Here is a 52,664-nt window from a genome sequence, read left to right on the forward strand (position 1 = left end):
TTGAAGATATTGAATAATGAATAAGTGACTTTAAATTAGTTCAGAAAGGTTAAAATAAATACTTGATTGAATTTTCATAGTGTGTGTAATGACAAACATTACTATTTCGACACAAGAACGAACGCTTTCAAAATAAAATTGATAACAAAAATAATTCTACACTAGAAAACAAGAGATAATATTGTGAAACTAGCTTTGCAATATTTGACAATTGCAAAGCTAGTTGACAATTGTGTAAACATTGATGGATTGATGTTATTACGTGATCAGTCATCGTGGCTCTTCGGATTTCCGACGCCTTGATTTCCTCGAAGACACATCTAACCCGATCTTTCAGTTCCTGTTCCGTATTGATAGGTATTCTATATGCCTTTTCTTTGATTTTTCCCTAGAGGTGAAAATCTAGGGGAGTCAGATCCGGTGATCAAAATATTTTTCGGATTTCAACTTTTCTTCGTAAATGCAAATAGAAACTTTATCATCCATGAGCATACAAAAAACATTAAAACTGAATTTTTGTTGGAATCCCCGTTGCTCAGAAGTGATTATTTCGACAAATTAATATTCCCTCACGTGAAAATTGTGATTCATCAGTCCATATAATTTTTTTCAAAAAGTTTGGATCTTCGTTTGTCCATGTTAGTGCCTTTTCGCATAATTTTACCCGTTTTGGTGAATCATCTCTATGCAAAGCTTGCAGCCTAATTAATTTATAATCGTGCATATTATGTTTTTGTAAAATTCTCCATATAGAAATTCGAGATATTCCCAAATCAACCGCAGCACTAGATACTGATGCATGAGGATAAGCATAAAAATATCCTAATATGTTCATTTAATTGTCCATATCACCAGTCACCGGACTCTCTACTTCAATACGACAGTCGGACAGTTTATGCTTGAGTAAGTTATTGTATAGCGAAACGCGTGTCGCGGTTTTTGTAAAACCCTTTATAGTGAAAATCATACAACAAACTATATAAATTAGTTTTGAACAAGTTATTGTCAAATCTATTATTTTGTTTTTAAATCAGACTCAGATCATGACACACCGTTATTCTTGCCGAAATTTGGTTGTGAAATTAAAAATAAATGTTTAAAACTCTTTGATATCCGAGTAGATGATTGTAAATAGAAAAAGTTTCACCATAATATGTAATGAAGGAGTAAATTTTCCAAGGCCCGAGACCTACGCTGAAATTTTGAGAATGTGTATATGCACTTGATTTTTGATTTTATTGAAAAATTATGCTTGTGTAGGAGCAATTTTTTTTAAAATAGTTCATATCTCATCTTAGAGATAGGTATAGGACATAGTTTGATCAAAGTTGTTCACATTGGTTGGCTAAATTCAAAAATTGAATAATATACAGGGTGTTCCATTTGAAAAAAAATTAGTTATGGTCGTTTATCAAAGATACAAATTGAGATGTATTTTTCAGACACTCTGTAACTTTTTTTCGCCAAAAAAAAGTTACAAAATAATTAAAATATTGAAAACGATGAGAGATAAGTATATAACATGCTCAACAAAAGTGATTTGGATTTTGATGCAGAATTCAAAAATGATATAATAAATAGAATGTTCCATTTGAAATTTCCAAGTTGAATGTCTGTTACATGTAGATGTGGCAACATTGCGGTAATGAAAATATTTTCAAACGATAGATCACAACCATTTTCATCGGTAACCAAAATTTGAAACTCTTATCTTTTGTTGTTCTCTAGATACGTCTAATAGTCCATCGAATATGGAATACCTGTATATGGTAATAGTTTCTCATGCTCTAACACACTTTATGTAGGAATCTTAAGGTTTTTGCAGATATTCTTTTGCTGTTTATTTTAGAATTTTTGCTTCATATTATAAAAAAACAACAAAGTGTTGCCTTCATTTCATCTATAGCCTATCTCTCCATATTAATATCAGAAACACTTCTTAATGTACACTGTCTCTTACTGAAGGACTTACTGTTGAAGTAATTATGTGGTCTCTCACTGAACTGGGAAAACAGAGGAATTAGATTCCTGGTGATGTCAAATTTGAATTGTAAAGCACCTCCTTCGCTGAACCTATTGTCAAGCACCAAATCATCAAACAAATATGTGTCTAGTTGTTTTGCAATTGAACGCCAGACGAATGTAAATAAATTACTTTGCAAACCCTTCTGCAGCTGATGGAGACGTTTTGATAAAATTTCGAACATCGGACATGCTGTGGGTGTTAGGGACAGACTATAAAACTCTTTCTCCAGCTTGATAGCTGACCACCTGAAAAATTAATAGCATGAAATTTTTAACGAACAAATTATTCAGTACCGTGATTTCCTAATTATGTACATATGAGAATAATTGATAAGAATCAAATCAGAAAACTGGCAGAGCAGAATTATAATTTTTGGTTTTCATACCCAACTTTTCTTTTATGACTGCGGTAGACATTATCAATGGTGATGAGGTAACGAATGAAGTGCTCTGTGTTGTCCCCACAGCGGACACTACATTAGTGTGTCTGCTGTGGTGTCCGGTTTTATACTATCAACGGTCGGAATGCTTTGATTTCTATTGGTTGGATTAAACGATTTGATTTGTGTGCAATGGTGAATGTTCCTCAATTTGGGTTATTACAGCAAATGTAAGTTTGTACAAAATAAAGTTGAGTTTAATTCACGAGTTTTTCAAATTCACTTTGAAAAGTATTCAAATTGATGTTTATAATGTTGGGTTTTAATTTTTAAAAAGGATTTGTTTCTAATTCACATATTGGCAACAGCGCCTATATCAAGTTGAAATAATTTATATGTACCTAGATATTCTACTTTAAAAAAGGAAAATTATCTTTATAAATCAACAATTAAGGAAAAATATAAATTATAGTTCAATACCACCTCCACAAGCCACACAAACAACAGTTGTTTTGTTATTTATTTATATAGAGGAAGATAGGTTAGGTGCACAAAATGTCATATGCCACAGAATGTCTCGGAACTCGGAACATAAGTAAACAGAACAGCACGGCTCTGAAATATGTCGTCTTTGTTTGTCTCATACAGGTAACAGATTCATTGTCCTTTATTAGCTATAACCGATGTTGCCAAATGTGAAATAGAAACGAATCCCTTAAAATGTTATCTCATTCTTCTTTTTTAAGTATTTAAATAATTATTTAAAGAAAAGTTGAAATGATAATTTTTAAATGCGTTGTTTTAGAGTTCTTTTATGAAAAATACTTGATTTTCGTCAGGAGGAACATTCCCCATTAAAAACAGGTAGTCAGATTTAGTTATGGTAATTCCCTCTTCAATCCAATTGAAATCTCCCGTGTTTTTGTATTCCATTCTGGATAAACACAACGAGAAACTTAAATTCAGGACAACAAAAACAATCAGAAATGTCTAAGGTCAGCTAAGGACCGCAAAGAGCCTTAATCAACAACGGGATATGCTAGATCCCTTTTGGCTCTTTGAACATAAGAGAAATTGTCGCCTCAGTCAAACCAACAAGTCAACTGTAGCCAATTACGCACTGAAAGGAGGCACCTACCTACATTATCTGGTTCAATGAAACATAAATTCTTGACAAAACTCAGAATTACTTTCTGAAACAATATAGAGACATTTTCAATTGAAAGGAAGAGAAAATCAACATAAAATAAAATATGGTTATCTGTTCGAAATTGCATACAAATCAAGTCATTCAGTTCAACCATAGAAACGAAACAACGCTCACCACCAATGGTATAAAAGCAGAGAAAGACACAAAAAAATGTCTGCTGTAAGGACATCCAGAGCACTTGTCGTAAATGTAATGTCAGACATATGATGGAATTGGCCGATACTTGATAAAAATCCATAACTAACGTATCCAAAAACACTTTTACAAAAAAGCCGTGTTTCGCCGTGCAATGGCAAACCGAGTTTGTAATGAATTAAATTACCTGAGCTTATTTCCCCGTTTCCACATTTAAAAAAATATTATTACCAGGGAGTTATTTTATTTTAATTGATCATTCAGTAAATTACCCAAAATCTTGAATCTATTATTAATAATAATAATAGCATTTATTACCCAACAGTTAAAAACCATTTATAGGGTTAACTAAGTATGTAAAAAAATTATATCGATCCTTATAATTACAAAGTTACAATTTGAGAAAATGAATGAATATTATAATATAATAAAATAAAATAGAAAAAAAAAACTATACCAGAAAACTAAAAATTCTTCATGAAATACTGAAATGCAGTGTCAACAATATATTCTAAGGAATCATAATTGATATCACACAAATTTAAAATTAAATTGAAATTATTGCAAATGCTAAAGAAGAGGTGACTTGAGATACAAATTAGTTCTGGCCAGTCGGCTGTAAAAAGTTTCTGTAATTTTAGTTCTGAAATGAAGCACACAGAAAGTTATAAAAGATAACACCTCCATAGCATCCACATTGTTGTGCAGTAATTTATACAGAAAAATATTCCAGAAGTTTTCTGCGTAATTCAAGACTTTCAATACTGAATGTTATGGTAAGAGATTCATATGGAATACCTCTATCAGGATAGATACCATAAGATTTGAAGTAAATAAACTTCAGGAAACGACGTTGAACTTTTTCAATTAATGTATTATAGCAATTGTAGAATGGAGACCATAGAACAGAGCCATATCTAATTTTGACCTTACGTAGGCTACATAAAGAGTCAATAGAGCAGATATGTTTGAAAAAGATCTACAATTGCGAACTATGAAGCCATAAACTCTCAAAGCTTCATTTACTATTCGATCTAATATGGTTGGAAAAGACCAATTTTGATCAAAATATACACCAAGATGTTTAATTGAGTTACTTTCGTGACAGTGAAATGTATCTACTCGATAATTGTACTCGATGACTGACATTTTTCTACTATAAGACACTACTTTACATTTGGATGCATTGAGACATAGTTTGTTTACTTCACACCAAGTCTGTATATTTTCTAACTGTCGTTGTAATATATTACAGTCTTCAACAGTTTCGGCAGGTAAAAATATTTTCAAATCATCTGCAAAAAATAACTTATTACAATAGACATAATTACTGAGGTCATTAAATAAATAATGAGAACAGAAGTGGTCCGAGATTCGACGTCTGAGTACTACTCCAGATGACGGATTGTAATAAAAAGAATCATAGCCGTTATAAGATACAAACTGTTCGCGTTGAAGTAAGTAGGATTTAATGAAAAGTACTGCTGAATTATGGAAATCAAATTGGTGGAGTTTTGTAAAAGGATCATGTGATCAAGTCGATCAAATGCTTTAGCAAAATCAGTATATAACACATCAACTTGACCACGATTATCTAAGACATCACTAATATTTTGGGTCAAAATCAAATTGGTGGAGTTTTTGTAAAAGGATCATGTGATCAAGTTGATCAAATGCTTTAGCAAAATCAGTATATATCACATCAACTTGACCACGATTATCTAAGACATCACTAATATTTTGGGTCAATACAATTAAAATTTGTTTATGGTGAATCTGTTTGACATAAATCCATGTTGTTGCGGAGATATGTTATTACGAACTGAGGAATGTACGCGATTGTAGATGACAATTTGGAGAAGTTTGCAAAGTTCGATAGGATTGAGATAGGGCGATAATACCGAATATCAGATGGATCTCCAGACTTAAAAATGGACAAACTCGTGATATCTTCCATAATTCAGGAAAATTATTATTTTTTAACTGCAAGATTGAAAAGTGTCAGTAAGGGATGGACCATTACACCGATGCAATCTTTTACAAAAAAGGACGGTATCTTATCAGGACCAGAAGTGAACTCATTTTTTAGTTTACGTGCCGCAATCAAGATTTCCTCTTCACTGATGTTTTCAAAGTTTATATTATTATAAAAACAATTTGAATTTGATAATCATGAATCAAAGTATTTTCATCAACTGCAGAGTGTGAATATGTAGTGTGAAAATATTTGCAAAACTATATACAATTTCATCTGGAGAATCAATAGTGAAGCCATCATATTTCATCCTACCTGGAATACGGGAGGTTCTATTCTTGGAATGTACGTATGACCACAATGATTGAGGATTAGATACTACAGATTCTTGTATAGAATTTAAATAAATATCATATGCAGCTTTGATTTGGTTTTTGATGACAAGTCTAAGGTTCTTGAATTCATAATTGTACTGCATATTACCAGTTTTCTTGTACTTCTCGCGTAGTTTAGCTTTCTTTTTGATATTGCAAATAATCTCGGATGTATATCATTTGGGATATTTATGTTTGAACATTTTTAATATTATATATTATATAATATTATATAAGACATCATAGAAAATTATTAACAGCTAAATTCACATCATCACAATTCCGAAGGAAAGACCAGTTCGTGGAAGTAGCGCATTATATAATGCAGAATAATGGCTCGTTTGAAATTATAATTTTTTTGGTTTGGTTATCATTTGAGTTGTAACTAGTTTCGCTAATCAAAAAATTATTAAAAACAATAATTCAAGCTGGATGATGAGGCACATCTTCAGGAACCATTGGAGCTCTGTCTCTTGTCACCTCACATCTCATATTGGAAATGATCAGGTCCAAGAGCCTATTCGAGTCATTCAAGATATTATTCCATTGGTTCATATTCAACAAGTTGATCATATTATAGGGAGCGTGGGACTTGTTATCAAGAGCGGAGACACATACAAAGTTAGGAGCATTGAAGTCACCAATCAAAGCTACATTTTTGGTCTGCAAAGTTTTTAGCTGTTCTAATGATTCATAAAATAGTTCGTAAGTCTCTGTACTTACAGATGGTGAAATATAAATAACACACATAAAATGTAGTGTTCTTTAAAAAGCATCTACATATAAGCAAATCAATAATGGAAAAATTATTATCAAATAAATCTACATTTACTATTTCACTCTGAATACTGTTTTTTATAGCTAGTAAAACACCACCGCCACTTTCTCGAGATACAACATTTAATTTATGGTCTTTTCTGAACACTGTGAACCTTTCAGAAAAATATTCACTATTGTTTCTAAACATTCTAGAAGATTGAGTTTCAAACATTTCTAATGTAAACACGTATTCATGATTGAACTCATGACTTTCTGCTAAAAGGTGGTTTGCAAATGTGGAATTGGTCTTGCTATTTATAAAACTACTTCTATTCTCTCTAATTCTTTGGGAAATGTTTGGCCAACATACAGTTTTGGGCAAGAGCCACAAGTCAGCTTATACAGCTGATTCACGGTGGATGGCACATTAGACGTTTCTGTGAACCAGACAACGGATCACTTTGAAAATTTAATGGAGGGCATATTCGGACATTCTCTAGCCAACTAAAATATTTTCGACAATGCGGTTTGCCGCTTCTATTAGAAAGCAGTAGCAACTTTGATTTTTCAAATGGAACACTCTGTATATAATATTATTTTTGGAATCTCCAACAATTGCCCGACAACTTTTCTTGATATTTCCCTATACCTATCTGTTACCGTTTTCGAAATAAAAATTAATTTCAATTTTTTTCTTCGAAAATCATGACTTCTAAAAAGCCGATATCTTTTAGTTAAGAAGTACTATGATATCGAAATTTGGTTTGGAGTTAGGTGATACTTGGACACTTCCCACACGTCAGCCTAATCTCCGTTACTTCAATACAGGTGGTAAAAAAATACAGTTTTTTCGTTTGCTTGAAAAAGTTGCTGAAATTTGATTATTTTAAATGGAACACCCTGTATATTATTGAAAATTCGGAAAGCTGCTGAAATTTGCTTTTTTTCTATGTATATCATACCTATACCTAAACTAGTCAAGTTTCGGACTTATGAACATTTATTTGTGAAAATGTCCCTTCAGAATGGTATTTCCATTCGTATTTGGTAAGCAGGCCATGATTACTATTTGACAGTAGCGTTGTGACATTCTCCTAAAAAAATCGACATTTTCGTCACTTCAGAAGTTGCAAATACCTTCAAAACGATGGAATAAAACTATTCAAACGAAGTTCTTATGAATTTGTTTATTATTTTTGGACAGTGTGACAAAATTATCAGCAGAACATGTAGAAAGTTCAATGAAATGTATCCGAATCTACCGCCAATGAACTTCAAGAAATTTATACGAATTCAGAACAATTTCAATGCATTTGGATCAACTTTAAAAGCATCAAGAAACTTGCCTCGACCCGTAACTTTCGAAGACAACCAGATTAATGTCTTAGCATATTTTCACGCATTTCCCGAGTCATCGATAAGAAGTGCTGAAGAAGATTTGGGTATAAAATATTCATCGGTTCAAAGAATCTTGCGAAGACATAAAATGCATGATTATAAATTCACCAAAATTCAAGCAATGAAGCCTCAAGATCCTCAACAGAGAGTAGAATTTTGTGAAATGTTGTTGACACCAATTCAAGAAGATCCACTTTTTTTAAATAAAATTATTTGGACTGATGAATCGAAATTTTCGAGAGAAGGGATTTTCAATAGAAAAAATCGTCATTATTGTGGTCCAGTGAAAATCCTCACGTCACAAAAGAAGCCGGATTTCAAGAAAAATTTAGTTTTAATGTCTTCTGCATGTTGATGGACAACAAATTGAGGTACGTGATATACGAGGAGTCATTAACATCCAGAAGCTACCTGAATATTTTGGAGAATACTGTAGACAGTTTCGTGGATAATCTGCCACTCGAAGATTATCGAAACTGTTGGTACCAACTAGACGGAGCTCCTGCACATTGCACAAGAGAAGTGAGCGCAGAACTGGATAGACTATTTGACGATCGGTGGATGAGGCGCTTGGGACCATGGAATTGGCCAGCGAAATCACCCGATCTTAATCCATTAGATTTTTATTTGTGGGGAATGTTTAAAGAAAAAGTTTACAAAATACCCGTGCGTTCGAGAGATGAATTGTTAGAAAGGATTGCCCAAACATTTGAAGATTTGGATCCCAATGAAATCAGATCTGCCACCACGAAAGCAGTCAACACCCGCAATTTAAAGTGCTTGGAAGTGAACGGCCAGCGATTCGAACATATTTTGAAATATTCCACATGATTGTTTTACTTTTTTATAATTATTCATATCAATATTTCCAATTTCAAGTTTCTTGGTGCTTTTTTAAAGTTAATCCAAACATATTGAAATTGTTCTGAATTCGTATAAATTTCTTGAGGTTCATTGGCGGTAGATTCGGATACATTTCATTGAACTTTCTACATGTTCTGCTGATAATTTTGTCACACTGTCCAAAAATAATAAACAAATTCATAAGAACTTCGTTTGAATAGTTTTGTTCCATCGTTTTGAAGGTATTTGCAACTTCTGAAGTGACGAAAATGTTGATATTATTAGGAGAATGTCACAACGCTACTGTCAAATAGTAATCATGGCCTGCTTACCAAATACCGAATGGAAATACCATTCTGAAGGGACATTTTCACAAATAAATGTTTCATAAGTCCGAAACTTGACTAGTTAGGTATAGGTATGATATACATAGAAAAAAAGCAAATTCAGCAGCTTTCCGAATTTTCAATAATATACAGGGTGTTCCATTTAAAATAATCAAATTTCAGCAACTTTTTCAAGCAAACGAAAAAACTGTATTTTTTTACCACCCTGTATTGAAGTAACGGAGATTAGGCTGACGTGTGGGAAGTGTCCAAGTATCACCTAACTCCAAACCAAATTTCGATATCATAGTACTTCTTAACTAAAAGATATCGGCATTTTTAGAAGTCATGATTTTCGAAGAAAAAAATTGAAATTAATTTTTATTTCGAAAACGGTAACAGATAGGTATAGGGAAATATCAAGAAAAGTTGTCGGGCAATTGTTGGAGATTCCAAAAATAATATTATATACAGAGTGTCCATTTGAAAAATCAAAGTTGCTACTGCTTTCTAATAGAAGCGGCAACACCGCATTGTCGAAAATATTTTAGTTGGCTAGAGAATGTCCGAATATGCCCTCCATTAAATTTTCAAAGTGATCCGTTGCCTGGTTCACCAGAAACGTCTAATGTGCCATCCACCGTGAATCAGCCTGTATACTATTTGGTGAAAATCTCGCAAAGTGTTTTCGAAACGTCAGACATAAAACCTGCAAACCACGGCCAACAAACCAGGAAAATAGCTTTGACAGAATAGTGGTCTGAAAAGTTTCCGACCTAACAAAGATACAAAACCTTTTTTTCATTTTTTTTTAATTTTTCAAAATAGTCCTCTTTTAAGCCTACACAGTTGTCCTAGCGATGATCCCATATCTTTAAGCCGTCCAAATAGTACTCGGCGTTTATATCTGCAAAATAATTGTTCGCGAAGGTGATTGCCTCTTCATTTGATAGAAAAATCTGTTCTTCGAGCGCAATTTTTAGATGAGGGAACAAAAAGTTGCTTGGGGCTAGATCTGGCGACTACAGCAGATATTCAAGCAGTTCAAACCGTAACTCGTAGATTTTCGCAATGGCAACCGCTGAGGTTTGAGACAGTGCGTTGTCTTGGGGAAACAGGATTTTCTTTTTCTGCAAATGTGGCCGTTTTTTTCCGCATGTTCTGCCTTCAGCTTGTCAAGTAATGATGCGTAGTATGCTCCTTTTGAAGATAATCGATTGAAATAACTCCATGACTATCCCAAAAAACAGTCGCTATCACTTTCCCAGCAAAAAAACAGTTTTTGCTTTTTTTGGAGCCGGTTTTCCCTTTTGCAGTCCACTGTTTGGGCTGTATTTTTGTTTTGGGCGTATAATGATGTATCCAATATTCATCCACAGTGGTTAATCGGCGCCAACAGAGCGTTGGAAATGTTGATTTGAACACGTTTTTGACCTAACGTAGGCAGAATGCCAGTATAGATTCCGAAAAGGTAGAAACACTGAAATGGCGATACTAGATCATAACAACAAAATAACAACTTTTGAAAAACTAGAGTGTACAGAAAATAACTTTTTGTGATCTAAGCAAAGCATTTGATTGTGTATCACATATAATTCTCTTCAATAAATTAAAACTATATAATTTTTCTGACAACAGTATACAGTTGATCAACTCATACTTGGAAAATCGATTTCAAACTGTAAAAGTGGGCAATTCTCTATCAACAACAAAAAAAAATACTACTGGTGTACCGCAAGGATCTATTTTGGGACCTCTATTATTCATAATTTTCATTTATGACCTACCATATCGGGAGAAACCGATATCATATATTTTATATGTAGACGATACTACAATCCAAACAAACGCTAAAACAGCATATTTTTTCTTGTATGAATCCATTATTTCTTATGGTATTGTCGCCTGGGGATATGCTACAGACTGTGATAGAATATTCCGACACCAACCGAAAGAAATTAGAATATTAGACAATATCGACTACAGAGATAAATGTCGAAATTCATTCATTACATTAAAAATACCAACCTTTCCTTCTCTCTATATCACGGAAAATTTAATATACTTGAAAATTAATCTATCTCAATATGAAAGTTTTGAAAATGTACACGACCACAACACTAGGCATAAAAATGATTTGAGTACAAACTACTGCCGCTTAAAAAGATGTCAAAATGGACCAAATTTTTGGGCTGTGAAACTTCACAAAAAATTACCACAAAAAATAAGATATGCTAATAAAAAACGCCTTCTTCAGCCCCAAAGGATTCCTGCACTGTGATATAAGTTCTTTAACCATATAGATATCTGTCGTTGTTTTATAATACCGAATTTTAAATTTTACTGCTTTGTTTTTAAATGTGCTCGTCGACATAACTTAGATATACTTATAAGATATAAATATGTTTTATTAAAAAACCTTTTTCTTTGAATTGTAAGCATCTATTGTTTATGTGAATATTATTAGATGCCTGACATATGCTAATTTTATTAATATATATGTATTGACTTGTGTAAATACTAATGAATGTATAAAACCCAATAAATTATCTATCTAAATGCGGCACCCAACGCGCGGACCGCTTTCTCATGCCTAAATATTGATGTAATATGTGACGTCTATTTGACATGTTTATAACCTCTGCGGTCGTCTAGTATCATTTGCTGAACTTTGGCGATATTTTCGTCAGTAGTTGCAGTTTTTGGACGTCAAAAATGTTCATATTCTCCCAAACTCTTACCGCCACGTTCAAATTCAGTTGCCCAAAAATTTCACTGTGGTAAATGATGCTGCAGACTCCTCATATACAAAATCCAACTCATCTTTGATTTGCGTAGGTATATTGCTTTTCAAAAACAAATATTTAATGACAGCTTGATACTCGAGTTTTTCATAATAATTTATTGAACAAAATTACAATTTTGTTCAACTGGCTATCGACCGAAGTCCTTCCGCACGTGTAGTAAAATTGCTTTGAAATAACATGGCTTATTTTACAATAAAAAAAAATTATATGGATATAAAAAAAAAAGAAAATATTATTTGGATATAAAAATGAACAAACAAAACTATTTCATTGATAAAGTTGTGTTAATTTTTCTAACAGTGTTTCTGTTGGGTGTCGATGTCGTACTCTTGCATGGGGGTTTCTTGTCACAGCATACTTTCTAATGATTTCTACATTGTCATCTTTTCTAGCAAACTTCTGAGTAAGTGACGGTAGTCTGTCCTCGATAGGGATAATACCAGTGAGTTGGTGCAGCAGAGGGTTTGGAGGGTTGTGTTTGAGGTTATTGGAATGCCTTTATCTTGTTATTTTCCTTATAGCCGTTGTTTCAGATACTTTAAGTGTTTTCAAGGCCCTTTGTTTGATATTGAGAAACAGTGGGTGCGAGTATTCAATAAGTGGACGACAGATTAATTTATATATTCGGCTTGCTGTTGATATGTTTGCACCAGCTCTCGGGTTTGTCAAACTTGTGAAATATGCGGCTCTTGCAATCACTTTCTTTTTTTTGTTATTGACATGGCTGTTGAAATTTAGTCTGGAATCAAGCGTAACACCTAGGTAATCAACTGTCGATTTGGCATGTAAGATATGTTGGAAAACGTTGATTGTTGGAGAAGTTGCGGAATTTCGATGATTAAATATGATGAACTGAGACTTAGATGGGTTTGGCTGGAGCCTCCATTTATTGTTATTTGTTATCGTTGCAAGATGTTCCAAATTGTTAATAACTTTGTCTAGCTTTTAGAGCAGTGTCATCTGCATACTGGAGAATATATGCTTCATGCCTGAAGTGGTTGATATTCCCTTGTTGGTGATGATAAATATCAGAGCTGTATAAGTTATATAACAATGGTGAGAGCGGTGAACCCTGTGGAACTCCCTGTTCTGGGATAAATTCGTCTGAAAAACGAGTTTGCCCATTTTCATAAAAACACTCACATCAAATCACTCAAAAGACTGTTACATAATAACTGCGCGTCCAAAATGAGTGAAACTTTGGTAACAGTCATCAGATGAACAACGAAAATCACTAGCTTCTATCTTCATGTTGAGGTCGGAAACTTTTCAGACCACACAAGTATTATCAAAATGTGTTATTTGATAAGCAGTTTAGAAGTCTTTACCTTTCTCTTCGATAGCTTTTACTCCTACTTTTAACCTCAGCAATAACTGTTTCAGCTAACGTATGGAGAAGATCCTTTCTCATATGCCTATAGAGAGACAGGGTTTCTGCAAATACTGTGTCCGTGTCTACATCGGTAAAGGGACTCTCATCAAAATCAGCTAAAGTAGGACTAGGAGGGTGTTTCGCTGTCTCTAGTTGGCTTTTGTAGTAATACAAATTCAAATAATGCTGAAAAAAATATTAACTTTTTGCCTGATAGTTAACTAGCATGAAACCAGTATACTAGTATTTGTGCCCATTACAAAGAAAGGTAAGCAAAGAGAAATTGATAAAAAAGTCTTGTAGTTTTTATCCTTACCCTTGTTTATAAAAAATAAATCAGGCAAATTTGTTTTAATAAATACTTACTAACATAGTTCCCCAATCAACTAAGACTTTTTCTATGTAGTAAATACTATTAGTGATACTTGGTATCTTAGATTCAATAATGCTTCCCTCTTCTGCATTAACTAGTTGCAATAATCTAACCCTGAAATCGTCCAATAGTTCCAGCTGCAGCTCTAAAAATTGCAGTCTATGACCTGGCTGAGATAAAGATTCATATCTTTCCGTTATAGTTTGCAACAAAGTTATGAAGGCATCAGCGCAGGTGGTTATCTTCAAATCTTCAACATCAGACGTGAGAGGTTCAAATGCATCTAAGGAATTTGGGGGAAGCATGGCATCCATTTTATCGATTGCATCTAAAAAAAATGATTCTCTATTTTTCGATTTGAATTTTTTTCCTTTCTATAGTGGATAGTCTAACTTAATATAATTATGTTTTCATTCTCCAAAGTTATTCTAGAAACTGTTAATTCTGCAAGTACTAGTTATTTGTTAATCCATTTGAATTTCTACCATATGAATTTGTGCAATGTGTGTGAAGCAAAATTTTAGATTCAAGTTTTATGGAAAAATATTTCCAATGAACTGACTGCAGAATGCAAAAAATAAGTCCTCCAATCCTGTTCAAAAATGCATCACAACTATAATAAGTCACCTTTGACTTATTTTTGAAGTGGAAGTATCCCTGAGTTCTTTAGGTGTGAACTGGGGAATGAAATCGTGCTTCACAGAAATACTGAAATCTGCATGAATACCAAATGTTTTGAAGATTGTATAGACTATAACTTGAAATTTGAAAACTATATATTGCAAATAAATAAAAAGTTGACTTCTGAGTGTTCCGCTGTTAGGCTGGTACCTAGTGAACTGAGATCCTCAGCTGCAAAAGCTGTTTATCATGCCTCGATAGAGTCCCATCTGAGATATGACATTCTAGTCTGAGGATTTGCAAACAAAAGCGTCATGTTTAAAAAATCTGTTTAAAATCTGTTTTTTCGTTAACCAGCTGTCGCACCCCTACGAACGACAACCCTCAGAAGTCGAAACTTGTGCGAGCCAAGGATTAACGAGGTCTTACCTTTAAACGTGTGATTCCTAACACATTCCTAACATCATTTACCTGATAACGTAAGAGATATAAATAATTATAAGGATTTTGAGAAGGCTGCTCAATTTATATTATATGAATAACCTTATTATGGTAAGGAGGAGTTCCACACCGATCATTTCAATTGAACAATTTGTGACATAATTGACCAATACTTGATGAAAATCTATAATTTACTAAGTAAAACTCAACAATTGTAATATCCCTCAGTTCCACTTTCAAATTTCGACCTGTTAATTCAGAACTTATTGTATACATTTTCAACATTTTCATTTATTTATCTGCAATGTGTATTGTCCTTATACTTACACTACACTTTTACTAATACCTATCATATTTTTTAAGGACAAAACACAAGCAGTACAGGAAAATCCTTAAGGCGCTCTAAGAGCGGTACCTGTGCGAAAGTAGCGATTCACATTGGATTTGAATCGCTGGAAGTTAAATCCATTCGAAAAACGCTATCATTGTACTCACATTTTTTTTCCATGGCAATCCATTTAACAAACACTGGTGCCTGTGTGAGTACAGCTAGAATACTTGGCTGATTTGAAGGATACTCATATGTTTCTCTCAATTCTCTGTCAAAACCAAGCGCTTCATCAATTGAATGAGAAAATGTAAAATCATCAAACTGTAAATTAGGTAAATCAGAATGTAATTTTTCTACCGCCAGTTGTACAAGCCCTCTGATCAACTCTAACTGAAAAATAAAGAATTTGTATATTTTTTTTGCTCAATTCCATTGTGATTTCGAAAATTTCTCAAATGGAAATTAACAGGTGATTTTTTTTGTATTTCACCCGTATCTGAAATGATTTTATTGAGAAATACTGATTGCTGCACCCAATGTTTACAACATCTGAAGTTCCTTGAGGATCGCATATAGGCCTAATAATCTTCATTATGGTTATTAACGATGTGGCAGACATACACAGTTATCATTTAATGTTCAGGTGATCATAGGGTAGTTGACGAGTTTGTGATGCAGAATTATTACAGCTAGACTTGAGCAACTTATCTCGTTGGTGTGTTACTGAATAACATTCCCAAGAATTGTGAATCCTATTGAATATTCTCATGAAATCAAAAATATTAATGTGCCTCAGACCAATTACGTTAAGAACTTGGGAGTGTAGTTTAACATTAAGGTAACCTTTAAAGGTCATATTGATCACAACTGAGATTTGTTCCAACGATCTAAATAGAAGTTTTCTGTATTTACTATATTGTTCTTTGGTACGCTCAGTTTTAGAATGTAATCGTGGAATATGGGAGTCCTCTACATCAGACAGAAATTACGAGCAATGAGAAAGTGCAAAACAAGTTTCTGAGGTCATATGCATTTGACCTAGGGCATCAGAGGACTGACTATGAGTACACTGATATTCTACTCTTTTTGAATACACCTACTTCAAAGCAACTTGAAATTTTTGAATAAAACCATAAACGGTAACATTCCATGGTACTAGTTATCATTAAAATGATATTTAATATTTAATATAATCATATTATACAAAAGCACTGTAACAATAGGATTCTCAAAATCAATATACAATTTTTTATACAATTTATACAATTGAAGATGATAACAATACAATAAATATGATAAATATGATATATATACATATATACACGTATATATACATACACATATATACCATACATTTTTACTAGGAAATATACTATACATATTATAGTTCAGCAAGTTAATCGAGGATTTGGTTAGCTATACTTATTTCTGATTACATTACTGAGTTTGGCACCTAAGTGATTGAACACTTGTATTGTGCAACTCTATTATATATGCGGATTTCAAATAAGTCTTGTAATAAAATGGCTTAGGAATAATATTAAAACATAATGAAAACTTCATAAGCGTATGTCAGCAATGAAGTGTAAATGTTGCATTAATTTATTTATTCAGTATTTTTAGAAAGGTGTAATAATTATGAAAAATATATTTTTTTGATAGAACACTGAATTTCTTGAATTTTTTTTTCTTTTATACTGGATGGAAGAAGGTTGAATGCTTTAGGTAAAGTATATATTAAACATCTATGAACAATATTTTTGTTGTAGTTGGGAATTCTTAAGTGATGGTTTGTAGTACTTCTGGTTGTATAGTTATGTGAAGGATAGTTCTGATATTGCTTGTATTTGTAGGCATATATACATAGGCTATGAAAATATAGAGATCTTATGTCACCAACGTCTTCATTATAAAGTAGTGTTGTCTGATAACGTTTTGTTTTCCTATATATTATTTTTAATATATAATTTTGAGTGACATTTAGTTTTTGTAGAGCATTTTTGTACATTCCTCCCCATACTAGAATACCATAACGAAAGAGTGATTCGGCCAGTGATTTGTAAATTAATAAAAGGAGATTTTTAGAGAGGATATCTCGTAGTTGATAAAATTTATATATAAGCTTCCTCACTTTATTTGTTAGATAGTCAATATGGTTACTCCATTTTAAGTTTTTATCTATTTAACCCCTAAGTACTTGATTTCTTTCAACTCTGTGATTTCCTCCTTGATGTTCTTAATTTTTATACTACTGAAGGAGGGTCTATTAACATCTGTTGTTGAGAATGCAATATAGTGTGTTTTCTTGACATTCAGGGATAATTGGTACTTATCCAACCAGTTTTTGGCAATTTCCATATCTCTTTGCAGAAAATCTTTTGTCTCAGTCCATGTATTGCCATTAAACAACATGACGGTATCATCCGCATACGATATTACTTTTGCATTTGTTGATGAAGATAAGAATGCGTTGATATATGTTAAAAAGAGAATAGGTCCAAGTACTGTGCCCTGAGGTACTCCTATTTTTATCGTTCTTGGATCACTTAAGGTGTCATTCAGTTTAACTATTTGTGTTCTATCTGAGAGATAACTGCGAAAGACATTCAATACTGTCCCTTGTACTCCATAACATTCCAGTATATGGAGGAGCTTTTCATGATTCACGGTATCAAATGCTTTCGCTAAGTCAAGAAACACTGCGATACATTTCTTATTAGCATCTAATTTTTCAGTTACTTCTGTTATGACCGAGCACATTGCATCAGTGGTAGACTTACCATTTCTAAATCCAAACTGCTGTCGGTGGATTATATCGTTTGAGTCTAGAAAGTGTATTAACCGATCTTTCAAACATTTTTCCAAAATTATTGATAACACTAATGGGTCTGTAGTTACATATATCAGTTTTTTATCCCCAGATTTATATATGGGTGATACAACTGATGATTTAAATTGCACTGGAACGATGTTTGTTTGGAATATGAGATTGAATATGAATCCATTTATTTGATTCATCCATGTTCTCTTTCAGAAGATAGAAGAAACATATCACCCTACTTTAAAGAAACTGCTGATTATTATCAATAATTAATCAATATTCATGTATTTTAGGATTTCTAGATGGTATTCAATTGTATTTTTTTCTGACATTATTTTTTACAATGATAGTATCTGTCCATTTTCCTATTATATATAAACGACATACCAATAAAGACTACCGAGGTTATTCTGATCATTTTGTAGACCTACTAGAAGCCGTTAAAGACTTTGTCGATGTGACAAAATATAAAATGTAGATCAATAACACTGGAGTTTTTTCCCAACACCAAACCGTTATTTTAACACCTCGACACCAAGTAATCATCTTCAAGAGGAAGATTAAACTAAACAATGTTATCCTTATTATACCATAGATACATCTTCTAGGTACCTGTGTCTCGAGTGTCTTAAATTAATTTCACAATATGCCTTATATACTAGCCTTGAATAAATTTTACAATGTGTCCTTATGTAATTTACCTTGGCGTTGGTATAATGAAGTCCCAGCTTCTCTAGCACAGGTTGTATATACTTATCTACAAAATCTCTATGATCTCTTACCCAAGTCAAGATTTGTGTAAAATACCTTAAAAAGAGATGAACTTGAATAAATGTGTCGAATGAAATTGACATAACAGTGATATTACCATTCCGGCTTATCCAACCTATTGGTCTGTCTTGCTCCATAAAAATGGTAAATGAACCTCTTCCTCAAAGGTTGGACCAAAAAATGTATAGGTAAACATAAAGGAGGAAAGTCTGATAGTAATCCCGATGTTACAATCGGTGTGCTACTCTCACTTGGTAATTCTATTTGTAGCAAATATTCTGTTAATGTTTGTAGTTTCTGAATAAGATGTGGTAAGGGAATGACAAGGGAAAAATTCGCACTCACAAATGGCCACTTTATTGCAGCTAAAACCTCTCCAAAATCTCTAAAATAAAATCGTTGAGAACCATTAATATCTTCAGACGTAAAATTTAACTGGATCATTTGAGTGATTTATTTGTAGGTTACTACAACATTTTTTATTCTTTGCTCAACATGTAGAAGAATAACATTGCATGTATGAAAGAACTATTGGATATTATGAAAAAACCTATATTATCTCAAGGAGTTTTTTTCAAGAACACATTAAGTTGTAAGAACAAATTTCACTGGTACTGTTGATTTGCTTGAGCTCAGTAATATACTTTTCTAATGTGTACTATGCATTGGAAGGCATACTCTCCATTCATAACAATGGTTTATTATTTCGAAAATGAAAATCTCTGGGACAAAATAAAGTTTGAAAGGAGAGATATATACCATGCAAAAAGACTATTAAAAAGAAATTTTGATGAAATATAAGAACTACCTTATTAGATTGATGAACTTTGTACTTAAAAATAATAATTACTTGAAAATGATCTAATGAACAGAAACCGATCGTAACAAATAATTAATGTACTATAAATTAGATAAAAGTTATTTTCTTTATTCTATATTTATAAGAATTACAACACATTTATTTTTTGAAACTGATGCCATCAGCAGAATCACTACATAAATTCAGAGTAGTGGCACCGGGGAAGGGGGCTTTCTAAACAAGAAAAGAATGTCAGGGGTGCAAACGCGTTAACCAAAAATAATATCAGTCATTCATTAATTTTTAGTCATGACTAAATAGATCATCCTACAGATTCAAAGAATAATTTTAACATCTGGTTATTTCTTCATATATATTTTTTTTGTAAATTTAGTAATCTTAAGCTCTGCAGCAGGAATCACATTGTACCTATGACCTAAGACGCTATAGCAAAATCCTTATTAACATTTATTCAATTGAAAAAAAAAATAATGCAGTCAAAAGAACCCTATAAAAATTAATAATACAGAGTGAAATTTTAAATTTATACACTATTGCAATACTTACTTAGCGAGTTTTTCTTTTAGAATATCATGCCAATAATGTATGTTTTCTTTTAAATGATCTTTCAAGTGGACACCGTCAAATTTTGTTAAGTTTCTACTTATTTCAGTTAAATTTGCAAAAAGTGTTGCACATTTTTCATCATCAGCTCTTCCTGCTTCTCTCTGTAGAGCTTCGCTGAAAATTGAAAACACGAAGCATTCTTTTATAGCAGCTAGAATGTATTAGGCGGGAGAAATTTATATTGCAGCAACCTGCTTGGTTAAAACACATCCCTATGAGCGTACACTGGTGCAAAGAATATCAATTTGAAGCCTCAACATACTGGCCTTGAACCGACTGTGGAAGGTACTAAAATCTTTAGTATGGAGCTATAAAGAGTATTAGAAACACAAATGGGAAAATCTTCACTAGGGTTACTTACTGGATACTGTCCATTTAGAGGACATCAGAACATATGGAGCTGTATACTGGAGACCTTAGCTACTGGCAGTTCAACAAAGAGACAGAAACATTTCGTCAACTTTAAGCAAGTGAGAGGCACCGAATCACAGGTCAGCAATTTATGTGCAATCCAAATAATTTTCGAAAGAATATCATGACAGACATTTAGTAAAGAACATGCACAAACTAGATAGATAGACGTATCTGATCATGTTATGAGTAAATTACATTTATGTGTTCTAAAACAAAAACTCATTAATACCGTTTATTGTATGATTTTCACTATAGTGAAAGTCATATATTAAACGGTATTAATGAGTTTTAAACCCATTAACGCCTAGCGTTAAGGTATGGTCACAAGTGTTTAAGCTTCCTGTAAAGGGTGCTGCGACTCTATTTTTTGGCCAGGTGGAGAGATGGCGCTGTGAGTCTCTTAAAAATAGTTCAACGTGTTGATTAGTTCATAACAGGTATAGACGACATTTGTACTAGGTGTTTTTGCTATTGTGTAAAAGTGCTATGGAGACAACCTTTGTGTAAGTATATACTTCGAGTTTTTTTATAAAACCGTTTCTAACTTTATTAGCTAATGAAAATTAATATCAAATATTGTATTAAGTTATTTTTCCATCAAAAATTGAGTTATGTTATATTAGCTACAGATGTATACATCAGCCTGTTACTGTATGGTAACGCTAGGCAGTTACACTAGCGATTTTTTTCAAATTGTTTTTTTTTGTTATAGAAAGGGTTTCTCAGTTCAAGATGCCCTACAGATAGCTTATAGTGATAATATAGACGAAATATTTATTGAACCACCCGATCCGGACGTTTTGACAGACGTAGACTCAGGGGATGAAGATGGTAGTGGATTTATTGACAATTTATTTGGCAGACAACTTAGAGCTCAATGCGAAATAAAACTCCTGGACAACACCAGAGTTGGTGGGTGCAGTTCTGATGATGTGTCGCGAAGTTTTGGATCACTTCATGCTTCACCAAAACATAGGTCTCCTTCGTCATCACAAAACAAAGTACCTTCGATAACACAAATTACTGTTGATGTAGAGGATTTTGACTGGGTCCAAGGCGATTTGCAATCAAATCACCAAATTTTTCCAACATGTGACTTCAAGCCATATCAACATTTAAGTCCTGTGGAATTATTAGAATTGTTTATCGATGACGACATAATACAAATGATGATCGAGGAAACGTCTAGGTATGCCTTATTCAAAAACTTTCCCGATCCTAAAGTATCTGTAGAAGAAATGAAATGCTACATTGGCATACTTATTATTAGTGAGTATAATGATTTACCAGGAAAAAGGTTTTACTGGGACTCGAATAATGACATGAGAAATGAACTGGTTTACATGTCTATGTGCAGGGACCGATTTTTGCAAATTTCACGTTTTATTCATTTCGCTGATAATAATAAACCAGAGCTGTCTGAAAAAAGTGTGGAAAATGCGTCCACTAATGGACAAGATTAAGGAAAAATGTTTAGCTTATTTTGAGCCTGAAGAGCATCTATGTTATGACGAATCAATGATTCGATATTTTGGAAAACACAGCTGCAAGCAGTTTATCCGAGGTAAACCAGTTCGTTTCGGCTATAAAATGTGGTGTATGAATACGGCTTCTGGTTACCTCATCAACTTTGAAATGTATCAGGGAAATAACCCCCGCCGCTCTCCTGAATATGAATTATTATTCGGTAAAGCATCAGCGCCCATGGTGAAAATGCTAGAAGAAATAGAAAGAGTAAAAGGTTTCCAACCATAAAAACTCTATTTTTGACAACTTATTTACAGGTGTAAAGCTCCTTAAATATTTACGAGATAAACGGTATCAAGGTACTGGAACTGTGCGTGAAAATAGATTGCCTAAGGGATGCTCTCTTACAGGAAAGAAGACCTTTAAGAAAAAACCGAGAGGTACTATCGAATCTATTCTTGATAAGGGAAATGGGATTTCATATGTTCACTGTGGGCTGATAATGTAGTTGTCACTTTGGCATCAACATGTTTTGGAGTACAACCAATGGGATCTGTGCGCCGATATTCAAGCGCCGAGAAAAAATTAGTTTAAATGCCTCAGCCATTTGTGATTGGAACTTATTATTCTTATATGGGTGGCGTTTGACCTTATGGATGAGAATATATCAAGATACCGCATTGGTATGAGGGGTAAAAAGTGGTGGTGGAGCATATTTACGTGGCTAATGGATGCATGTGTGCAGAATGCTTGGCAACTCCACAAGAAATCTGGAGGGACTCTTCCGCAACTGGAGTTTAGAAGGGAAATTGCGAATATTATTTGAACTTTTTCGGAGATCCACCAAAAGGTCCTGGTAAAGTTTCCACATGTTCAAGCTCAGTTTCCTTGAACAGGGTATCGGATGATATGCGTTATGATAAAAGGGATCATTTGGTTATTCGAGTTCGACAAAACAAACGGCGACGTTGTGCCGAAAGGGCTGTTCCGCAGTGTGGAGAACAATGTGCAAAAAATGCGAAGTGGGTGTTTGTATTGATTGTTTTTCTATATTTCATAAGAAGTAGATGTTAGGCTAAAATAACAGTTTTTGTTTTTTACTTAAAATAAATGACACTTAATAATTGTTCGTATTTTTTCTTCAAGTATTATAAATAGGTAGTTAAACCGCCCAGTGTTACCATATGGTCACATCTAATTTTGGCTACAGTAATAAAAATAAAAATTGCTGTTAATTCCTTACATTGCATCCTGAAAACCTAAAAATACTTCAGTTTACTTGAAAATGGTTTAAAAAATTTGTAGTAAGAAATCAGACGAAAGATATTTTTTTATTCTATATTCGAAAATGGGAGCAAGAAACATTCGGTTAAATCATTTGGAACTCATTCCAAAAACAATTAAATTTTCCAAAATATCAAAAGTACTTCAAATTCAAGATAAATGAAAGTTTATCTATCTGATGATTACAAATATATATACCTTTGCATCACACAAACATACCTTTAACATTAGATATAGTAACTACAAAATAAAATAGAAATTTTTCTCAAATTACCCTACTATAGCTTACCTTAGGCCTTCAATATGTTGTAGGACTCTCATATATTGTAAAGTACATTGCAATCTGGTTAATTTGTCAAAGTATCTTTTAAATATTTCTTCTAACTTCTTCAACAGCTTCCAAATCTTCCTTTATTAACAACATTATATCTTTAGATCTAGTTATGACATCTTCAGCTTTTTCAACAACTTTCTCAGCATCCTTAATTGTTTTTACCAATTATACATTCAGTATTGGAAATTTCAATCTAAAATTGAAAGTTTACTAGCTTGTTTCACTTAAGTATGTTCTATTCTGTTGTTGACAAAAACTCATACAACCACTAAATCATTTTTAATGAAGGTCACTAAATTGAAATAGAAATTCAACTTTGAGAATTGCTCTTTTTTATGGTTTTTCATGAATATCTAGTTGAAATGAAAAAAAAAAGATAGCAAGTGCTCATGAATATGTTGATTTTAACTATTGAACCAGCAGTTGGATGATTTTCAATAGTATGGAACCAATTATGGGACAGGTTTCATTTGAAAGTATGGATCTTGATATTTATTAGAAGAATTGTTAAAAAATCAATATGGATTCAGGAGAGAAAAACAACATAACAATTTGTGAAATTTAAAAGAGCTGAAGATGGTGTTTATTCCTCAACATCTTGAAGGTGTTTACTAAAATATTGCATTGTTTGTTTTTTCTCTTTAATTTTACAATATATTATTTAATGACGAATGTCCTAATCTATTAAATTATGCTTTTTTGTTACCCAGCTATTTCACTCCTATGAATGACAACTCTCAGAGGTCGAAACATGTGCGAGCTACGGATTCATGAGGTCTTATCTTTCACCGTGCGATTCCTATTAAAAAATAGACTCAAATATTTTTGGTTCCTACCTGGTTCTGAATTGAATTTTTTTCTCTAAAAAAATCATTTCGTAACTTGGTACATTTTTGAATATCCAATAACTCATCTCCATATTTTTCGTTCAACTCTTCAATAACTTTTCGTTTAATCTCAGTTGAAAATAACATTTTTTTTGGTATAGTAGTGAGTTGGCATAACCTGTAATAGAATGAAAAATTAATGTGATAATATTTGTTACAATTAGTACGTACCACTCATTGGGACACCAAATTTTTCAATATTTTTTTTCTAGAAAATACTGAAAAAGCGACAACCTCCTAAAATATTTAGTTTGTACCTAATGACATTTATTTGAACCTTAAATTATTTGTGAGGTTAGAGCAGTGACGTCATAATGAATATGGATTGACCATTGAAAAGAGAACTTTGACTCCAACAACAAAAAAAGATGAAAAAATTCACGTCCTGGTATTTACGTCACTCTAACATTAACGTCAGATATTCACGATGTTTTACGTGTTGCATATTTCCATGTGAAAATTTTGGGGTTGGATTCGTCACATTCTGTAACGCAGTAATCAAGAAGTTGTATGATCAAAGAGTACACAACTACAGAGAGGCGAATGCATTGTCGGAACCTTTGATGTTCGTTGTACAAGATATACGTCACAGCACTGACAGAAATACTAGTTGATACACTGAGAAAAAAACCCAGGTAGTGATTCAAATGTGTACACTATGCACTACACTAAGAAAAAAAATTGTTAATTAATATCCGTTTTCGTTATGATAATAATATATTTTTGATAGACTGAATTGTTGACAAACTTTTACTATTGAATTTTGTAGGTATAATTTTTATTCAAATTCACTGATATTTCATCAGAAAACTTTCACTTTCATACAAAATCTTGATGTTTCCATTTATAGGATTCGAATCTCTGAATTATAACACGAAGAAAATAGATTCAGACACAAATATGCTTTGCTATCAGAATTGCTATGAATTTAGTTGAAATAGCCACAATTAATTGATGAACAAAATATCAAACAAATGAAATTGAATTGAACAAAAAACGTTTTTTCGATTTGTTTTTCAATCAAGTACATATATCAGAGGAACTTAAGTATTATATGAAGTTTGATGAAATATAATATCTTTTATTTTGATTGGTAATACTCTGTAGCCATTCGTTTAGTGTAATCATTGCCAAGTAGTCTAGCCTCACTGTTGATAGGCTGAAAAACATTTAAATGATGCTCACCACTTCATTAGTTACGAATAATAAAGTAGCTTATTATTTATAATATACTCATAAGGTGATTGTCGATCAACACTAAAAAATTAAGCTGAACTTCGTTAAAGATCGGCCGGTGGTCTAACGTCTACGGCGTTGTTATATATCCAATTAGGCTATTTCATTGCTGGTTCGAACCTGAAACGTAACGAATTATGGGAATATAAGTGTATTATTATAGAAGGGTGTAGGAAAAAACAAAGGAAACCTGTAAATAATTGAAAAAAACCAACATGTTTCTTGTATAATTTGTTTATTCATTAAATTGAAACAAGGCCATCCAACAGGTAGAAATCCAACGGCAAGACGGCAATTTCTGAGATTACGTTGACAATAATATTTTGGCTTGTACCAATTACATATACAATTTTTATTTCAAGAATTTTGGCTTATATAATATCTGGTAGTATAATCGATTCACGGTAAACACCAGAATAATAATTTAATGTACTCTCTGAGGCACAGAACACTCAAAAGTTCAGTATCGAAGTTCCGATATTTTCATAAAAGCTACTTCTTTGCCAGAGTCCGACATAGCCCTTCAATATCCATTTTTTCAGTGTAAAATAAAGCGATGAATGAATGCGGATTTTTTCATAACAAAATTTATTTGGAACTATCTTTGCCCAAAATATTATCAGGTAATTAAATGTTACCCTGTATATTAATATTTCATGAAATGAAAACATTTTCAGATAATTATGTTATTTATTGCAAAAATCTAAATTGAATGACAGTAATTTTTCGTACAACAAAAAACAACTTCTACTTGTAATTGACGGTAGAATAAATAATGAATTTCTAACTTTTAAATCAGTATTCCAAATAGATGGTCTAGCTAGTATTTCAGTAATAAAAGTCTCTGTGTTAATTTTTCGCGGCGAAAACAACTAAACTCGTTTGATCACTGCAGTATTCGCCGCGACTGCCGCTCGACCGTGGCTCTCTGATTCATGTATTTGTTTTACTCGCCGGTCGCGCCCCAAGTCGCCTACGCGGTTCGCTTGGTACATTTCGCCGGTCGCCGTGGCTTCATAAGTACATTGCTATGCGTTTGTTTCAGTCGCTTCGCCGTTCGCACCGCGCGAATATTCGCATCGGCGAGTGTCCCGTGGTCAGGCTGTTAAAGTGAATACGGTGGCTGACGCATGATTAGGGTGTTTTTGGCTAAAAAATAACGAACAAGCAATGAGGTGCATAATTGATGCAAAAGTCATGAATTGTCCACAATACCGGTTGTTTTCTTCGTATTGCTTCACGCAAGCGGCGCATAACTTCAAGAAAATACCTACTCCTTATTGACCGTACGACCATGAGGCAAAAACTCTTGATATACTACGCCATGGTACTTAAAGAAAACAGTGAGCAAAACTTTGACATTTCATCAAACTTGAAGTGCTTTTTTGGTCTTGGCTCTTCCATTGTCATAACCATATACCTATGATACGATCACCAGTTATGACCCTTTCAAGCAAATCTGGATCGCGTTTACGTCATGAGTATCGTGAGCGATACTCATGCGATGGTTTTTTGATATGGCACGAGCCAACTGATATGCCGATTTTCTCAGTCATTTCTCTAATAGTGATTCGACAATGGGACGTTCAGTGTGAGCGACGTCATTCACATCTTCTCAACTTTTTGTTGAAAAGCTTGTACAACTTGTAATCATTTTTCTCACTCAGAGTACAATCACCGTATGCCATTGTCATCATTTCAAGTGTATTTGAACACTTAATTCCATTTTTCACACAAAATTTCATGCAAATTAATTGATAAATTTTTTTCGATAACAGAAAATCGCCGAAAACGCAGAACACTTCTAACTTTAAACATATGTTCGAGACGAGTATAACAACATAAAAAAACAATCTCTAATCAAATGTAAATAATCCGCGAAATTTGAAAATTCAGGTTATTTTTTGAACAGACCTAGTAAGACTTGAAACCATGATGACTGTATTGAAGCTCAAACTATTGCTCCACGAAGCTGCTTACAAATTAGTGTAATGAAGCTTACTAAAGATTTTTGAAAAATATCAATTTCTTGTTTGAAGGTGATTGACAATGTTTCGTGATGAATTTCACTAGTTCGGACTTCCATTGTCTATTATATAAAATGATTTGAAATCCCTGAAACAAGTAAAAAAGAATAATTAAAAAAGAATAGTTGAAAATAACAATTATATTAAGCAACAATAAACCTAAAATGAAATGATAGTAAAATAACCTACAAGTAAAAATATAATAATTGAATAAATAAAAATTAAAGGAATGCAAAAAGAAAATAATAAAAATAATAAAAATAAAAATAAAAAAGTGTAGAGATTCCAAGTCACGTTAGTTCACGACGTTTCGATTGTTGGTATCTACAATCGTCTTCGGGTGATGACTGGACTGATTCCTCCGAGAGATGACTATTTTATAGGTCGTTGAAATACTTTCACTTTCTCTACTTTCCATTTTCCGCTTCACTGATTCCGTGAGAGATGACCGATTTGGCGGGAGTTGGTCATTTCTCGTTTGATGATGGGTTTTCCATATGTTTCGTATATCTACGCTGGCCTGGCTGAATACGTTGTTGGACAACATGTATGCGGCTTCCTTAAATTTTCTCCTGAACCAATGTTCCTCTCTGTGCAAGATCTCAGCTTGGGACCACTCGATGTTGTGTTGATGGGTCCAAACATGGTCTGCTATTCCTGATTTGCTGGTTTCCTCGCTGTGTGTGCTTCTTGTGCTCGGCAATGCGAATATTCAATGGCCTCTTAGTTTCACCAATATAGGATTTTCCGCACTCACAGGGTATCCGGTAAATGCAATTCTTGGAATCGCAGTCCGCGTTTGGGGGCCTGGTTTTCGTGAGGCTGCTACGGATAGTGTTACCGGATCTAAAACAGGTTCTAATGTTGTACTTGGAACCAATTCTTCTTATCCTCTCCGATAATCCTCTGATGTAGGGAAGTGAAAGCACTGGTTGTGACGGCTTCTCTTCCTTGCGAGCTCCTGCTGTCTTTTGGCCAAAGTCTTTTCTACCATCGCTTTGGAGTATCCATTCCGCTGAAGATCACTTATGATGTCTAGTTCCTTCTCGAGACCTTCCTTTGTATTACAAAGCCCAAAAGCACGGTCTAATAGAGTCTTGATGATTCCTCTTTTTGTCGATTGATGGTGGTTGGATTCGTGGTTCAGATACTGTCCCGTATGAGTGGGTTTTCGGTATACAGATGTTTCCCACTTAGTGTCGGTCCTCTTCACCAAAACGTCTAAGAATGGCAATTCATTGTGGATTTCCTTCTCCATTGTGAAAGTGATGGAAGGTCTCACGCTGTTGATGTGTTTCAGAAAGGCGTCTAGTTCAGTATTCCCATGGTTCCATATTATGAAGGTGTCGTCAACATATCTCAACCAGACTCGAGGTTTCTTGTGGGCTTCTTCAATGGCCAGAGTTTCAAACCACTCCATATATATGTTGGCTATGACTGGTGAAAGTGGCGATCCCATTGGCAGTCCCATCTTGTGTAAAGAATTCGTCCTTCAGTTGGAAATAACAGTTTCGTACACAGCATCCTAGTAATTCCATAATTACTTCTATAGGTAGATTCGTTCTCTCTTTCAGTTCCCGTTCGGATAGCTTTCTCTTATGATTTGGAGTGCTCTTCGACCGAAACGTTGGTGTAAAGGCTTTCCACGTCGAAACTAATTATTGATCTTCCTGTGTGACTTCAATTGACCCAGTAGTTCGGTTATTTCCAACTGAAGGACGAATTCTTTACACAAGATGAGGGACTGCCAATGGGATCGCCACTTTCACCAGTCATAGCCAACATATATATGGAGTGGTTTGAAACTCTGGCCATTGAAGAAGCCCACAAGAAACCTCGAGTCTGGTTGAGATATGTTGACGACACCTTCATAATATGGAACCATGGGAATACTGAACTAGACGCCTTTCTGAAACACATCAACAGCGTGAGACCTTCCATCACTTTCACAATGGAGAAGGAAATCCACAATGAATTGCCATTCTTAGACGTTTTGGTGAAGAGGACCGACACTAAGTGGGAAACATCTGTATACCGAAAACCCACTCATACGGACAGTATCTGAACCACGAATCCAACCACCATCAATCGACAAAAAGAGGAATCATCAAGACTCTATTAGACCGTGCTTTTGGGCTTTGTAATACAAAGGAAGGTCTCGAGAAGGAACTAGACATCATCAAAAGTGATCTTCAGCGGAATGGATACTCCAAAGCGATGGTAGAAAAGACTTTGGCCAAAAGACAGCAGAGCCTCGCAAGGAAGAGAAGCCGTCACAACCAGTGCTTTCACTTCCCTACATCAGAGGATTATCGGAGAGGATAAGAAGAATTGGTTCCAAGTACAACATTAGAACCTGTTTTAGATCCGGTAACACTATCCGTAGCAGCCTCACGAAAACCAGGCCCCCAAACGCGGACTGCGATTCCAAGAATTGCATTTACCGGATACCCTGTGAGTGCGGAAAATCCTATATTGGTGAAACTAAGAGGCCATTGAATATTCGCATTGCCGAGCACAAGAAGCACACACAGCGAGGAGAAACCAGCAAATCAGGAATAGCAGACCATGTTTGGACCCATCAACACAACATCGAGTGTCCCAAGCTGAGATCTTGCACAGAGAGGAACATTGGTTCAGGAGAAAATTTAAGGAAGCCGCATACATGTTGTCCAACAACGTATTCAGCCAGGCCAGCGTAGATATACGAAACATATGGAAACCCATCATCAAACGAGAAATGACCAACTCCCGCCAAATCGGTCATCTCTCACGGAATCAGTGAAGCGGAAAATGGAAAGTAGAGAAAGTGAAAGTATTTCAACGACCTATAAAATAGTCATCTCTCGGAGGAATCAGTCCAGTCATCACCCGAAGACGATTGTAGATACCAACAATCGAAACGTCGTGAACTAACGTGACTTGGAATCTCTACACTTTTTTATTTTTATTTTTATTATTTTTATTATTTTCTTTTTGCATTCCTTTAATTTTTATTTATTCAATTATTATATTTTTACTTGTAGGTTATTTTACTATCATTTCATTTTAGGTTTATTGTTGCTTAATATAATTGTTATTTCAACTATTCTTTTTTAATTATTCTTTTTTACTTGTTTCAGGGATTTCAAATCATTTTATATAATAGACAATGGAAGTCCGAACTAGTGAAATTCATCACGAAACATTGTCAATCACCTTCAAACAAGAAATTGATATTTTTCAAAAATTCTTTAGTAAGCTTCATTACACTAATTTGTAAGCAGCTTCGTGGAGCAATAGTTTGAGCTTCAATACAGTCATCATGGTTTCAAGTCTTACTAGGTCTGTTCAAAAAATAACCTGAATTTTCAAATTTCGCGGATTATTTACATTTGATTAGAGATTGTTTTTTAATGTTGTTATACTCGTCTCGAACATATGTTTAAAGTTAGAAGTGTTCTGCGTTTTCGGCGATTTTCTGTTATCGAAAAAATTTTATCAATTAATTTGCATGAAATTTTGTGTGAAAAAATGGAATTAAGTGTTCAAATACACTTGAAATGATGACAATGGCATACGGTGATTGTACTCTGAGTGAGAAAAATGATTACAAGTTGTACAAGCTTTTCAACAAAAAGTTGAGAAGATGTGAATGACGTCGCTCACACTGAACGTCCCATTGTCGAATCACTATTAGAGAAATGACTGAGAAAATCGGCATATCAGTTGGCTCGTGCCATATCAAAAAACCATCGCATGAGTATCGCTCACGATACTCATGACGTAAACGCGATCCAGATTTGCTTGAAAGGGTCATAACTGGTGATCGTATCATAGGTATATGGGTTATGACAATGGAAGAGCCAAGACCAAAAAAGCACTTCAAGTTTGATGAAATGTCAAAGTTTTGCTCACTGTTTTCTTTAAGTACCATGGCGTAGTATATCAAGAGTTTTTGCCTCATGGTCTACGGTCAATAAGGAGTAGGTATTTTCTTGAAGTTATGCGCCGCTTGCGTGAAGCAATACGAAGAAAACAACCGTATTGTGGACAATTCATGACTTTTGCATCAATTATGCACCTCATTGCTTGTTCGTTATTTTTTAGCCAAAAACACCCTAATCATGCGTCAGCCACCGTATTCACTTTAACAGCCTGACCACGGGACACTCGCCGATGCGAATATTCGCGCGGTGCGAACGGCGAAGCGACTGAAACAAACGCATAGCAATGTACTTATGAAGCCACGGCGACCGGCGAAATGTACCAAGCGAACCGCGTAGGCGACTTGGGGCGCGACCGGCGAGTAAAACAAATACATGAATCAGAGCCACGGAGTCGAGCGGCAGTCGCGGCGAATACTGCAGTGATCAAACGAGTTTAGTTGTTTTCGCCGCGAAAAATTAACACAGAGACTTTTATTACTGAAATACTAGCTAGACCATCTATTTGGAATACTGATTTAAAAGTTAGAAATTCATTATTTATTCTACCGTCAATTACAAGTAGAAGTTGTTTTTTTTGTTGTACGAAAAATTACTGTCATTCAATTTAGATTTTTGCAATAAATAACATAATTATCTGAAAATGTTTTCATTTCATGAAATATTAATATACAGGGTAACATTTAATTACCTGATAATATTTTGGGCAAAGATAGTTCCAAATAAATTTTGTTATGAAAAAATCCGCATTCATTCATCGCTTTATTTTACACTGAAAAATGGATATTGAAGGGCTATGTCGGACTCTGGCAAAGAAGTAGCTTTTATGAAAATATCGGAACTTCGATACTGAACTTTTGAGTGTTCTGTGCCTCAGAGAGTACATTAAATTATTATTCTGGTGTTTACCGTGAATCGATTATACTACCAGATATTATATAAGCCAAAATTCTTGAAATAAAAATTGTATATGTAATTGGTACAAGCCAAAATATTATTGTCAACGTAATCTCAGAAATTGCCGTCTTGCCGTTGGATTTCTACCTGTTGGATGGCCTTGTTTCAATTTAATGAATAAACAAATTATACAAGAAACATGTTGGTTTTTTTCAATTATTTACAGGTTTCCTTTGTTTTTTCCTACACCCTTCTATAATAATACACTTATATTCCCATAATTCGTTACGTTTCAGGTTCGAACCAGCAATGAAATAGCCTAATTGGATATATAACAACGCCGTAGACCGTTAGACCACCGGCCGATCTTTAACGAAGTTCAGCTTAATTTTTTAGTGTTGATCGACAATCACCTTATGAGTATATTATAAATAATAAGCTACTTTATTATTCGTAACTAATGAAGTGGTGAAGCATCATTTAAATGTTTTTCAGCCTATCAACAGTGAGGCTAGACTACTTGGCAATGAATACACTAAACGAATGGCTACAGAGTATTACCAATCAAAATAAAAGATATTATATTTCATCAAACTTCATATAATACTTAAGTTCCTCTGATATATGTACTTGATTGAAAAACAAATCGAAAAACGTTTTTTGTTCAATTCAATTTCATTTGTTTGATATTTTGTTCATCAATTAATTGTGGCTATTTCAACTAAATTCATAGCAATTCTGATAGCAAAGCATATTTGTGTCTGAATCTATTTTCTTCGTGTTATAATTCAGAGATTCGAATCCTATAAATGGAAACATCAAGATTTTGTATGAAAGTGAAAGTTTTCTGATGAAATATCAGTGAATTTGAATAAAAATTATACCTACAAAATTCAATAGTAAAAGTTTGTCAACAATTCAGTCTATCAAAAATATATTATTATCATAACGAAAACGGATATTAATTAACAATATTATTTTTCTTAGTGTAGTGCATAGTGTACACATTTGAATCACTACCTGGGTTTTTTTCTCAGTGTATCAACTAGTATTTCTGTCAGTGCTGTGACGTATATCTGTACAACGAACATCAAAGGTTCCGACAATGCATTCGCCTCTCTGTAGTTGTGTACTCTTTGATCATACAACTTCTTGATTACTGCGTTACAGAATGTGACGAATCCACCCCAAAATTTCACATGGAAATATGCAACACGTAAAACATCGTGACATATCTGACGTTAAATGTTAGAGTGACGTAAATACCAGGACGTGAATTTTTCATCTTTTTTTGTTGTTGGAGTCAAAGTTCTCTTTTCAATGGTCAATCCATATTCATTATGACGTCACTGCTCTAACCTCACAAATAATTTAAGGTTCAAATAAATGTCATTAGGTACAAACTAAATATTTTAGGAGGTTGTCGCTTTTTCAGTATTTTCTAGAAAAAAAATATTGAAAAATTTGGTGTCCCAATGAGTGGTACGTACTAATTGTAACAAATATTATCACATTAATTTTTCATTCTATTACAGGTTATGCCAACTCACTACTATACCAAAAAAAATGTTATTTTCAACTGAGATTAAACGAAAAGTTATTGAAGAGTTGAACGAAAAATATGGAGATGAGTTATTGGATATTCAAAAATGTACCAAGTTACGAAATGATTTTTTTAGAGAAAAAAATTCAATTCAGAAACCAGGTAGGAACCAAAAATATTTGAGTCTATTTACTTAATAGGAATCGCACGGTGAAAGATAAGACCTCATGAATCCGTAGCTCGCACATGTTTCGACCTCTGAGAGTTGTCATTCATAGGAGTGAAATAGCTGGGTAACAAAAAAGCATAATTTAATAGATTAGGACATCTCGTCATTAAATAATATATTGTAAAATTAAAGAGAAAAAACAAACAATGCAATATTTTAGTAAACACCTTCAAGATGTTGAGGAATAAACACCATCTTCAGCTCTTTTAAATTTCACAAATTGTTATGTTGTTTTTCTCTCCTGAATCCATATTGATTTTTAAACAATTCTTCTAATAAATATCAAGATCCATACTTTCAAATGAAACCTGTCCCATAATTGGTTCCATACTATTGAAAATCATCCAACTGCTGGTTCAATAGTTAAAATCAACATATTCATGAGCACTTGCTATCTTTTTTTTTTCATTTCAACTAGATATTCATGAAAAACCATAAAAAAGAGCAATTCTCAAAGTTGAATTTCTATTTCAATTAGTGACCTTCATTAAAAATGATTTAGTGGTTGTATGAGTTTTTGTCAACAACAGAATAGAACATACCTTAAGTGAAACAAGCTAGTAAACTTTCAATTTTAGATTGAAATTTCCAATACTGAATGTATAATTGGTAAAACAATTAAGGATGCTGAGAAAGTTGTTGAAAAAGCTGAAGATGTCATAACTAGATCTAAAGATATAATGTTGTTAATAAAGGAAGATTTGGAAGCTGTTGAAGAAGTTAGAAGAAATATTAAAAGATACTTTGACAAATTAACCAGATTGCAATGTACTTTACAATAATGAGAGTCCTACAACATATTGAAGGCCTAAGGTAAGCTATAGTAGGGTAATTTTGAGAAAAATTTCTATTTTATTTTGTAGTTACTATATCTAATGTTACAAGGTATGTTTGTGTGATGCAAGGTATATATATTTGTAATCATCAGAATAGATAAACTTTCATTTATCTTGAATTTGAAGTACTTTTGATATTTTGGAAAATTTAATTGTTTTTGGAATGAGTTCCAAATGATTTAACCGAATGTTTCTTGCTCCCATTTTCGAATATAGAATAAAAAAATATCTTTCGTCTGATTTCTACTACAAATTTTTAAACCATTTTCAAGTAAACTGAAGTATTTTTAGGTTTTCAGGATGCAATGTAAGGAATTAACAGCAATTTTTATTTTTATTACTGTAGCCAAAATTAGATGTGACCATATGGTAACACTGGGCGGTTTAACTACCTATTTATAATACTTGAAGAAAAAATACGAACAATTATTAAGTGTCATTTATTTTAAGTAAAAAACAAAAACTGTTATTTTAGCCTAACATCTACTTCTTATGAAATATAGAAAAACAATCAATACAAACACCCACTTCGCATTTTTTGCACATTGTTCTCCACACTGCGGAACAGCCCTTTCGGCACAACGTCGCCGTTTGTTTTGTCGAACTCGAATAACCAAATGATCCCTTTTATCATAACGCATATCATCCGATACCCTGTTCAAGGAAACTGAGCTTGAACATGTGGAAACTTTACCAGGACCTTTTGGTGGATCTCCGAAAAAGTTCAAATAATATTTCGCAATTTCCCTTCTAAACTCCAGTTGCGGAAGAGTCCCTCCAGATTTCTTGTGGAGTTGCCAAGCATTCTGCACACATGCATCCATTAGCCACGTAAATATGCTCCACCACCACTTTTTACCCCTCATACCAATGCGGTATCTTGATATATTCTCATCCATAAGGTCAAACGCCACCCATATAAGAATAATAAGTTCCAATCACAAATGGCTGAGGCATTTAAACTAATTTTTTCTCGGCGCTTGAATATCGGCGCACAGATCCCATTGGTTGTACTCCAAAACATGTTTGATGCCAAAGTGACAACTACATTATCAGCCCAGTGAACATATGAAATCCCATTTCCCTTATCAAGAATAGATTCGATAGTACCTCTCGGTTTTTTCTTAAAGGTCTTCTTTCCTGTAAGAGAGCATCCCTTAGGCAATCTATTTTCACGCACAGTTCCAGTACCTTGATACCGTTTATCTCGTAAATATTTAAGGAGCTTTACACCTGTAAATAAGTTGTCAAAATAGAGTTTTTATGGTTGGAAACCTTTTACTCTTTCTATTTCTTCTAGCATTTTCACCATGGGCGCTGATGCTTTACCGAATAATAATTCATATTCAGGAGAGCGGCGGGGGTTATTTCCCTGATACATTTCAAAGTTGATGAGGTAACCAGAAGCCGTATTCATACACCACATTTTATAGCCGAAACGAACTGGTTTACCTCGGATAAACTGCTTGCAGCTGTGTTTTCCAAAATATCGAATCATTGATTCGTCATAACATAGATGCTCTTCAGGCTCAAAATAAGCTAAACATTTTTCCTTAATCTTGTCCATTAGTGGACGCATTTTCCACACTTTTTTCAGACAGCTCTGGTTATTATTATCAGCGAAATGAATAAAACGTGAAATTTGCAAAAATCGGTCCCTGCACATAGACATGTAAACCAGTTCATTTCTCATGTCATTATTCGAGTCCCAGTAAAACCTTTTTCCTGGTAAATCATTATACTCACTAATAATAAGTATGCCAATGTAGCATTTCATTTCTTCTACAGATACTTTAGGATCGGGAAAGTTTTTTGAATAAGGCATACCTAGACGTTTCCTCGATCATCATTTGTATTATGTCGTCATCGATAAACAATTCTAATAATTCCACAGGACTTAAATGTTGATATGGCTTGAAGTCACATGTTGGAAAAATTTGGTGATTTGATTGCAAATCGCCTTGGACCCAGTCAAAATCCTCTACATCAACAGTAATTTGTGTTATCGAAGGTACTTTGTTTTGTGATGACGAAGGAGACCTATGTTTTGGTGAAGCATGAAGTGATCCAAAACTTCGCGACACATCATCAGAACTGCACCCACCAACTCTGGTGTTGTCCAGGAGTTTTATTTCGCATTGAGCTCTAAGTTGTCTGCCAAATAAATTGTCAATAAATCCACTACCATCTTCATCCCCTGAGTCTACGTCTGTCAAAACGTCCGGATCGGGTGGTTCAATAAATATTTCGTCTATATTATCACTATAAGCTATCTGTAGGGCATCTTGAACTGAGAAACCCTTTCTATAACAAAAAAAACAATTTGAAAAAAATCGCTAGTGTAAGTGTACTGCCTAGCGTTACCATACAGTAACAGGCTGATGTATACATCTGTAGCTAATATAACATAACTCAATTTTTGATGGAAAAATAACTTAATACAATATTTGATATTAATTTTCATTAGCTAATAAAGTTAGAAACGGTTTTATAAAAAAACTCGAAGTATATACTTACACAAAGGTTGTCTCCATAGCACTTTTACACAATAGCAAAAACACCTAGTACAAATGTCGTCTATACCTGTTATGAACTAATCAACACTTGAACTATTTTTAAGAGACTCACAGCGCCATCTCTCCACCTGGCCAAAAAATAGAGTCGCAGCACCCTTTACAGGAAGCTTAAACACTTGTGACCATACCTTAACGCTAGGCGTTAATGGGTTAAAACTCATTAATACCGTTTAATATATGACTTTCACTATAGTGAAAATCATACAATAAACGGTATTAATGAGTTTTTGTTTTAGAACACATAAATGTAATTTACTCATAACATGATCAGATACGTCTATCTATCTAGTTTGTGCATGTTCTTTACTAAATGTCTGTCATGATATTCTTTCGAAAATTATTTGGATTGCACATAAATTGCTGACCTGTGATTCGGTGCCTCTCACTTGCTTAAAGTTGACGAAATGTTTCTGTCTCTTTGTTGAACTGCCAGTAGCTAAGGTCTCCAGTATACAGCTCCATATGTTCTGATGTCCTCTAAATGGACAGTATCCAGTAAGTAACCCTAGTGAAGATTTTCCCATTTGTGTTTCTAATACTCTTTATAGCTCCATACTAAAGATTTTAGTACCTTCCACAGTCGTTCAAGGCCAGTATGTTGAGGCTTCAAATTGATATTCTTTGCACCAGTGTACGCTCATAGGGATGTGTTTTTAACCAAGCAGGTTGCTGCAATATAAATTTCTCCCGCCTAATACATTCTAGCTGCTATAAAAGAATGCTTCGTGTTTTCAATTTTCAGCGAAGCTCTACAGAGAGAAGCAGGAAGAGCTGATGATGAAAAATGTGCAACACTTTTTGCAAATTTAACTGAAATAAGTAGAAACTTAACAAAATTTGACGGTGTCCACTTGAAAGATCATTTAAAAGAAAACATACATTATTGGCATGATATTCTAAAAGAAAAACTCGCTAAGTAAGTATTGCAATAGTGTATAAATTTAAAATTTCACTCTGTATTATTAATTTTTATAGGGTTCTTTTGACTGCATTATTTTTTTTTTTCAATTGAATAAATGTTAATAAGGATTTTGCTATAGCGTCTTAGGTCATAGGTACAATGTGATTCCTGCTGCAGAGCTTAAGATTACTAAATTTACAAAAACAAATATATATGAAGAAATAACCAGATGTTAAAATTATTCTTTGAATCTGTAGGATGATCTATTTAGTCATGACTAAAAATTAATGAATGACTGATATTATTTTTGGTTAACGCGTTTGCACCCCTGACATTCTTTTCTTGTTTAGAAAGCCCCCTTCCCCGGTGCCACTACTCTGAATTTATGTAGTGATTCTGCTGATGGCATCAGTTTCAAAAAATAAATGTGTTGTAATTCTTATAAATATAGAATAAAGAAAATAACTTTTATCTAATTTATAGTACATTAATTATTTGTTACGATCGGTTTTCTGTTCATTAGATCATTTTCAAGTAATTATTATTTTTAAGTACAAAGTTCATCAATCTAATAAGGTAGTTCTTATATTTCATCAAAATTTCTTTTTAATAGTCTTTTTGCATGGTATATATCTCTCCTTTCAAACTTTATTTGTCCCCAGAGATTTTCATTTTCGAAATAATAAACCATTGTTATGAATGGAGAGTATGCCTTCCAATGCATAGTACACATTAGAAAAGTATATTACTGAGCTCAAGCAAATCAACAGTACCAGTGAAATTTGTTCTTACAACTTAATGTGTTCTTGAAAAAACTCCTTGAGATAATATAGGTTTTTTCATAATATCCAATAGTTCTTTCATACATGCAATGTTATTCTTCTACATGTTGAGCAAAGAATAAAAAATGTTGTAGTAACCTAACAAATAAATCACTCAAATGATCCAGTTAAATTTTACGTCTGAAGATATTAATGGTTCTCAACGATTTTATTTTAGAGATTTTGGAGAGGTTTTAGCTGCAATAAAGTGGCCATTTGTGAGTGCGAATTTTTCCCTTGTCATTCCCTTACCACATCTTATTCAGAAACTACAAACATTAACAGAATATTTGCTACAAATAGAATTACCAAGTGAGAGTAGCACACCGATTGTAACATCGGGATTACTATCAGACTTTCCTCCTTTATGTTTACCTATACATTTTTTGGTCCAACCTTTGAGGAAGAGGTTCATTTACCATTTTTATGGAGCAAGACAGACCAATAGGTTGGATAAGCCGGAATGGTAATATCACTGTTATGTCAATTTCATTCGACACATTTATTCAAGTTCATCTCTTTTTAAGGTATTTTACACAAATCTTGACTTGGGTAAGAGATCATAGAGATTTTGTAGATAAGTATATACAACCTGTGCTAGAGAAGCTGGGACTTCATTATACCAACGCCAAGGTAAATTACATAAGGACACATTGTAAAATTTATTCAAGGCTAGTATATAAGGCATATTGTGAAATTAATTTAAGACACTCGAGACACAGGTACCTAGAAGATGTATCTATGGTATAAATAAGGATAACATTGTTTAGTTTAATCTTCCTCTTGAAGATGATTACTTGGTGTCGAGGTGTTAAAATAACGGTTTGGTGTTGGGAAAAAACTCCAGTGTTATTGATCTACATTTTATATTTTGTCACATCGACAAAGTCTTTAACGGCTTCTAGTAGGTCTACAAAATGATCAGAATAACCTCGGTAGTCTTTATGGTATGTCGTTTATATATAATAGGAAAATGGACAGATACTATCATTGTAAAAATAATGTCAGAAAAAAAATACAATTGAATACCATCTAGAAATCCTAAAATACATGAATATTGATTAATTATTGATAATAATCAGCAGTTTCTTTAAAGTAGGGTGATATGTTTCTTCTATCTTCTGAAAGAGAACATGGATGAATCAAATAAATGGATTCATATTCAATCTCATATTCCAAACAAACATCGTTCCAGTGCAATTTAAATCATCAGTTGTATCACCCATATATAAATCTGGGGATAAAACTGATATATGTAACTACAGACCCATTAGTGTTATCAATAATTTTGGAAAAATGTTTGAAAGATCGTTAATACACTTTCTAGACTCAAACGATATAATCCACCGACAGCAGTTTGGATTTAGAAATGGTAAGTCTACCACTGATGCAATGTGCTCGGTCATAACAGAAGTAACTGAAAAATTAGATGCTAATAAGAAATGTATCGCAGTGTTTCTTGACTTAGCGAAAGCATTTGATACCGTGAATCATGAAAAGCTCCTCCATATACTGGAATGTTATGGAGTACAAGGGACAGTATTGAATGTCTTTCGCAGTTATCTCTCAGATAGAACACAAATAGTTAAACTGAATGACACCTTAAGTGATCCAAGAACGATAAAAATAGGAGTACCTCAGGGCACAGTACTTGGACCTATTCTCTTTTTAACATATATCAACGCATTCTTATCTTCATCAACAAATGCAAAAGTAATATCGTATGCGGATGATACCGTCATGTTGTTTAATGGCAATACATGGACTGAGACAAAAGATTTTCTGCAAAGAGATATGGAAATTGCCAAAAACTGGTTGGATAAGTACCAATTATCCCTGAATGTCAAGAAAACACACTATATTGCATTCTCAACAACAGATGTTAATAGACCCTCCTTCAGTAGTATAAAAATTAAGAACATCAAGGAGGAAATCACAGAGTTGAAAGAAATCAAGTACTTAGGGGTTAAATAGATAAAAACTTAAAATGGAGTAACCATATTGACTATCTAACAAATAAAGTGAGGAAGCTTATATATAAATTTTATCAACTACGAGATATCCTCTCTAAAAATCTCCTTTTATTAATTTACAAATCACTGGCCGAATCACTCTTTCGTTATGGTATTCTAGTATGGGAGGAATGTACAAAAATGCTCTACAAAAACTAAATGTCACTCAAAATTATATATTAAAAATAATATATAGGAAAACAAAACGTTATCAGACAACACTACTTTATAATGAAGACGTTGGTGACATAAGATCTCTATATTTTCATAGCCTATGTATAATGCCTACAAATACAAGCAATATCAGAACTATCCTTCACATAACTATACAACCAGAAGTACTACAAACCATCACTTAAGAATTCCCAACTACAACAAAAATATTGTTCATAGATGTTTAATATATACTTTACCTAAAGCATTCAACCTTCTTCCATCCAGTATAAAAAGAAAAAAAAATTCAAGAAATTCAGTGTTCTATCAAAAAAAAATATTTTTCATAATTATTACACCTTTCTAAAAATACTGAATAAATAAATTAATGCAACATTTACACTTCATTGCTGACATACGCTTATGAAGTTTTCATTATGTTTTAATATTATTCCTAAGCCATTTTATTACAAGACTTATTTGAAATCCGCATATATAATAGAGTTGCACAATACAAGTGTTCAATCACTTAGGTGCCAAACTCAGTAATGTAATCAGAAATAAGTATAGCTAACCAAATCCTCGATTAACTTGCTGAACTATAATAGTATAGTATATTTCCTAGTAAAAAATGTATGGTAATATGTGTATGTATATATACGTGTATATATGTAATATAATCATATTTATCATATTTATGTATTGTTATCATCTTCAATTGTATAAATTGTATAAAAATTGTATATGATTTTGAGAATCCTATTGTTACAGTGCTTTTGTATAATATGATTATATTAAATATTAAATATCATTTTAATGATAACTAGTACCATGGAATGTTACCGTTTATGGTTTTATTCAAAAATTTCAAGTTGCTTTGAAGTAGGTGTATTCAAAAAGAGTAGAATATCAGTGTACTCATAGTCAGTCCTCTGATGCCCTAGGTCAAATGCATATGACCTCAGAAACTTGTTTTGCACTTTCTCATTGCTCGTAATTTCTGTCTGATGTAGAGGACTCCCATATTCCACGATTACATTCTAAAACTGAGCGTACCAAAGAACAATATAGTAAATACAGAAAACTTCTATTTAGATCGTTGGAACAAATCTCAGTTGTGATCATAAGACCTTTAAAGGTTACCTTAATGTTAAACTACACTCCCAAGTTTCTTAACGTAATTGGTCTGAGGCACATTAATATTTTTTGATTTCATGAGAATATTCAATAGGATTCACAATTCTTGGAATGTTATTCAGTAACACACCAACGAGATAAGTTGCTCAAGTCTAGCTGTAATAATTCTGCATCACAAACTCGTCAACTACCCTATGATCACCTGAACATTAAATGATAACTGTGTATGTCTGCCACATCGTTAATAACCATAATGAAGATTATTAGGCCTATATGCGATCCTCAAGGAACTTCAGATGTTGTAAACATTGGGTGCAGCAATCAGTATTTCTCAATAAAATCATTTCAGATACGGGTGAAATACAAAAAAAATCACCTGTTAATTTCCATTTGAGAAATTTTCGAAATCACAATGGAATTGAGCAAAAAAAATATACAAAATCTTTATTTTTCAGTTAGAGTTGATCAGAGGGCTTGTACAACTGGCGGTAGAAAAATTACATCTGATTTACCTAATTTACAGTTTGATGATTTTACATTTTCTCATTCAATTGATGAAGCGCTTGGTTTTGACAGAGAATTGAGAGAAACATATGAGTATCCTTCAAATCAGCCAAGTATTCTAGCTGTACTCACACAGGCACCAGTGTTTGTTAAATGGATTGCCATGGAAAAAAAATGTGAGTACAATGATAGCGTTTTTTCGAATGGATTTAACTTCCAGCGATTCAAATCCAATGTGAATCGCTACTTTCGCACAGGTACCGCTCTTAGAGCGCCTTAAGGATTTTCCTGTACTGCTTGTGTTTTGTCCTTAAAAAATATGATAGGTATTAGTAAAAGTGTAGTGTAAGTATAAGGACAATACACATTGCAGATAAATAAATGAAAATGTTGAAAATGTATACAATAAGTTCTGAATTAACAGGTCGAAATTTGAAAGTGGAACTGAGGGATATTACAAATTGTTGAGTTTTACTTAGTAAATTATAGATTTTCATCAAGTATTGGTCAATTATGTCAATGTCACAAATTGTTCAATTGAAATGATCGGTGTGGAACTCCTCCTTACCATAATAAGGTTATTCATATAATATAAATTGAGCAGCCTTCTCAAAATCCTTATAATTATTTATATCTCTTACGTTTATCATGTAAATGATGTTAGGAATGTGTTAGGAATCACACGTTTAAAGGTAAGACCTCGTTAATCCTTGGCTCGCACAAGTTTCGACTTCTGAGGGTTGTCGTTCGTAGGGGTGCGACAGCTGGTTAACGGAAAAACAGATTTTAAACAGATTTTTTAAACATGACGCTTTTGTTTGCAAATCCTCAGACTAGAATGTCATATCTCAGATGGGACTCTATCGAGGCATGATAAACAGCTTTTGCAGCTGAGGATCTCAGTTCACTAGGTACCAGCCTAACAGCGGAACACTCAGAAGTCAACTTTTTATTTATTTGCAATATATAGTTTTCAAATTTCAAGTTATAGTCTATACAATCTCAAAACATTTGGTATTCATGCAGATTTCAGTATTTCTGTGAAGCACGATTTCATTCCCCAGTTCACACCTAAAGAACTCAGGGATACTTCCACTTCAAAAATAAGTCAAAGGTGACTTATTATAGTTGTGATGCATTTTTGAACAGGATTGGAGGACTTATTTTTTGCATTCTGCAGTCAGTTCATTGGAAATATTTTTCCATAAAACTTGAATCTAAAATTTTGCTTCACACACATTGCACAAATTCATATGGTAGAAATTCAAATGGATTAACAAATAACTAGTACTTGCAGAATTAACAGTTTCTAGAATAACTTTGGAGAATGAAAACATAATTATATTAAGTTAGACTATCCACTATAGAAAGGATAAAAAATTCAAATCGAAAAATAGAGAATCATTTTTTTTTAGATGCAATCGATAAAATGGATGCCATGCTTCCCCCAAATTCCTTAGATGCATTTGAACCTCTCACGTCTGATGTTGAAGATTTGAAGATAACCACCTGCGCTGATGCCTTCATAACTTTGTTGCAAACTATAACGGAAAGATATGAATCTTTATCTCAGCCAGGTCATAGACTGCAATTTTTAGAGCTGCAGCTGGAACTATTGGACGATTTCAGGGTTAGATTATTGCAACTAGTTAATGCAGAAGAGGGAAGCATTATTGAATCTAAGATACCAAGTATCACTAATAGTATTTACTACATAGAAAAAGTCTTAGTTGATTGGGAACTATGTTAGTAAGTATTTATTAAAACAAATTTGCCTGATTATTTTTTATAAACAAGGTAAGGATAAAAACTACAAGACTTTTTTATCAATTTTCTCTTTGCTTACCTTTCTTTGTAATGGGCACAAATACTAGTATACTGGTTTCATGCTAGTTAACTATCAGGCAAAAAGTTAATATTTTTTTCAGCATTATTTGAATTTGTATTACTACAAAAGCCAACTAGAGACAGCGAAACACCCTCCTAGTCCTACTTTAGCTGATTTTGATGAGAGTCCCTTTACCGATGTAGACACGGACACAGTATTTGCAGAAACCCTGTCTCTCTATAGGCATATGAGAAAGGATCTTCTCCATACGTTAGCTGAAACAGTTATTGCTGAGGTTAAAAGTAGGAGTAAAAGCTATCGAAGAGAAAGGTAAAGACTTCTAAACTGCTTATCAAATAACACATTTTGATAATACTTGTGTGGTCTGAAAAGTTTCCGACCTCAACATGAAGATAGAAGCTAGTGATTTTCGTTGTTCATCTGATGACTGTTACCAAAGTTTCACTCATTTTGGACGCGCAGTTATTATGTAACAGTCTTTTTGAGTGATTTGATGTGAGTGTTTTTATGAAAATGGCAAACTCGTTTTTCAGACGAATTTATCCCAGAACAGGGAGTTCCACAGGGTCACCGCTCTCACCATTGTTATATAACTTATACAGCTCTGATATTTATCATCACCAACAAGGGAATATCAACCACTTCAGGCATGAAGCATATATTCTCCAGTATGCAGATGACACTGCTCTAAAAGCTAGACAAAGTTATTAACAATTTGGAACATCTTGCAACGATAACAAATAACAATAAATGGAGGCTCCAGCCAAACCCATCTAAGTCTCAGTTCATCATATTAAATCATCGAAATTCCGCAACTTCTCCAACAATCAACGTTTTCCAACATATCTTACATGCCAAATCGACAGTTGATTACCTAGGTGTTACGCTTGATTCCAGACTAAATTTCAACAGCCATGTCAATAACAAAAAAAAGAAAGTGATTGCAAGAGCCGCATATTTCACAAGTTTGACAAACCCGAGAGCTGGTGCAAACATATCAACAGCAAGCCGAATATATAAATTAATCTGTCGTCCACTTATTGAATACTCGCACCCACTGTTTCTCAATATCAAACAAAGGCCTTGAAAACACTTAAAGTATCTGAAACAACGGCTATAAGGAAAATAACAAGATAAAGGCATTCCAATAACCTCAAACACAACCCTCCAAACCCTCTGCTGCACCAACTCACTGGTATTATCCCTAACGAGGACAGACTACCGTCACTTACTCAGAAGTTTGCTAGAAAAGATGACAATGTAGAAATCATTAGAAAGTATGCTGTGACAAGAAACCCCCATGCAAGAGTACGACATCGACACCCAACAGAAACACTGTTAGAAAAATTAACACAACTTATCAATGAAATAGTTTTGTTTGTTCATTTTTATATCCAAATAATATTTTCTTTTTTTTTATATCCATATAATTTTTTTTTTATTGTAAAATAAGCCATGTTATTTCAAAGCAATTTTACTACACGTGCGGAAGGACTTCGTCGATAGCCAGTTGAACAAAATTGTAATTTTGTTTCAATAAATTATTATGAACAAACTCGAGTATCAAGCTGTCATTAAATATTTGTTTTTGAAAAGCAATATACCTACGCAAATCAAAGATGAGTTGGATTTTGTATATGAGGAGTCTGCAGCATCATTTACCACAGTGAAATTTTTGGGCAACTGAATTTGAACGTGGCGGTAAGAGTTTGGGAGAATATGAACATTTTTGACGTCCAAAAACTGCAACTACTGACGAAAATATCGCCAAAGTTCAGCAAATGATACTAGACGACCGCAGAGGTTATAAAACATGTCAAATAGACGTCACATATTACATCAATATTTAGGCATGAGAAAGCGGTCCGCGCGTTGGTGCCGCATTTAGATAGATAATTTATTGGGTTTTTATACATTCATTAGTATTTACACAAGTCAATACATATATATTAATAAAATTAGCATATGTCAGGCATCTAATAATATTCACATAAACAATAGATGCTTACAATTCAAAGAAAAAGGTTTTTTAATAAAACATATTTATATCTTATAAGTATATCTAAGTTATGTCGACGAGCACATTTAAAAACAAAGCAGTAAAATTTAAAATTCGGTATTATAAAACAACGACAGATATCTATATGGTTAAAGAACTTATATCACAGTGCAGGAATCCTTTGGGCTGAAGAAGGCGTTTTTTATTAGCATATCTTATTTTTTGTGGTAATTTTTTGTGAAGTTTCACAGCCCAAAAATTTGGTCCATTTTGACATCTTTTTAAGCGGCAGTAGTTGTACTCAAATCATTTTTATGCCTAGTGTTGTGGTCGTGTACATTTTCAAAACTTCATATTGAGATAGATTAATTTTCAAGTATATTAAATTTCCGTGATATAGAGAGAAGGAAAGGTTGGTATTTTTAATGTAATGAATGAATTTCGACATTTATCTCTGTAGTCGATATTGTCTAATATTCTAATTTCTTTCGGTTGGTGTCGGAATATTCTATCACAGTCTGTAGCATATCCCAGCGACAATACCATAAGAAATAATGGATTCATACAAGAAAAAATATGCTGTTTTAGCGTTTGTTTGGATTGTAGTATCGTCTACATATAAAATATATGATATCGTTTTCTCCCGATATGGTAGGTCATAAATGAAAATTATGAATAATAGAGTCCCAAAATAGATCCTTGCGGTACACCATAGTATTTTTTTTTGTTGTTGATAGAGAATTGCCCACTTTTACAGTTTGAAATCGATTTTCCAAGTATGAGTTGATCAACTGTATACTGTTGTCAGAAAAATTATATATTTTAATTAAGAAGAGAATTATATGTGATACACAATCAAATGCTTTGCTTAGATCACAAAAAGTTATTTCTGTACACTCTAGTTTTTCAAAAGTTGTTATTTTGTTGTTATGATCTAGTATCGCCATTTCAGTGTTTCTACCTTTTCGGAATCTATACTGGCATTCTGCCTACGTTAGTCAAAAACGTGTTCAAATCAACATTTCCAACGCTCTGTTGGCGCCGATTAACCACTGTGGATGAATATTGGATACATCATTATACGCCCAAAACAAAATACAGCCCAAACAGTGGACTGCAAAAGGGAAACCGGCTCCAAAAAAAGCAAAAACTGTTTTTGCTGGAAAGTGATAGCGACTGTTTTTTGGGATAGTCATGGAGTTATTTCAATCGATTATCTTCAAAAAGGAGCATACTACGCATCATTACTTGACAAGCTGAAGGCAGAACATGCGGAAAAACGGCCACATTTGCAGAAAAAGAAAATCCTGTTTCCCCAAGACAACGCACTGTCTCAAACCTCAGCGGTTGCCATTGCGAAAATCTACGAGTTACGTTTGAACTGCTTGAATATCTGCTGTAGTCGCCAGATCTAGCCCCAAGCAACTTTTTGTTCCCTCATCTAAAAATTGCGCTCGAAGAACAGATATTTCTATCAAATGAAGAGGCAATCACCTTCGCGAACAATTATTTTGCAGATATAAACGCCGAGTACTATTTGGACGGCTAAAGATATGGGATCATCGCTAGGACAACTGTGTAGGCTTAAAAAGAGACTATTTTGAAAAATTAAAAAAAAATGAAAAAAAGGTTTTGTATCTTTGTTAGGTCGGAAACTTTTCAGACCACTATTCTGTCAAAGCTATTTTCCTGGTTTGTTGCCGTGGTTTGCAGGTTTTATGTCTGACGTTTCGAAAACACTTTGCGAGATTTTTCACCAAATAGTATACAGGCTGATTCACGGTGGATGGCACATTAGACGTTTCTGGTGAACCAGGCAACGGATCACTTTGAAAATTTAATGGAGGGCATATTCGGACATTCTCTACCAACTAAAATATTTTCGACAATGCGGTGTTGCCGCTTCTATTAGAAAGCAGTAGCAACTTTGATTTTTCAAATGGAACACTCTGTATATAATATTATTTTTGGAATCTCCAACAATTGCCCGACAACTTTCTTGATATTTCCCTATACCTATCTGTTACCGTTTTCGAAATAAAAATTAATTTACAATTTTTTTCTTCGAAAATCATGACTTCTAAAAATGCCGATATCTTTTAGTTAAGAAGTACTATGATACGAAATTTGGTTTGGAGTTAGGTGATACTTGGACACTTCCCACACGTCAGCCAAATCTCCGTTACTTCAATACAGGGTGGTAAAAAAATACAGTTTTTTTCGTTTGCTTGAAAAAGTTGCTGAAATTTGATTATTTTAAATGGAACACCCTGTATATTATTGAAAATTCGGAAAGCTGCTGAAATTTGCTTTTTTTCTATGTAATATCATACCTATACCTAACTAGTCAAGTTTCGGACTTATGAACATTTATTTGTGAAAATGTCCCTTCAGAATGGTATTTCCATTCGGTATTTGTAAGCAGGCCATGATTACTATTGACAGTAGCGTTGTGACATTCTCCTAATAATATCAACATTTTCGTCACTTCAGAAGTTGCAAATACCTTCAAAACGATGGAACAAAACTATTCAAACGAAGTTCTTATGAATTTGTTTATTATTTTTGGACAGTGTGACAAAATTATCAGCAGAACATGTAGAAAGTTCAATGAAATGTATCCGAATCTACCGCCAATGAACCTCAAGAAATTTATACGAATTCAGAACAATTTCAATATGTTTGGATAAACTTTAAAAAAGCACCAAGAAACTTGAAATTGGAAATATTGATATGAATAATTATAAAAAAGTAAAACAATCATGTGGAATATTTCAAAATATGTTCGAATCGCTGGCCGTTCACTTCCAAGCACTTTAAAATGCGGGTGTTGACTGCTTTCGTGGTGGCAGATCTGATTTCATTGGGATCCAAATCTTCAAATGTTTGGGCAATCCTTTCTAACAATTCATCTCTCGAACGCACGGTATTTTGTAAACTTTTTCTTTAAACATTCCCCACAAATAAAAATCTAATGGATTAAGATCGGGTGATTTCGCTGGCCAATTCCATGGTCCCAAGCGCCTCATCCACCGATCGTCAAATAGTCTATATCAGTTCTGCGCTCACTTCTCTTGTGCAATGTGCAGGAGCTCCGTCTAGTTGGTACCAACAGTTTCGATAATCTTCGAGTGGCAGATTATCCACGAAACTGTCTACAGTATTCTCCAAAATATTCAGGTAGCTTCTGGATGTTAATGACTCCTCGTAATATCACGTACCTCAATTTGTTGTCCATCAACATGCAGAAGACATTAAAACTAAATTTTTCTTGAAATCCGGCTTCTTTTGTGACGTGAGGATTTTCACTGGACCAATAATGACGATTTTTTCTATTGAAAATCCCTTCTCTCGAAAATTTCGATTCATCAGTCCAAATAATTTTATTTAAAAAAAGTGGATCTTCTTGAATTGGTGTCAACAACATTTCACAAAATTCTACTCTCTGTTGAGGATCTTGAGGCTTCATTGCTTGAATTTTGGTGAATTTATAATCATGCATTTTATGTCTTCGCAAGATTCTTTGAACCGATGAATATTTTATACCCAAATCTTCTTCAGCACTTCTTATCGATGACTCGGGAAATGCGTGAAAATATGCTAAGACATTAATCTGGTTGTCTTCGAAAGTTACGGGTCGAGGCAAGTTTCTTGATGCTTTTAAAGTTGATCCAAATGCATTGAAATTGTTCTGAATTCGTATAAATTTCTTGAAGTTCATTGGCGGTAGATTCGGATACATTTCATTGAACTTTCTACATGTTCTGCTGATAATTTTGTCACACTGTCCAAAAATAATAAACAAATTCATAAGAACTTCGTTTGAATAGTTTTATTCCATCGTTTTGAAGGTATTTGCAACTTCTGAAGTGACGAAAATTGTCGATATTATTAGGAGAAATGTCACAACGCTACTGTCAAATAGTAATCATGGCCTGCTTACCAAATACCGAATGGAAATACCATTCTGAAGGGACATTTTCACAAATAAATGTTCATAAGTCCGAAACTTGACTAGTTTAGGTATAGGTATGATATACATAGAAAAAAAGCAAATTTCAGCAGCTTTCCGAATTTTCAATAATATACAGGGTGTTCCATTTAAAATAATCAAATTCAGCAACTTTTCAAGCAAACGAAAAACAGTATTTTTTTAACCACCCTGTATTGAAGTAACGGAGATTAGGCTGACGTGTGGGAAGTGTCCAAGTATCACCTAACTCCAAACCAAATTTCGATATCATAGTACTTCTTAACTAAAAGATATCGGCATTTTTAGAAGTCATGATTTTCGAAGAAAAAAATTGAAATTAATTTTTATTTCGAAAACGGTAACAGATAGGTATAGGGAAATATCAAGAAAAGTTGTCGGCAATTGTTGGAGATTCCAAATAATAAATATACAGAGTTTCCATTTGAAAAACAAAGTTGCTACTGCTTTCTAATAGAAGCGGCAACACCGCATTGTCGAAAAAATTTTAGTTGGCTAGAGAATGTCCGAATATGCCCTCCATTAAATTTCAAAGTGATCCGTTGTCTGGTTCACCAGAAACGTCTAATGTGCCATCCACCGTGAATCAGCCTGTATAAGCTGACTTGTGGCTCTTGCCCAAAACTGTATGTTGGCCAAACATTTCCCAAAGAATTAGAGAGAAAAAGTAGTTTTATAAATAGCAAGACCAATTCCACATTTGCAAACCACCTTTTAGCAGAAAGTCATGAGTTCAATCATGAATACGTGTTACATTTAGAAATGTTTGAAACTCAATCTTCTAGAATGTTTAGAAACCAATAGTGAATATTTTTCTGAAAGGTTCACAGTGTTTCAGAAAAGACCATAAATTAAATGTTGTATCTCGAGAAAGTGGCGGTGGTGTTTTACTAGCTATAAAAACAGTATTCAGAGTGAAATAGTAAATGTAGATTTATTTGATAATAATTTTTCCATTATTGATTTGCTTATATGTAGATGCTTTTAAAGCACACTACATTTTATGTGTGTTATTTATATTCACCATCTGTAAGTACAGAGACTTACGAACTATTTTATGAATCATTAAGAACAGCTAAAAACTTTGCAGACCAAAAATGTCTTTGATTGGTGACTTCAATGCTCCTAACTTTGTATGTGTCCTCCGCTCTTGATAACAAGTCCCACGCTCCCTATAATATGATCAACTTGTTGAATATGAACCAAAGGAATAATATCTTGAATGACTCGAATAGGCTCTTGGACCTGATCAT

At 33.6% G+C, this 52,664-nt stretch overlaps 1 protein-coding gene and 1 pseudogene across 1 annotated transcript; one reads left to right on the plus strand and one right to left on the minus strand.

Annotated features, from left to right (window-relative positions):
* Positions 1–1,972: 1,972 nt before the first annotated feature.
* LOC141487136 (RAD50-interacting protein 1-like) lies at positions 1,973–25,110 on the minus strand (the record flags this gene model as incomplete). Its single annotated transcript, XM_074185933.1, has 10 exons — positions 24,946–25,110; positions 24,724–24,892; positions 23,843–24,080; positions 20,329–20,502; positions 19,060–19,347; positions 18,893–18,998; positions 15,535–15,760; positions 13,971–14,305; positions 13,561–13,790; positions 1,973–2,271 (listed from the first exon to the last, which is right to left on the minus strand). Coding segments are annotated over exons 3-10 (1,690 nt in total), but the record flags the coding sequence as incomplete, so codon positions are not given.
* A 10,074-nt stretch (positions 25,111–35,184) lies between these two features.
* On the plus strand, positions 35,185–45,641 carry LOC141487135 (RAD50-interacting protein 1-like; annotated as a pseudogene).
* Positions 45,642–52,664: the final 7,023 nt, after the last annotated feature.

This window comes from Leptinotarsa decemlineata, unplaced genomic scaffold (assembly GCF_025532065.1).
Source record: "Leptinotarsa decemlineata unplaced genomic scaffold, Ldec_3_MD MMD2_tig00078370, whole genome shotgun sequence".
NCBI classification, from domain to species: domain Eukaryota; kingdom Metazoa; phylum Arthropoda; class Insecta; order Coleoptera; family Chrysomelidae; genus Leptinotarsa; species Leptinotarsa decemlineata.